General features: G+C 45.3%; 1 protein-coding gene across 1 annotated transcript; it reads left to right on the top strand.

Moving 5' to 3' along the window:
* Positions 1-29,716: 29,716 nt before the first annotated feature.
* LOC129385374 (uncharacterized) lies at positions 29,717-52,050 on the top strand. The gene is made up of 6 exons (XM_072289521.1): positions 29,717-29,815; positions 39,898-40,438; positions 42,348-42,719; positions 47,427-47,806; positions 50,165-50,491; positions 51,823-52,050. The coding sequence occupies exons 1-6, from the start codon at positions 29,717-29,719 to the stop codon at positions 52,048-52,050; spliced, it is 1,947 nt and encodes a 648-aa protein (XP_072145622.1).
* The last annotated feature ends 8,898 nt before the right edge of the window (positions 52,051-60,948 follow it).

The following is a 60,948-nucleotide window of genomic DNA, read 5'->3' on the forward strand; positions in this document are numbered from 1 at the left end:
AGGAGTTGCCACACAGATCATTGTGGCCGTTTTCTGTGCCGAGATCTAAGACTCGTTGTGATCGCGAGTGGCGCGCGTTGGTATTATCGCAATTTCAAGTGAATAACATAAATACAAGAGGCGGAAACCGCCTGGAAACTGCCTCCGGAAGGTCCACAAGGCCCGCCTGTTTCAAGCTGAAAGTGTATACTAGAGATGCTTGCAAAAAAAAAAAAAAAAAAACAAATTCTAGAGAATGCGAAGAGAAAAATAATAGAGAATGCTAAGGGCAAAGTTATAAGCGAATGCAAGACTAGCAAGTCCACAAGGGGCACCATGAAATCCAGAACTTGGCGAGCGCTCGACGTAAGCCTACAGCCGTCACACGACATGCTATTCGGCAAAAAGAGCAAAAAAAAGTTGCTGAAAAGAGAACAACAACAACAACAAGATTACGCTTAAGAATCGAGGAACAGGAGGAGGAAGTTGTCGGCTTCAAGCGGATCTAGCCTTGCTGAAATTGCCGCCACTTGCTCCATTCCAATACATACATAGTAGCGCAAAAGCACAGTGACGACGAAAGAAATAGACGGGACACAGCGCTGTTTGCCGTCTGTTTCTTTCGTCGTCCATGCGCATTTGCGCTACTGTGCAAATAATGCCATGCCAACCAGCACACAGTCTGTCTTTTTGTTCAATCCATTGCCGCGTTTCAGCTGAGTTTAGCAAGCGTAAAATCTATAGGTACAGGTGCGGACAAAAGTAATTGGAGCGTGGACGCTGTACCCTAACTTCATGCTAATCCGCTCTAACAGGGTCGAGGCTGCTAAGGGGCATTGTGATTGAACATCACTGACCTCCGGCCTGTGCGCATGCGTAATCCGATTTCTTGCTTGTTTTTGATGTTGCTAGAGGAAATTAGGATGCGCTTCGGCCACATCTCCCGTGATCAGATTACTTTTGTGTGCTCCTGTATGTCGTTCGTTGCGCCCCACTTTTAAGCGGATCGCAAGAAGGGCGATGAAAGTCATGCGTACAGCTGTGCGGAACAGAAAATAAGCAGTAGCTTGCGCGTCCTGCAGCAGACGACACCTTCTCTTTACGTTTCTTTACTAAACGGTCCACCTCGACTTATTGATGTCGATGTTGATGCTAGTGCGGCTTCACCCTTTTTAGCGGGCGATCGCAAGTTCTGCGTCTGAGCGGTGATAAAAGAAATTAAACCAATAAAATAAGAGTGTCATAAAAAAGAAAAAGAAAGAAGAAATTCACCGACGATTACGACACTCCCTAATGCGAAATTTGAGTTCAGCTCTTTACGTGTTTTCATTTCGCACGACAGTATTTGCTACTATGGTTATATAGGCACACAGGTTATATTAGAAAAGAATGCTGTGAGTTCCGTGGCTGGTGCGAGGGAATCTGTCTCGTGCGGCACACTGCAAACGGAGCCAAGTGTTCAGCTACTTCACCACATTGGATCTACTTAACACAGACGAGGGACTATAACGGCGCCCTCTGCAAAATTTGTAAGCAAAAAGGTACGCTAGACCACATAATATGGTAGTGTGCTGGCTCCCCAGGGGCCAAGGAAAACAATGACAGTAGAGAAGCCCGGGAGGCCTTGCTTTAGAGCGAGGCTGAAGACGACCAGCGTCGAGCAATCCGCCTGGCCGTTGAGACCGCGAAGACTCACTGTCCTCAACGCGCGGGGACTGCTTCGTCCTCCCCCCCCCCCCCCTACCTACGTGTAGATTAAGAGGCGGGCGCCCCAGCTCGGTGGAATAATAAAGTTTTCAATCAATCAATCAATCAGTGAATTCCTGGGTAATCGGGAGATCGCGAGAGGCAGCGCGTGGGTCTCGCGTGCGCGCGATTCACAGCGGCCGCCGCAGACAGACCTTCGCTCATGCTGCACTTTGTTTCTATATATGGTACCGGCGGGCGCGCTCGCCACATGCCTTCTCGATGGCGTAAGCGGTGACCAGATGACGGCGCGCTACTCTGATGCCATCTAGTAGCGGTCATCGCCGCAGAGCCCGTCTTGCGCGGCACTACACTAGCAGGTAGTAGCACCACGTCTCGACGTCGCTGTGCGTCATGATCATTCACGGCAACCGTTGAGAAGTGTAGCGTATTCATCATCGCTGCGGTCAGCTCGGTGTAGTTAGGGAGGAGCTTCGGGCCGAGCGCTTGAAAATACAAGGGTTGGTAAAGCGAAAACGTACTTGCTGGAGGAAAACAGACTTCCATTGAACTTAGATGCTGAGATGTAAGACACGTGATCTTCTGTAACCTATAAATGCTCAAGCGCTCATGGCATGCAATTGTAACATAAATTTTCTGGAAATCTTCTTGGAATATAAGATTGGGCGTTCTGTGCAAAGCTGTAGTCATTAAATTTTATGGAATAATGGAAGCCAGCAACAACAGTTAATGCGAAAGATTTTCAATTCAAATTCCCAACACCGGACTCTAGCCTTTGACAGTTACGGTGACGGTAAAAATAATAATCCATGATGGTAATCGATGAGGGTAAACCATAATGGTTAAACATCATGGTAGATTATGAAGGTAAATGACGGTTTTCTCAAAACTTCTGGTTTGCGCGAGCGGCTTTAACTCAAGTACTGTCCGTACACGTATCTACACCTTCTCTCTCTTCCACTTCTCCCATCCCTCAGCGCAGAGTAGCCAACCAGACTATTGACTGTTTAACATCCCTGCCTTCCTGTATTCCTCTTTCTCTATGATGGTTAAAACGAACTTATTTTTGAACTGTCTTGTTTTGAAACACAAATTAGATGCGGTGCATGAATAAGACAAAGCGAGAGGTAGAAATAAGACGTGAAAGACAGGAATATGAACCGGAACACTGAAATCTGGTTTGCTTCCGTACACCAGGAAAGCGGTGAGATAAGTAAACAGAGACCACAAGGAGAACATGAAAGGTTAGGTCTTTGCTTTTCCTGTTCCATCGTGTCTTTAAGTAACAACATTAGAAGCCCACGGACGACGGAGCTGCATAAACTTAAGAGAAAATTGACTGCGTCTCTTGAATGAAAATATGAAATAATAAGGAAAAGAAATTAAGTTTGAAGTAAGAACAACTTGCCGCCGCGTTGAACCGAACCCATTACTTCCGCGCGGCTCGCGCGAGGCTCCACTAAATGAGGTGCGGCGGCAGGGGCCCCAGTGCGCTTTCATAGGTATTTGCAGGTCAATTAGAGCAAGCAGGATGTTTTTGTTGATCCGTTCCGAAACGGCTAAAATTACATTTCTTTTTACCTTTCTTGGAACTCCATATGATGATCCCGCATTGAGTCGCGGACTGCTAAATATCTTTATTGTTGCGAACGCGTCGAGGGGCCAATTGAGCGACAAAGCCGGCGTTTTTCCTCTGGGCAAGTGAAAAACGGCACCTAGATTCCCATTGACTGCGTGGTTTCGCCCGCTCGACGCCACAACCGAGCACAGCGGGCGAAAGTGAATAGCTACTGCCTCGATAGCGCGCCAGGTGTAGCGTGAGGGGAGAGGGCTTCATCGAGACGCGACGTCACCCTCACTCTCGGAAGCCTGTGCTATCAGCGCGCTCGTTGTCCGCGCTAGATCTCGTCTGCGTCCTAAGTGCGCCTCGGCAAGTGCGAATGAAAACACTCCAAGCCAACGCGCTCGCTCCCCGCGAGGAGTTAACAACTCGAAGGGCCGCTCAGCAGCGTTCAATTGGACGTTAATGCCTTCGCATTCACAACTCATCAGAAATGCTTAGGTCTCCTCGGATTTTTTAAGTAGTCGTAGCTGATGCCATTGCAAATTGCAGACTCTCGAGTGCAAGTGTGGGTCTTTAGGCCTTAGCATCTAATTTTCGTACGCAGAAAAATATATAAAGGCGCATACAGTGATAGGAATGACGTGACCCATATACCCTCATTCATACAACGTTACCTTCATCAGAAGGTAGCGATACAGTACATTCGTTATCATAATCTCCAAACAAATGAATAAATAAACTTTCAGCAAAGTGCGTCAGCCAGCGCCACGCATAGCCGCAGGCGTAGAACAAGATCTCAAGAGCAGGCAACTGTCTTGAGATCTGTCGTATTCTGTCGGTATTCTGTGCTACCCAGCGTTGCATATTTTTGTACCTTTGCGGTGTCAGTAGGAAACGGCGTGGTGGCCATAAAGATCAAAACGAACCAACGAAAAAGAACTCTTGGGCGCCATTAGCCGTATCACGGGGACACGAAAAGCAGCGTTGGCTCCCAGACGTGATCGGAATGGCACCGAACGACACGAACATGTCGCAGGATACGTCAATACCAGAGCGGCCCACGAAGGGAGTATGAGGACGCTACAGGCTAGGGAGGCTTTTACCCGCACCCGCGTTTGCCTGCAGCTAATGCAGCATCGATCCGTCACGATCGTATTTCCGTGTGCCGTCTACGACCCAGATACATTTGCCGAGTAGCTTTCGACGGGCAAACAAACCGTGGGAAGAGAAACATGCGAGAAGGCTATGAGGAATGACGCTCTATGCAGGGGAATCTTCCCGCATAAATGAATGGCACACGGTCCAGGACTGTGTTGATTCGCTGCGCGAATGCAAGAGGCTGAAGGGCTCAAGCGAGAAAATAAGTATAATCTTTTCGTATTTTATTTGTTTGTTCATGAATGTCAGTACCCCATTCGGCTTCTTTGATGATTGAAGGGTGAAAGTCTTTCCGTGTAATCCTAGAGTCTTGAACTAATCTTTGCCTTCGTGGGAATCTAGCCTCAAGCAGCGGTTTCTTTTTTCCAAGCGTTGGTTACGCCACAACAGTATCACGTTCGTAGAGTTTTATTTGATACGCCCCACACGATAAAAATATCTAAGAAAGTGCAAGATCAAGGGTAGAATTAGCCACAACACATTTTGGAAAGTTATTCTCATGGCAACTTGGAGAAGGGAACAACGTCACGTGAGGCGTTATTCGTAGCAAGCAAGAGTCGACACGACTTACAAATTAGGCCTCGATCACCAGCCTAAACCCGCCTGCACCTTCAACGCACCATCACTACCACCTCCACCACCTACAACCTGACTATTTCACGAGTCCCTGGCGCATGTCTCAAGTTCGGCATCGAAGCAAGGGCAGTATGGAGCCCTATCCACGTAGCAGACAAATTGTGCTGCGCTCAAGTTCCGAGAGAAGTTCTAAACTTTTGTTCGGAATTCATTATTGTTCAAGTTAACAGTTATCAGCACTGCAAAGAAGGATCAATTGCACACAAATAATCACTGAAACATGAATGCACACCGCCATGGATTTCAGGTACGTATTTATCGAAAGAGCTGGTGGCCACATGATTTAAACTAAGTCGATATGACTTTCGAGGCTCGGCTTCAATCTGTAATTGAAGAATGTGCTCTAAAGTGAGAAGTCACGAATTATTAAGTGACAAATTCCCGACAGGATGGAAGCTTGAACTAATACACGCCGTTCTAGAACAAGGGACGTCGTTTGCTGTCCAGACAAAGACAGGTTCCCTCGTCGAAACGCTCGCTCTATCGATGTTTAATAAGTCACATTTACTTAAATAAAGCACCAGGGAGATTTGCCGTGCAAGTAATGTTCACCTCTTGAAGTTTTGTAGCTGAGTGGCAAGGTTGCTCCATTTACCATAAAATAGTTTAATAAAAGTCCACGTTTCCTTTACCGAAAAAATAATCTGAGGGAAAACGGACCCTCTGCTCCTGATAAGCAACGGCAGCTGTCATCACGATTGCTTGGTGGTTGCTGCAAAAAGCAAAGCTCTTTGTAAGGCTGCGTGTAAGGCTGTGCTTTTTGAGGGGCTTACAGGGTGGAAAGCATGAGCACGTGGCGTCTGGGAAAGGCGCTCTATTCTAGCTGGCCTTTTGTGCTAGAAACTGGGAAATACTCCAGTTTGGCCGAGAAGAGCTGAAAACCACCCGCGAGAGTGTCACCGCAAGATAAACGACTTTCACCGCTTGCGTACCGTGAGGTATTGAATCTTTACGCCTTTTTGCGATATTCCTTTTCTTTTGGAGCAGCGCCGGCACTTCGAAGTAGTGCTTCGGACAACGCCTGCACGTTCCGCTACGCTTGACATAAAGAAATTGCACCAACGACTAAAAAACAAGAGGGCCAGATGTCCACTCTCAAAGAAGTGCCGCTTACATGACTCCGCGCTCGCAGTACTTGGAATTCGCGCTTCAGAGCAATTTTTCTTAAGTTAGTTCCGCCTCGCTGAGTAGATGTGGCGCCAGGTTTTTTTTTTTTTTTTTTCCAACGACACTGCTTTTCGTTATTGAGGTGGAGCAACTCTGCATACTCTTTCTTTTTTGGTCCCCCTTTCACACGGGCTCTCTACGTTGGTGTAGACGAATGCTGGGAGAGTTTCTTGTCGTTGCGTCAAAGTGCACTCCGACTTCTTTTGTCTTGGCACGTTAAAGGTAAAGCTGCGAGAATGAGGAGTTCTGCTGCTGTATACTGTTTCGAGGCACCTCGCTTTTATGGACTACCTTAGCCTAAGCCTCTAAAATTTCTGTACACTTACGAAAGACCCTGGCATAAAATTTGCTGGTATAAACCCTGGTATAAAATTTGCTACGGGCTACTTTTTACGTTGTTGAGCAGAAGGCTGTTGTAATATGTCTCGCACGAGACCATTTACAGCGGCGACAGCAGCTTGCGTAACGTTCAGTTGCGAAATTCGCGACCTGAATTCAGGAATTAAAATGTTCGCGAATGAATGTAATGAAATTATCGACAGTTCAATTCTCCCGGCGCGGTCCACAACTGCTGACAGTTTACCATCGGTTGCATCCTCGAATATTCCATAGTTGATTTTTCAGAGCTTGGATAATGTAAGCTCGGACACCCTGTGTATTCTCTCACGCAATGGGCGACATAAATGCGCCGAATGGGGGCACGAGGGCTCGACGATGTAAAATGTAAATAAATAGAAACATTTGCACGGCAAGTTTTCACAGTTCCGGGAGTGTCCAGTTCCGCTACACACTGCATTGGCTTCAGCACAGTTTCCGGCCTGTGCTTACGGGGCGATCACATCAGTGGCTGCACCGATGGGAATTGATCTTCCCCTTTGAGAATTGGTTCTCCTCTATACAATTACAAGCAGGCGATGCTTGTGGTGAGACGTACGTTTGATGACGTCCTTGCGAATATAATTTTGTTCTCATCTCCACAGGTGTAAAATGCGCCTGTTGACGCATTGCGCCCGTGTTCAATGTAATGATGAAAAAAAGAAAGTTTTGTATTTTTTGTCTCGTAGATGACTGCAATGTCCGGCAAAAGCTGTGTGTGAGTCGCGTCACTGAAAGGAAACCGATAGACAGAAGAAGGCCAAATGGGTATGGTTTGTGGGTAAAAGTGTGGCATTTCCTGATCTCCTAGGACAATTTTCATTTCGGCGTAGCTAGTGCCCGACTTGAGTTCGCCGAACAGCGCGGAGGAGCTGGGGTGATACATGCAAGCGAAGTCCCCTTAAACGTCTTACGCCTCAACCACTGCGAAACTAAACGCACTCTGAGTACTTGAAGTTTTTTGAAAATCTTTTGAATTTCTCCCGTTGCCGTGTATTTGTCGCCTGAAGACCCTCCTCGAGACGATTATTCACATAGAAGTGTAATGTATGTCACATCCGAATGCATTAGAGCTTATGCAAATCCTGGGCGTATCAAGAACAGGCAAGCAGTGGAGCACTTCGCATATTTTTTCTTTGATCAAGAAATCTATCTTACCGGTGAACCATGAGCAACCGGCATCAGCCATTTGTGTGTCGGAATACAACTACATTTTGGGTGCTGTTTGGACATTTCGGTATGGAAGCGGACTTTCAAGATAAGGAATTGTACACTTCATCTGGCTCAAATATTTCAATCGTTCCTCGTAAATACTTTCCAATAGGCCTCATGCTTGCTGCCACCTTAAGGAGATCATTCAGTAAACTTGTGTTCTTAAGTATTGTGGCTTCGTCAATTAGTGCGTATAAATAGCAACGACTGTTACCTTCCACTGCAAAGGTTCCCGTTACTGTAGCGTTCGAAGGTGATTAAGTACTTATCTCAGTCAAAACTCCCCCTTTTTCTTCGCTAGCCACGCAAGCTATCTTTGAAGCCTTTCTCTCACTGAAGCCTTTAAGCCGATTACAGCTCCAAGAATCTTCGCATCGAATGAACCACGTTTCCGTTTCTAATATAATTTGTTTTACACTCGGTTGAACAGCCCATTCACAGCTAATCCTCTTTTTTGTGGAACAAAATCTTAGGGGTGGGACACCAGACGACAAAAAAAAATGCTGTGCTGGTCCAGGCATCACTTTTACGCGTCTCTAGCCGATTAACCTGGATGACCGCGCCAATGGCACATTGTAGCCCAAAGAAACTGCTATAAGAAAATGCAAGTATTTCCGCAGCGGCATAGTTGAGACTGAAAAAGTTTCTGTTGGCACTGCTGAAGGATCCTTATGCACTGCAATTTGCTGAATCTACGGACGGCAATTTTTCGTAATTGTGATATACTCGGTACGAAGAAAAAGAAACTATCGGATAAAGAGAAAGTTACGCACAGTGATACGAGAGCTCACATCAATGTGGCGTTGATGTTTCCAGCCTTGCTTTTTCTGATGTGTAGGATGGGAATTTCCATGAAAGCTTCAACGAATTTGGTGGATACTCAACATGACTTGGGGTGCAGTTGTTTCACAACATTGTTCTTCACGAAACATGCCGTCGTCATAATGATCATCATAATTCTCAATTACGTCATCAGAGTACTCAAGCTTATTTCGGAACGAACTGTCCCCTTCATATTCTCAGTTATACATGCACTGAAATAAATGAATCAGTCCTGCGCTTAGTATTTGCCAATCTCTTCCCTTCACCTTATCCGCAGCCATCCTCAAACTGTGTCTGTTCACTCCTGTAACCCATATCTTAGCTTTAAGAAGGTTGGAGGTAAAGAAACATAGAAAGGTAAATGCAATGCTAAGCTTTAAAGAGATCGCAGTGCGGACCAGGAAACGATTGCACAGGTGTAGTGCGTAGAACTATTAATCAGTGGTCTATTGAAGTTAGAGGATAGAGAAGGGGAGGACAACATTGGGTGGATGCACCAGATATTTATATGTGGTACCGAAAAATTGTATTGCATAACATAGAGTAAGCTGGAGAAGTGAAAGATTGAGAACACATCGCTAAGAGATGCATTTGTCCTGTAGTGAACCTTAATAGCCCGCTGTTGATAATGGTGATAGACCGAAGAAATACCCTTGGAATTTCGTTTCGTTGTTACCTTATTAGTGCATCTCAGCTTCTCTGTCTAAATTTGAGTCAAACGAGTAGGTAGTTACACGCAAGAAATGTGTGTTAAATTGAGCTCGTTTTAATACCTTTACAAAGTCTAATCACAACATGCGCAGTGCATGAACTACGGCGACGGGCGCTTCGTATAAGCCAATTACGCAATATATACCTAAGCTTTAGGTAAATCAATCAATACAATCAAACAAATAATCAGTCATTTTTCCCCATCGAGGAGAAGCAGCGGTCATCAGAAGAAAAAGCTCTATTGAGCTTAAGAAGGCTTCTAAACACGATATAGTTCAGCTGCGTGGTACAAGGAATACAACATTAAACGCACCTAATCTACAAAGCAGGGAAATATTCCAGCACATATACATGACCAGCAAGATAATTCTAGAGATGCCACACACAAATAAGCAGTACAATGAAGAGCACAAGGTTTTGACATCTAATAAAACACAGTAAAGTAATGGAACTATGCATTCAGAAAAAAAAATCGGCAGAGACACTTAAAGCTGCTAACGCGTTGGAATACGAAAGCATTATGCCGTTTGTAGACCTCAGAACGCCACGAACGAGTTCATGCTATACATTGATGACGTGGCGCCCCCTGTTCCCCATTGGCTGCGACGTCACAAGCCCAGTGACGCGCGCACTAGGCCACACGTTTAGTCAGCTAGATGGCTTCGACGTGATGTGTGCAATGACGCAGGCCATCTTTCGGTCACGCCGACGACGACGGATTTTTCTTTGACGGGGGATGTAGTGATTTCGCATTGAAAACTCGCTTTGTTCGTACTTACGGCATGACATAGTGCCAAGGTAGGTTTGTGCAACTCTATTCAAAACAGAAGCATTATTCTCAGAATTTGTGCACCGCTATTAGTAAGGGATGTTTTTACATTCAATGTCCTCATATATGCTGCGTACACTACAGAGCTGTGTACGATGCCATTTGTACACTGTCAGTAATATAGAAAAGACGTCATTATTTACTTCATACTTGTAGTGCAACGTCAATCGCATAAATGTTATATAAGAAAAAAAATCTTTGAAACATATAAACAGGCTCCTTGAATAATTTTCATCAAAAAATACCGATGTAACGTTAGAAACACCCTTGGGGTCGGATGGCCTTTGGGTAGGTCGCATATTAAGCTTGCAAACATTTTCGGGTGGTCACGATACCAGATGCGCGAATGCTTAGTCAATAACAGGTTACCTTGCTTACGCAGTTCCAATGCGGGGGAGGCCAGCGTGTTCGTGTCAGATAATGTGGCTATTAGTAACAGAGTATCTATGGCGTTCAGTAATGGGGAAAGTTGGGCTAGTTGGTGATTAATCATCATACCTTTCTGCTGAAGCAGCGCACTGACACGGTCACAGTGAAGACACACAAGCAGCGATTGTGGACTTTTCTTGTGTGTCTTCACTGTGTCCCTGTCAGAGCGCTGCTTCACCAGAAAGGTTTCTATGGCGTGTTTTCTTTTCTCATGTCAACTAACCGAATGTGAATTTTAAGAAAAAGGAAGCAAATAATGTCAATAGGACCGATTATCATTACCGGCGAGTCGTAAGCATCTCAAACTGCGCTAGGACAGTCCATTTATTTCTACATACAACTAACGAAAGTTCTGCAGCAATATCGAAAATTGATACAGAGCCACTAGGTCGTTGTGAGCAGTCCCTATGTCCTCATTGTTAGCATGAGTGCAAAAAGTGCAGTAAAAGCGACCAAGTCCTTGATACCGTCCAACAACGACTTAGTAAAATAGAAAAGGGTTGTGGTTTTTTTGCTGGTGTAAAAACTCAGATCAACAGCCTTGAGACACTTGCTCAGAGCCAAGCTAATCCAATCTCCGTTAACCTGCCGTGTAGACGAGGCGGAGGACAGAGCGCGCAGGCAAAATTTAATATTTTACGGCCTTGCCGATACAGTTGGAGAAAATTTGGCCCAGTGAGAAAAAAAAATGGTAGATTACTGCGCTTCTCATCTCCAGTTAACCATCGACACACGTGATAATGAACGCGCTCACCGTCTTGGCACTTTCCGCTCCCAAAGAAAACGTCCTGGGGCAGTCAAGTTTGCATATTTCAAAGAAAGAGAGCGTGTTCTAATGGCAGGATGTAGAATCAAAGTACCAACTATGACCATTATCAAATACTAATCGCCAAGCGCTCGCTGTGCTCCTAAGCACATAGTCGACTTAGCGAAAAGCCGAAATGTTTCATTCAAACTGCGATTTAACAAACTAATAATTGGGAACGATACATTCACATTCGAGCGTAGAAATTCAAAAAGTTGTTAAACACGGATCGTAGCAATTGCACTCTGCTTTCAAACATAACCAGCGAACTGGTCTGTCGTTTCTTTTTACTAACATCAGACGTGCTTTGCACAAAGGTGTCTAGGCAGTCTCATCGATTCGTCCTCATCCAACCTCGTAATACTTACTGAAACCTGGCTAAATACATCTATCGGTGACCAATAGCTTGATTCTATTTTCCCTGAGTTTGATTTATATCGACATGACGTTAACAAAAAACGAGTTGGCGGTGTACTCATAGGTGTTCACCACTCCCTGCAGGGTGCCCATATAACTGTTCCTTCCCCCTTAGAAATCGTTTTCGTCATCTGCAAGGCCGTGAGTCCACCCACAATAATCGGGGCTTGCTACCATCCGCCAGACAGTGAACGCCCATTTAGATCATTGTTTCATGATGCATTACACAAGGTATCTTCTATGTATCCCAAGACCCCTCTCACTATCTTTGGCTATCTTAGCTCTCTATAAATTACCTAGTCTGACCTAGCTTACACAATATCTAAACAAAATGAAGAAAGTGACTTCGTAAACACGTGCCTTACATTTGGCCTATCGCAACTAAACAGCTCGGCAACTAGGTGCACACTGCAGACTTCTAACATTCTTGACCTTGTGTTAACTTCACAACCTGGCAATTTCTCCCCGCTTAGTTACCTCTATAACATCAGCGACCGCGCAGTGATCCACGGCATGTACAAATGCAAATCGATCCACCATAACACCAGGACGAAAACAATAACACTGTCTGATAAAGGAAATTACGATGGTATGAACACCAAACGAGGCAACTTTTGTGGCTCATATTTCTCGGTTTCCCACGCACGCTCAGTATATTCGAATTGGTCCCTGTTTAAAAATGAAATGGAGCGGCTAATGGAAAAACATACTAGTAAAGAATATCCGGGAACAAACTATGTCGCCATAATTTAACCGAGATTAAAAATGAATGAAGCACAAAAAATCGCCAATTCAGATCGGTCAAGTTGGTGAATACTTCGTACGCGTGGGACAAATATCACTCTACGGCTAGGCTATTGGACCCTCTATTAGCACGCAGTAAGCACATCTTCGGTTTCATATTACCTTCCCTAATACGCAGCAGCCCACAGCGATTTCGGATGACCATCAATCCTCGTGATTCTTTGACATCTGTATTTCTACTTAAGGGAAAATGAGACATCTACCCAATTGTAGCGATTGCTACAAAGGAAATTCAGCGAAACAAAGGGAAACTCAATTCGTCCAGACCAGGACGAATTTTTCTTCGACTGCGATGCTTTTCTTTCGATAAACCCGTTTGGCTTTTGTTTGGAGGAATTACTAGGATTGGGTGGATGTCTCATTTTCCCTTAAATAATTACTTCTCTCGACCTTGCGGGTTCCCACAGAAATATTACATCAATAAGGTCAAGCCGGTATCGACATCCCAAAACATGAAGTCGCCGAGACTCTAAATACCACATTTCAATCTGTCTTCACGAATGAACTTTCCAATAATAGCCTTCCAGCCTACCCCTTCTTGATCATCCTTGCAAGCCCAGTATCAATTTTGAACCCCGTGGTATCTCTAAAATCATCGACGCAGCAAAACTACCCTCCAAAGCAGGAACTGGTGGTATTATTAGCAAAGTATTAAGACATAGCAAGCATATCATCAGCATCATTTTAACGCAAACCTTCCAACAGTCTCTCGAATCAGGCTATGTTCCTTTAGATTGGAAAATTGGCAAAGTACTACCTATTCGAAAAAGTGGCTCAACAAGCACTTATCGTCCCATTACCTTCACCAGTGCGTATTCAAAAATATTGGACAACGTTATTCACACCCTCGTTGTCCAATTTATAACTTCAGTCGATTTCTTTACTCCTAACCAACGCGGATTCCCGCAAGGCCTTCCTGGCGAAACTCAATTACCTGTTTTTATCAACGACATCAGTTCTAGTCTAGACAATAACATTCAAGTAGATGCCATATTTGTCGATTATGAAAAAAAAAAAGCCCTCGATAAGGTAGCTCATCGTCGACTCTTGCTAATATTATCGCATCTAAACTTACACCCCTTAGTGCTAAAGTTCCTAACCGATCACCAACAGTTCGTTTCCGCCAATGAAGTCAACTCGACTTTGCGTACTGTCGCCTCCGGTGTCCCACAGGGAACAGCACTCGGCCTGCCGCTTTTTGTAATTTACATCAATGATCTCCCGGCCAGCATTTCTTCAAACATTCGTCTATTTGCGGATGATTGTGCCATTTACCGTTCCATCACTAATCCCACTGATAAGCTAATGTATCAGCGCGACCTAATAAACGTTGAAATTTGGTGTCGCACACGGCTCATGGTCATTAATATTCAGAAAACTTCCGTAATTTCTGTTCATCGACGGTAAGAATATCAAACTAATACGTACATGATTAATGGTGAGCTCATTTCTTCGGTAGATTTCCTCAAATATTGAGGGCCTAACATCACCCGTGACCTCACGTGGTTATCGCACGTCACACACAACCCAAACAACGCTAACCGCACCCTTGGCTATTTACGACGTAATATCGCACTTCCCCGCCCTTCGTTAAGTTATTAGCCGGTCAGTCTCTTGTAACACCTGAGTCGGAATACGCGTGTGCGATCTAGGACTCGCATAAACACTACCTTAGCGAGACACTCGAGTCGGTACAAAATCGTGCAGCCAGACAATACTCATATCCTACAAGTGTATCTCAAATAAAATCAAAGACTAATCTTCCCAAACTAGACAGGTGCCGCAAAACATTCACACTTTGCCTTTATCATAAACTCTACCATACCCTCCCTCCATTATCAAACCAGCATACCGTCTTTCAAGCCGTATCAGCACCCATAAAGCAGTTTATCCGCCACATGCTTGGACAACTGCTCACCTTGATTCGTTCTTTTCTGAAACACACATCGATTGGAGTAATCTTCCAGTCAGCGTCATTATTTATGGTGATCCTGCACGTTTTAGGTCCGCCATTGAATCACTTGCCTGATTGCGTCCCCTGCTCGTATTTTCTGCAGTATTATTTTAAAAGCGTTTCTGTCGACGTTTTAACATGTTGATCGAGATATCGGCCTGTTCTTACTTGCCGTGTTCCATTACCTAGAAACCTGTTACTGTCACTTTTTGTATGCATTACGTTCAACACTTGTCGATTGTTATATCTGATAAGTTCTCGCGTTTTTCTTTTACGCTTTCCTATTTCTTAACCTGGGGATGTGCGAAATGTTTTAGTTGTCACGGTTTTCTTCGTAGCTGGTTCTTTTCCAGCTCATTTCAGTGCTTACTGCAGTAGTTTTGTGTTTCTGCTAATTTGTATGCTCGCCGACCCCTCATGTAAAACCCCTGCAGCAGGGGTATTTGAGGTATTGTAAATAAATAAATGAAATAAATAAATAAATTTTTCTTATGCTTCGTCACTTGCCACATGCACTTCGCGGCGCAGAATTCTAATAGCCAACTATAGTAGTCAGGCAAAGAGCAGTGCAGACGTTGAGAGCTGCAGGAATCGGTATAGAGCGATAAAACTAACAAATATGTAGGGATAGAACTGAGTCGGTTAACGCAAGTCAAGGAGTAGCAGTAGATTGGTTTCCACGCCTTGGACAGAAAACGTGCCTGTGTTACTACCCGTCGCGCTGATGCAAAAATTGTCCTGTTTTGTGTACTTCGATCTTGAGCTCGTGGTTCACACGTTTGCTATCTCACGTGAGGGATGAATTGCATACTTCTACATGCTTGTGCGCCTGTTTTGCCGCCGGCTAGTTACTCCTTCGTCGTCGTCGTCGTCGTCGTCGTCGTCTATTGCATGTTGCGGGAGCTCTTATTCTAGAATGAGCGCCGCTACTTAACAAGCAGAGCGCCTAACATTTTAAGCGTGGCCACGCGTTTCGTGAGCTCAGTGAGCCTAGCAGCTAAAGGTGTCGAGTGTAGCCAAGGTTTCGTCAGGCGGCTGGTACTGCACCCGTACAGAGCTCCAATCTTTCTTCAGAAAGTTGATGCGGACACTTAAGTAGATACAGGTTATGGGGTCGACAATACGGCACATGTTCCTCGAGACTGAGAGCCACAGCTTAAATTTACAGTCTGCAGTCCAACAATGCCTTCGCGCCGGCGAATTAGGAATCGCAGTATATTATTTAATGCTACATTCGTGGGTTTCAGGAAAACATTTTCTTAGGAAAGCTGTTTAATTCTGTTAGCGCCGATGCACTCAGGCCAAAGCAAAGTGGAGAGCCTCTTAATCATGAAGTCACTCAGTAAACAAGCTCTTTATGGGTCAAATATTATTGTTACTGGGGTTCTTGCAGCGTGGTTTACGACGAAAAACAAAGCTCCATGATAGATCCAATACCCGATGTTCTTCCTTGCATCACCCGAGTGACCTTGTGCAATTACATATTCGAATGGTAACTAAGTTCCAGTAGCAATAAAACGTGCTTTTATAGCGAAAACAGTATTTTACGCTAGATTACTCATGGCGAGCGTTTCACGTGTTCAAATCCTGTTGTTGGTGGGCTACAGGAAACTTCGATGAAAGCTCGAGGCAATAGCGTGAGGCGCACAAGCCGGAGGCGTTATGATCCCAGAAACACACGAATAGGGCAAAGTTCACCGATGCGGAGAAACGGCACAGCACAGCTTCCTTCCTTGAGCAATAAGACACATACCCATGAAACAGAGCCTAGCGTCACTTTCGCTCAGTGCAGTGGAACTAACTCGATATAAATTGCACTGAAACGCGAATTCCTTGAACTGAAACAAGGGAACATGGTGAGCTGCCTTCGAGGCAGGCGACACTAGGCCTTGTATAGCGTCCTGTGTTTCTTCGTTTGTTGGTTTTTTGAGCGGTCAAGTGTCACGCGCACTGGAAGCGCTGTCGTAAGTAGGACACTATAAAGCGCCTTGGTGCGCTGTCGGAAATACGTTTCCTGAGAAGTGGCGGCTTTTAATCCCAAGGCTCTTGCGCAGAGCGCTGGTCGTTTATCTCGCGGAGACACCGTGCTCTCGGACACGACATTTTCGACGTTGCCAGGCGAAGGGCATTGTTTGCCGCTGTCGTAGATTTTCTTTTTTCCGTTGGGCATGCCCTGAGGAGAGCGACGTGTTCGATGTTGGCGAGAAGTTGTCCTTTGATTAATCCACTCTATAGAGCATGAAAAAATGCAAAAACAAGCCGAATGGCGTCAGTGCAGATTACACCAGTTAGTTCCTTACGTAGGTGCCCAACTAACCCGGATAAAAGATGCGAAAAAAAAATTTATGACATTCAATATCGCTGCTTGTCTTTGCACTGCTCAGTGAAATGACATATTGAAGGGAGATTGGTAAACAATTGCTATTGACGTTATTTTAACGATATCAAGCAAAGCTACTATGAACTTCCTAAGCAAGTTGAAATGAGCAACTTATCATGGGGCCCCTTGATTTGTGCCCTACGTATCAGGCGATAATCTTGCTTGTACAACCTCGTCCGATATGAAAGGGAACATCAGATTTGTGTTCAAAGCCGGCAAGTGTTCTTCTGTGTGCTTGTTATGAGGAAAATATTAATGACCAGGCTTTTTCAACGGGATGACAACGTAAAACATAGCAGTGAGTGAGCTGCTCCTTTGCACGTGTGCAGCAACCATGTTTCGAGCACAGGTGAGGTGTTCCCTTTCATATTGGGCGAAGGCTTGTATCCTTACAATGGAAGAAGTTAAGCTTGCTAATGTAGAGCAGACGTTGTGTTCCCTGCGTCAACGGAGTACTGATCACGGGACTGAAGCAGATGGCTCACCTACTTTTCTCATCCTGACTGCGCAAGTGACTTGCATCCTTCACCTCGTAGAAAAAATAAATAAATGAAAAATTGAACAGCTCTATTTATTGGCCTGATATCGGTAAAAATCTTTTTTGTAGCTTAGCAAAGTGCTTGTACCAGTAGCATGATGAAATATTTTCCCGAAAGGGTGCGGGGGGAGCGAGATACGCTTCTGACCGTGGATGAAAAGGAGGAGAGAGCGCAAGGAGAAGGCCGGGTACAGCGCGTACTAAGACGAAAATTATAGAAGGGCTAATGAAACACAAGACACGAAATAAAACAATGTAAAAGCAATGATTAACTATCACGCATAGATGAAGTGAAGCGATTACTCGAGTAACGTGATTGCTTCCACGGAATAATGAAGGGGAGCAGAAATAGTAAACCAGGAAAGCGCAAAGTGTAACATCTGTCATCGCGTGTCGGCCAATGAGCGAGATTTTTTTTCGTCTTGTTATTCTGTTTTGCAGGCCATGTCTCCTGCGGCGCGCGGATGACATCGCCGTTCTAATCCGCGCGAAGGATTCTCCTTCCATTCAATGGACTTATATTTATCATTGAGCCGTAATGCGGCCTAGATGCTAAAATTACAGGGACATATTTTGCTTCGCTTGCGGTCTGAGGATGCCACGCATCAACTCCAACAAATCGAAAAATACATGAAAGTTTCAGTAATGCAACGTTCCATTCCTAGCTTTCATTATCCACGGCATCACATATCCCACTTCCGAATCAAAGACACCGCAGTCATCCACGTGGTGCCATTCGTTTACGCTAGAAGGCCGCCAGTTATATAGTATCGATTCCTCAGAGCCTGCACCTCTTAGCTGTCCGTCGCTCTTCTGTCTGTATACTAAGAGCCTGCCGTGATTTCGTATCTGAACCGCATACAGGACACAGAAATGCGATCGCGATGAATCGATTCTGCGTTAGGTGCAGACGCTCGGTTACTGTGCCTATGAAGGACTCGTCAATGGCGTTCCGATGATGCATTGCCGTCCTACATGTGCCTCTACACCACATATTCGAGGCTCCCAATTTGGCGCCTTTTCAATGGTGTCTGAGGGTCAGAATTACTGTTTGTCATGCCTTGAACTGGCGTCTGCCATCCCGGTTAATGAGCTTTATTTTGTCTTTAGTGCAGTGTACAATTCGCGTAAAAACTCTGCTTCGCCTTTTTAGGATTATCGATGGTAAACATGGCTGGTAATAAATTGACATGGACATAAAGTTAAGAGTCATAGCAACTATTCCGTTTCAGCAACGTTGAGCAGTACGCAATGTATAGGGCGTACGTAGCACTAGGGACCAGTTGATTCGAATTAAATTTTTCTTACATTTTTACCACTTCGTAAACCACGCTGATGGTAACCTGACGCCAGATGCATATCCGAAGAGGCCACGAAACTGTTGTCCGTTCATTATTGCAACTGAGAGCAGAGAGGTCACTATGGCTATGCACGCAAGAAAAGCTTGAATTTAATGTCGCTATCCACTAGCCTACGAGTAGACGGCGGCGGCCATTTTGGCATGAATTGTGTGACGTCATCAAATGTACAGCCACCTCTGCATTGTCTGCTCCAAAACAGCCTCAAACCACCATTGCAAACAAAGGCGTATCAATGGTGTTGCCACTGATTTGCACCCACCATTCTCTCACTTGCGCAATAAGAGCAGGACAAATCGAAGACAGCCTGCAAAGGCTATCTCGGGCCGACTACTCGCGACGCCTGGTGGCCATGGTGTGTTTCCAGTTTTTTCAGTCACTTCCGACCCCTGCAGTACACAAAAGGATGGTTTTGAGGTTGGTTTCCGTTACGTTGAAGGACCGCTTTTGGGAACGCGTTTGATTTAAGCACCAGTTAGTGTTACCAGAGAGTAACGTAGTATTTTCAACTGCCGTAAAATTTCTCACACGCACATTTCCTGCTGGACAAAATGTGCTAAAATTTTGCAAGCTTGCTGCAAAAAGCGTAGGTTTAATTGTAATGCTGAATTCAAGCGCGATAATAATATTGATGTCATGGTCCTCTTAAGGATAACCGCATAATGTGAGTAACATACCATTCGTGATCTGCAACGGTTTAATTCATGCGTATTACTAGCTTAAATTACAATGACGTTCCAGAAGATATTCTTAACTGTCACAGAGAAAGCCTAAGCATACTAGTTAGTTGCCAAGAACTCACAACGGTTATACTAAAGCAAAATGAAAAAGAAAATGAAGACAGCCAAGTTCTCTCTTTTTTTCTTATTGGTTACGAAATCCATCAAACTCATGTAAGTCAGCACCTGCTGGAAAAGCATGCACAATGGTCTTGCGTGGTGAAAATGGTGTCTTATGTAAATTTTCTTTCGAGCATTCGTATTTAGGCGAACCTGTATTACTTTATATTGACGGCTACACTCATCGACATAACATACGCAAGGTTCAAGGGGCAGCATCCGCTTTCTGCAGGCAGCTTTCCTTGTTCATTTCTCTTTGGGGTTGACAAGATGCAAATTTCTTGGAGCAATCAATACCGTTTATTGGAAAAAATGAAAACTCAAGGTGAAGTCCCGCGATGTCACAGAAAACGACCCCCCAGGGAGGTATCGTCTTTTATGTGCACAGCCGTTAGACGTGAAATGGGTCATAAATTACGAAGTGGAATGTGCTAAAAGCGCATAGAGCCAAGAAAAAGATAAGGGGGGGACGGAGACCACGCACATGTGTCACAGTGATAGGGACAAAGCGAGCTCATCAATATGCTTTAATAGGACGAGTCGCAATTTTGGCTCGTAGCCAGCCTATCCTTTAGTTGCAATATTATCAGACTGGATGCGGGGAACGGGGTTTTGAAAGACTGCCCTCATCACTTCATCGCCGAAAAACCAGTTTCAGATTTTTATAGGCGGGGATAAAAACTGGAAGATTTCTGTGGTGTATCATAAAATTATGCCACCATAATACATATAGAGAAGACTTACTGGTAAGAACACGGAAATACATATGACACTGTTAGGGCACATACTATTAACCCTTTAACTGGCAGCTCAACAATATTGTGGACCCCACAGAAATAACAACAAAAATTATACAAAAGCACATATTAGTCTGTGCCTATCAATTTACCTTAACATATGTACCTACTTAACAGTGGTAATTACAAAAATGTGGACGGTGAGCAGCAGCACATGTTTTCGCGACAAAACTCGAAGACCTCGTCGGTATTGTCTTAGCTGATGTGGTGGTCGTATTACCGCTAATGCGAAAATATTTTCCTTTGTTTCAGAAAGATGTTATTCATTTTTTTTCTTTGAGGTGAATCTCAAGAACACGCATTTACTTGTCAAAGCAAGTACCAAAGACAAGTTTTGGTCCATACATTGGTCTCTAATTAGCTGGTCAACAATATTTTCGACCCGCTGTATGTCACTTAGGTTGAAGAGAAATCCTTTCATGTTTTATTTTATATGTATTTGAACAAGATCAAAAAGAATTAAAGCAATGAAAATGTTCTAGGTCAGGTCTTTCTTGCCAATCAAAGGGTTAAACTAATAGGATAATTGATGCCAATAGTGTACCCGATAACCCATTGTTGTACACGTTAGTTCTCCACCATGACTCCTTAAATGTTTTGCTGTAATAATAGCCGTGATAGCTACGTGCCTCTGTGGCATTTATCTCTGAATCGTGTCTCAGTGTAGTTAATTTCGTAGCATTAGTATACTGCTTCTACGATGGTTACTGAACTAACCATTTCTCATGGTTTTCCTAATTACGAGTGTGGTTCGCGTCTAGCACCCTGAACGATTTCGAGGTCACCTCAAATAGAAAGGCGTACACACTGATAAACAGAGAATTAGCCTATTCCGATCGGTGTGAGCGGCGTACCGATTAAGTAGATTGCTGCATAAATTCAAGCAACTGTGGGATTATTGCGTAACCAGCATAATCAAATTCTGAAAGCGAGCCTAAGATGCAAATTAGTCGTTATAAAGCCATTCAGGAAACGGTGTAAAACGTTCGAGGCACGTGAGATTATGTGCTCATCGAAAGCACTAGCGATTCCTTAGAGCGAAGCTTTCCTAGTGAGCCTTACCAAATTTGCCATCTTAGGCTGATGCTTGGTCGGCTTCCCCGCCGACTAAATGCGGGCCGATCTTAGAGATAATGCAATAGAAGACGGTTCTAATGTTGAGACAGTTCCGTAGCAACGTATGTCGATCGCGGAGGCAATGTGACGCGCGGTTTCCTAGGTCGCTCGGTTGGTGTTTCAGCGCGTATTGCTGATCCGATGAGCACAAATATGATCGCTAGGCTTCAAAACACTATGCAGAAGGTGCAAGGTCGCATAGAATTTCTGTTAACGCTTTACTAAAGCTCCGGTTCACGTAAAGTCCACAATCTGGGTTTGAATCTGCGTGATTTTCTTCGTTTTAGACGCACGTTATAAATGAATGAAGGAGAAGCGGTGTATAGCATGTCTGCTAGATGCTTTAACGCAGTGCCGGTAGCACTTAGGCATCGCACTTGGGCCGCGATTCCGCGATCTCCGCGATTCCCCATGACCGCGCTGTTGCAACTATGAAGCCATGTTCACTATTATGAGCATTATACGTCAAGACACTATGACGAAAGCCGAAGTCTAGTACGTGCAGCCGCAGCTCCTCTAGTCAATCGCAGAAAAGCAAATATTTGCAATTCAAACCCGTTTGCATGGCCGGGGAATTCACTGCACGGCAATTTTTTCTAAGGCGCCGGTTCTGTTTTGCATGCAACACACTTGGTTCAGTTAAGACACCCACAAGTAACACCTGGAGTTCTCACCTTTTTGCATGACACAAGCAACTAGGAAAATTTCCTACAGAGAATTAATACAGCGACAACACCTGACAGCTTAAAACATGGCTTGCGGCATCCGTCATTTCCGTACATGTGTGTCGGTTTCTTTTCTTTTTTCCTTTCTAAAACAGTAAAGCGCAGTAAACAAAATGACGTCATTTCCAGTAAGCCATGGCATGTGTCATCGCGCCAACGTCGCCGGTGCCGTCAACGTGAAGCTGTTGTCATCGCTACCGTCCGGTCGGAGTCTTTGTAATCTTGTCACTGTCACACTCATCTTCGTTGCAGACGTTTGAGACATGTTTGTAAATATTTTCAGGAGTCTTTCACGAAGTCTGTGGCACTCAACGCAAGCCTGACGGGTAACTGCTTTCGCGGCCGTATAGTTCAGAGCAGAAAGAGTTACTGCTAATGTTTCAGTACTTGGGCAATTACTTTCTGTTCTTGCAGCTTTCGGTGCAGTCTCCGGCAAAACCACGGACAGTGCACACATTGAAGCACATCCTCTCGCACCACCGTAAATGACTTGTCGATGAGGCTTGCGCGCTTTTGCAGATGGGGTAGTTTCCAGAAGCGATTCTGCGGGCGGTAAATTACATGGCACAGCTTAGTGCTGCGAATGCCTATATAATTCAGGCGACAAGGAGCGAGTTGCTCATTTATTAAACTGCTTTAATTAGAGCGTAACCATCTGAACGTTTTGTAGCTGGCCCCAATTCTTTCACATTCATCAGCTCTTTTATGTCGCCACAGTACATGTTGTAATTTCAGCGGCCCTTGCTGTATCAAAGTACGCGAGAAGGGCCGTCTGGCGAATATTGCGACACAATGCGGGGTAAGGTCACTGCCCTAATTCGATAAAAGACCTCAAAAAATGGTGTCTGGCTCTAAACGCCTAAGTAAATCTCAGCCACCGTTGCATTCCATTAGTGCAGCAGCAGCCGCCGCCAATATGTTAAATGGGCTGAACAAGTACAGAAGAAATTTTTAAACCTAACTAGCTTAAAAACTTCAAAGCGATGTCGAAAATACTTGGCATGCTTTTTTTTATACTAGAGTTACTTTGATCTTGCCAATGTAGCAATTCAGTTCACATTTTTGGAAGTTTTTAGGGTGGAGCAAGATTCGGACCCTCGAGACTCTGTTGTGTGAGCCAGCAAGCAAAGGCGATCCTATGACGCCCTATATATTATATCCCTGAGGTTTTCTAAAGTAAATGTAATAAGCATTCCTTGAGCTGTATAGTCACGAGTGAACTGACACTGTATAATTTACCAAACATTCCAACCGACGTCGATGGCGAAGTGCTGAAAGTGTTGTGCTGGTTGACGTGGCCAGTTTTGAGCCTGTGGTAACTGTATAGTTGCTTAGCAGACATACACTAAGAGCGGCAGGAGAAACATGCAGTGAAATGGCGTTTTTCTTCTAAAGACATCTAGCGCTGACTTAGGTTGCCTAGGTTTTTTAAGCCATCGTAGGCTAGGTTACTTTTCACCAGACGCTCCTTAATATAGAAGACCTGTTTTGTTTATCCATGGAAGAGTGAACGCTGAATAACTTTATTGTTTTTGACCGAGCGCTTCTATGTCCCCAGACGGCACGAGGGTTTCAAAGAGGCTCAATGTGTGCTTTCAAAGAGGCTCAATGTGTACTCCCACCCACTTCAAGCTTGACTGTCTGCAACCAGAAGTCTTTCACAGTTTTAATTTCATAAAGTTCCACATGTTCCTATCAACGGCCATCAGCTCAATGTTGATTATTCAACTGTCAGTAGTGCTGGACATCACGTACACAAGTGAAATTCTTCGAGAACTTCCGCCCAAAAAGGCATCATCACGTAAATGATTGAGGAAGAATTGAGGATGGGAGTACGATTTCGATTGTGTAAATGACCGTAATTATCCAATTGGTGGACACAATAATCACGAAGGTTCAAGGCAATACTCGACAAATTTGATATCACTATCTTAGAACAGCTCTTGCAGAGCCGAATATTGACGGAGGCGTTACGGTAGGGGGCCTTCGTATGCGCTTAAGTGTGTTTCTGTACAAAGGCTCCCTGCGTTTCAGGGTTGTCCTGACGGCACTCTCCGGAATACATGCTCGTTGTATATGGCTGACTAGATGCTTCTGAGAGAAAATGAAGAATGACAAGAGGCGTGAAGTGTTCCACAGATTCCTTTTCCATTAAAAGCCTTGCTTTCAACGGCTGCAGTATTGCAGGATACAAAAACAACGACACCGTCAGTTTTATTTCCAGAATGGCAGGGCAACTTCAAAAACACAGCAGACAAACAGTCAGCTTATTGTGTGGAAGAAGAACGTGCTACATGTAGGTCACAAGAAAAGGCTCGCGAATTTTTATAAGAACTGTTGCGAAGATGGAGCACTTCGTTCCCTTAAAAGTGGTTTGCTCATGTACGGCGTAGCGACAAATCGATCCGCGTTGTGATGGTGGCACAGCTATGCGGCAATTTCGCCGAGATAAATCGATGTAATTGGGAAAAGAAACGCCGATATACTGGCGCAAAATTTTAAGAAGTAGCTAACTAGGCCCTGAACCACACTCAGATTACTCCCGAACTCTCACTGACAAAGTTGACCGTCTTTTATCTTCGTTGCCTACAGGATGCGGTGTTACGAACAGACTGAAGAATTTCAAGAAAGGATTCTCATTTCTCATAGGAGAGCTTCTCGTCTCTGTCACTGTTAAAGCTGCCGCGAATTTCGAGGAACCCAAATTGCAGCCAGTTACTTGAAACGTTCAGTTCACATTCTTTTTTGCTATTCAACGCTTTTACATGGGAATTGGACTCTGTGCATGTAGTAGCAAGATTGTGTACGACTTCTGGATCATTGGAAAGTTTCCGTTCTTCAATTAAATTAGGACCGAGTCTGACTACATTGAGACCCTTTGTTTGCCTGTAGATTAGCATGTACATCAGTGAAGGAGATGAAAGACAACCTTGATCATGAAAATTCCAAGTCGCGCATTGGTCGAGGCTACATGATGCACTTCAACTTGTCAAACAACTACACTGGCAGCGAACTGTGTGCCAAAACTTAAGCCGGCGCTCTCAATACGGCACGAGATAATGAAGCGAGCTGAGCGGCGCATATGGTCTGACACGAACAGAAGACGCAATTTGCATCGCGAATCCCTTCCTGCATTGCCACTTCGCACATGTTCATTTGATCGCGCTTGAGTTGAACTAATGAATGAAAACTATTATCTGCATAACGACCATCCACACAAACAAAACCATTGTTTTGACGCGCCCCGAACAATATTCAATGGTTCCCTGATGAGGCCTAACGGACACTGGTTATAGCGTGAGGAGCTGATGTTGGTCAGAAAAAAACCAATACGTGTTTGGGACTATTGACATCCCAGCTTATGAAAAAAAAAGGAGGCTTTGCCAGTGCAGGTTATATGATTGTGGTTTTACTTTGCGTGCACGTAGGTTTCGAGCACATGGCTTCATCACTGAGTGCGAGTGGCCCTGGTGTTAAGCCTATTTGTTGCGGTCTCGCGCACAGCATTTAGAAGTAGCTACATCTAAATCTACAATCTACAACCATTTATTGATAACGTTTATTAATTTTATTGTGTCGAGTTCTCTTCATTGTCCAGGTACTCTCGTATTATTATGCCACACGTCGGTAATGATTAGGTTGTGCACAAGTGTGGACGCAGCCTGTGCTACGGTCATGTATGTATGTTCTGGCATTAAAGAAATGCACCCATTTCACTTATAATTTCTGTGTCTGCTCTGTACGCTTTAACCGTGGACACATGCATGTATCTATGTAGAGTACATACATGTGTAGCAAGAAAGTGCTTAGACGCCGCTAAAATATTGTCCAATATTTTTTACCAGCACACAACAGCACGCATGATGTACCATTTAACAACTCCTGCCGTCTGTTTTACCGTTTCAGGTCAGACGTTCTAAATATATGATGACCTTATATTTCATTGACTTTATTCACAACCAATCCAAATTTTGCGTTGGTCTTCATCTACTCCACATTTTCTTTTTTTTTCTTACGTAAGCAGTCTTATAGAGCACTTGTATTGTATTTGATGACTTCGTTATTCTTGTTATTCGCCTTTCCATATCTAGTGCCCCGCAGTGCACATAGTGTATTTAAGCAATTAGAAGAAACTAGGCCTAAGCATAGCATCGCTAGCTTTGTACTTATGCAGTGGCATATTTAGAATGCCATGACAGCGACCTCTAGACCGCTGAACGCGCTTGCGTCACGACCGACCTTGCCCACACTCATTTACTTAAGTGACGTTTCTCTGCCTGATATTTAATACCAACTCGTGATCTCGTGCACGCTGTGGCACGCTCGCGTACGCTTAACACGCCTCGAGGTATCTGTAAGATATCGCCCAAGAATCGCTGCAGTCCGTTGATAAAGCTCTAAACAAATATGTAACCTGTCGTGGGACGGAACCTACGTTACCAAACAGACCAGACCAGCGCTGTAACCATTAGGTCGCGATTGCAGGCCTGCTTCTCTCATGACAATGTCATTCTTTGAAATGTCTATAGCACGGGCCAGTTTCTTGTATTCTCGTCTCAAAACGCAACGAACGTTTTCAGACGCTGTCTTAGACAGCACTGGCTACGGGATCGGCCAATACTTTTTTCTCAGGAGGTATAGTCGGTACCTACAACGTTAAGACAAGTCCACCTATAATGCTATCGCATTAAAAATTAATTACAGAAGTGCTGCTAAAATCGCATGTCTGAAGCGTCAATAGTAGGCACGTATTTTGAATTCTATGACTCGTCTTTTACCCGCGGGAGATGGCAGTATCGGTGTTTCCAGCAGAAATTCGAAGTTCGAGTTCAAGTACACTGTATGATGCTCACTGTTAAGGATGAATGGAGCAGCATATAGAATCCAAGGACGAATTTCATTGCCATCTCCTTTGAATGTAGATGTGGACGATGACAGCTAGTTTGTGGTCTGCACCTTGTACTGCTTGTAATATGCGTTCTTGAGATCCGTGACTTGTTTTATCAAATTGTTGGACCTAACAGAAACTTCCTTTAGTAACAATTCGCCTCTTTTTGTTGTGTCCCCGGCAGATACATTCACTTCTCTGTATCATATTTAAAGCCCATTGCTTTGGGTAGTATAACTGGATGGTTGCCTACGGATGTTGAAAAACATGCGGTAAGTATTTCTGTGCTCTTTCCACAAGATGCATCCCTGTAGTAGTCGTGGGCATATATTCTACAAAGAAACATGTGGCCATAGAGAGATAAAAGCAATGTGTTCTAAGATATCCTTGCTCGCTGGCTATTTATGCCGCGGCGCTTACTCACTAGTAGGCACTGGCAAAGAAGCCAACAATTGATCAGAGATAGAGAGCGATAATTCAAAAGAGAAATGAAAGCGGGTTAAAGTGCAAATTATGCAAATAAACAAGTAAAACAATCTTTAGGGAGATTTATTTCTTGGTTACTCTTTCAATTAAGACGGTTTTTCCAAAAGCGAACTATCTAGACTGCCGGGCGACATGTGTGGCAATTTGAAGAACTCTTTCAAAACCAAAGATATGAAGAAAAAAAGATACGAGAATAATAATAAAAAATTGTTTTCGGCGTTAGGCCTTAGCGTTGTACGCTTGTGACTAAACTTGCGTGAAATGCTATTGGACGAGGGTACTGTTCTGGATAATATCGAATTCGGCCATATTGTCGGATTATGTCATGGAGGCACTTTCAGGAGCCAATCCGAGTGAAGGTGATGGTGAAGTGGACAACGCAGAGGGATAGGCCAGTGGCCTGAATAGCATCCCGTGCTAGTTGGTGTTACGCAGTATTACAAATCTCTGCACGGAACCAAAGGAGGAGATGCTGGCGAAGATTGCTCGGCTTCGTCTCTGTTTCTCGTTACTGTTAGTCTGGGCAACATTTAAATCATCAGCTACAACATTACCGTGCTCGCCTGAAAGCTGGCAGCATGATAGCGACTGCATCTACTCCCTTTGAGGAGAAGGCTGGTCTAGGCATCCTCTGTCCTTTTCTTCGTTGACCCATTTCTTTGCACGTTCTAAATCATACGACTATTTTTGTATCAGAACTTTGGGCGATTGTTACATAGCGCTATGCAAACTTCCAACGAAGGAGTCGTTGCAGCAGGTATTGTTACGAACTCTATTCCTGTATGTTCATTGCTTTCTACGTTTCAATGAATTCAGATCTTTTGAGCGGCCTACAGTATTCATACCGTAATGATTTGCGACAAATAAATTTACCATCAATACCAATCCGCTTTAATAAACCATGGAATTTATTAGCACGACGGTATCTAAGTATTTATGGGATGAAGCCTACGGAGCTGCGGCGACATTTAAGAAATCTTGTTTACAAACTATATAAGCAAATTATTCCTGGTCACATTGTGAAATATGAACATATCCGTTTCGGCTAGAATATGCAATTGGAAGTTGCACATAATATGTAAGGCTCCCGCATCCCGGAAACAAATGTTTACCGATATGTAAGTGGTCCGATGATGGGCCCTTTACGTTATTCATGTGGTGAAATTGTACCAACAGACCACTTATTCTTATGCTACCCACGATATTCAGGCCAAAGAGAGAGATGACATGGAGCTTCACTTTGCCAGATTGCACTATGATTACAACTATTACGCCATCATTTGAGACCTCGATCCTGAGCTGTAGCCATAAAATGTTTGGGGGACCGTATGTGATGATTTCTAAGCGAGGCAATGCCATTACAGTGCAAATTTAAAAGTTTACCATTGCTTTCTTTCTTTTTCGCTGTTCACTACTAGTTTTCGCGAAATTAATTGATTTATTTGAGCAGTCTTCTGTCTCAGCTTCATTAATATAGCTTTCAATAGGTTGTTTCAGTTAGCTTACCTGCTCCCTCCAGTACTATTACTGTTTTCTGTTATTTCCTTTTGTATTTTTACGTTTTATCCGCTCAGAATAATTCGTTATCGTGCGCTACCTCTCGCCGCGTGGTTCTTTGTATATCCCCCTTAGTGGGTAAATGCCATGACTGAGGATCATCAATATAATTATTGAGGGCTGTGACTTGTAATACCACGCATGCGTGCCGGATAGTTACACCTTTTTAAATTGCCACATCAAAGCATTCGTCTCTGGGTCAGTGACACAGGTTGCCCTGCTCGAAAAACTTTATCATTTCCAATTATTTAGTAGGTGAATTTGAGATCTCTCATAGACTTGCGCGGCACGTGATCGCTTCGTGAGGCCGAAGAAGAAGTGACAGCATTCGCCCATGCAGACCAGTATTCTACAACTTTAAGGTGAAGGTCTATCTCGGCGTTACTTCCTGCAAAATCGTTGTGCCCCGTCGTCATAGGTTGTCAAGCCCGGGTTTTCCTACTCAGGACATCGAAGCGCCAAGATGTTGAGGGCTAATCAGCCTGCCGTCAGCTCTGATGGCCAGCAAGCGGTGACCAGTGGGGAACCTGGAACAAACCGCGATCTTCAGCAGGAAGTGAACGTGAGTCATTCTCATTAGTTCTTCCACTATGCGCAATAATTTGTCTCGAGATGTTTAAAAGAGCATTTCAGCGCAGGGTTTAGCTCACCCAAGGCTAGAAAAGAAAAAAAAAACAATTGCCAGTCACTTAAGTGTCCTTACGCGATTTGAATGCAAACGCATAATGACTTCTCTAATTATTCGGTTACATAGATGAAGCGTGACATCATACATTGTTGCATGTCCTTCACAACTCTACCTTAATACACGTTGCTCTAATTTGTACTAACCTTAACTCACTTTAATCCATCTTATTCCACTGTGATCAACCTTCATAAATTTTGTACCGACCATAATACACCTGTATCCACCCTAATTCAAATTGTTCTAATTTGTAAGAAAATTAATCCACCCTAATTCACTTTGCTCTAATTTGTACCAACCTTAATCCACTTGAATCCACCGTAATCCAATTTAATTCCTCTTAATTCTCTTTACTCCACCTGAGGTCGCCTTACTCTAACGTCAAACTTTAATTCTGCGTTGCTACTGACGTCATGCAAGACGCTGATGACGTAATTGATGATGGAACATTTTCATGGAACATCCCGTATAACGCTGTCGCATTTATTAGGTCGTTCGGAAGCGCGGGAATGTCACCAGCTGTGCCGTTCTCTATTCCCAATAGCACAGGCGCATTTAACGGTGGGTGATAGAAATTTATTGATTTATGATTAAATTATGGGGTTTTCGTGGCAAAACCACTTTCTGATTAGAGGCACGCCGTAGTGGAAGTCTCCGGAAGTCGAAATGCGGCCGCCGTGGCCGGGATTCGATCCCGCGGCCTCGTGTTCAGCAGCCCAACACCATAGCCACTGAGCAACCACGGCGGGTATTGATTTATGATTCTGTGCATAATAAAAGATAATAAAAGCGCTTACCTAATGGCACAGGCTCGGTGCTCCAAGTGGGCGTCAAACCGTTTCATTGAAGAGCGGCAAGTAACTGAGTCCCATATGCCCATTGCCGTTTGTCCGCCAGCTCATGTCGGCGTCAAATATCTTATTTGAAGATTGGCACTTAGATACACAGGGGCACATAGCCGGTGTCCTAAGCTGATCCGACTGTTGGTTTCCAACCTTGTTCTCTCAGCGCAGCTTCTCGATGCGTCGATCACTCGATCATGGCCTACCCGGGGACCCAGGTTGGCGGGAAAACAGTTGTGCAGATATAGATAGGCAGATACAGACAGTCTGCCCAAGGAAAGTGCGTTAAGTACCCTAAGAATGCCAATCGCAGTAAAACGTTTATTGAATTGTGTGCAATGCGTAGACATGGGATAGTTTGCCGCAACGCTAGCAAGACGACCAACTTGCCATTGCTAGCGTACTTGTAATATTAACCACTGATTGCAAACAGTTCAAGTTTACGGCGCATAATTCTTTCGATTTCGGCATTTCGCAAAATGAATTAGCGATGAGAAAAGTGCAAACTCAATATACTGTAGTAATGGGCGACTTTGATGCAAAAGAGGGGGGAAAGCAGGCTGGTGAACAAGCAATAGGCAACTACGGCGTCGATTCTAGAACACTAGAGGAGAGATGCTGGCACAATTCGCAGAAAGGAATAAGCTTCGAATAGTGGACTCCTTTTTCAGGAAGTGTAGCAACAGAAAGTGGACATGGAAAAGCCCTAATGGTGAAAGAAGAAATGAAATTGACTTCATACTTTCTGCTGACCTCAGCATAGTGCAGGATGTAGAATTGATAGGTAGGGTAAAATGCCGTGATCATAGGTTAGTGAGGGCTAGGATTCATCTCAATTTAAACAGAGAAAGAGCTAAATTGGTCAAGAAGAAACAGGTCAACCTAGAGGCAGTAAGGGTAAAAGCAGATAAATTCATGTTGGTACTTGCATACAAATATGCAGCCTTAGAACAGAGAGATGATGACATAGAGCTAATGAAACCGTAACTAGGTTGACTTCAGAGGCAGCAGTTGAAGTGGGAGGCAAGGCACCAAGGCAACCAGTAGGCAAGCTCTCCAAAGTAACAAAGGACCTAATAAAGAAACGACAAAAAATGAAAGTGTCCAACTCAAGAGATACGATAGAATTCGCGGAACTGTCAAAACTGATCAACAAGGCGAAAATAAGATATTTGAAGCTATAAAGTGAGAAAGACTGAAGAAGCCGTAAAAATGAACGCAGCGTGAAATCGGTGAGAAAGAAACTTGGCCTAGGAACAACGAAGATGTATGCACTGAAAGACAAGCAGGGTAATATCATCAGCAATCTCGAAGATATAGTAAAAGCAGCGGAATAATTCTATACTGACCTGTACAGTGCCCAGAGGAGTCAGAATATCTCAATTAGAAACAGTAATGAACAGGATCCAGGAACTCCTCCTATAACTAGCGATGAGGTCAGAAGGGCCTTGCAAGACATGAAACCAGGAAGAGCGGCAAGAGAAGATGGAATAACAGTCGATTTATTAAAAGATGGAGGAGACATATTGCTTGAAAAACTGGCGGCTCTTTACACGAAGTGTCTATCGACTGCAAGTGTCCCAGAAAACTGAAAAAAATGGAAACACTATACTAATCCACGAAAAGGGAGACGTTAAAATATTGAAAAATTACTGGCCCATTAGCTTACTCCGAGTATTATATAAAATACGAAAATAAACTCCGATAGAAAAAGGGCAACACTGTACTTTAATCAACCAAGGGAGCGGGCTGGCTTCAGGAAGGGATACTCGACAATAGATCACATCCACGTCATCAATCAGGTTATCGAAAAATCCGCATAGTTCAATAAGTCTCTCTATATGGCTTTCATAGATTGCGAAAAGGCATTTGATTCAGCAGAGATACCAGCCGTTCTAGAGGCATTACGTAATCAAGGAGTACAGAGCGCTTACGAGCGCTTTGAAGGAACTAGTGGATGCCGTTTAGAAAACCGCAATATCTGTTTCTAATGCAGAGCTAATAATTTGAAAACTTAGTGATTCTATGCTCTTTTTCAAACATTCAAATTTCTGAAATTTTGTTAAACAAAATTCAGGGCCTAAATCGAAATTCCGCTTCCAACAGTCTATAATTTAACTCTATGTCTCAAACGTAACAAATTTCATTCGTATCGGTCCAGGTGTCAGCACGGAAAAGTGTTTCTGCGTTTTACGTGTACTTGAATGGGCCGCGTCGGAGTTGGGCTCCGAGCTAAAGCCTCCTCTTAAGTGGACGAGTGGCGGCGCGTATAACTGCGGCCTTTGTATATTTGCGAGGAGCAGACACTCCCGTGATATAGTAGTCGCGGGGATGCCGAATGTAATGCGTCTTTTTTCTCTCTCTTGCTATCAAAGGCGGCCAGGAGTGACATGGCAGCTAATGCAGCCATCACAGTAGCAGTGGTGAGCACGCCTATATATATGCGCCGGCAGTTTGCCCACGCAGGCAATGCACACAGCAGCAGCGTTGACGCGAGATAAGTGCTTACTTAGCTGCTCCACGTGCTGCTTCCCCCCATATCTCCATGGGAGACATGCCAAAGCCAACCAGACACGTAGGACGTGCTTCCCCAAGAAAAGAAGAAAAAAAAAGAACTGCCGGATCCCTCTAAGTACCTGTAAAAGAAAAAGCTGAAGAGACATATCGGACCTACCTTTAGCCGCCAGCTAAAAACAGAGTAGACAATGATAAATTTGTATAGTAACTGAGGACATCTCTACGGGATCCACAGAGGGATAAGCGCAGCCGCTATTGAATTAGTGCATTAGTGGTTTACCCACGCTTTAGCATTAAAAGAAGCCCTGCAGCTCCTTGCGTGGGTGTGTTTGCAGGTGGCCTAAACTTCGCCATCGGGGCTTTTCGTGTCAATGAAATGGAGTGTGGTCAAGTGGATTTGGCGCAGGCACTGAACCACTGAACCGTGGTTCACGCCCACACAGAATATATATATACATATCTAAAGTGCTCAGATGCGCTAGCGCGCGCACGCATATACGAACGTTGGATTCGACCCTGAAGCGATGAACAGAGCGTTATATATATATATATATATATATATATATATATATATATATATATATATATATATATATATATATATATATATATATATATATATATATATATATATATATATATATAATTCAACGAGAAGTGCTGTAGGTCCGGTGCATAGGTAGTTTTAGAAACGAAGGTGCACACTTACGAAAATTGCATCTTTAATGTTTTTAACGTTTCGGCCGTGGCACTTCCTTCGTCAGAATAAAATTTTTTATTTGATGAAGTTTTTAATCTGACGAAGGCCGTGCCACGCCCGAAACGCTAAAAACATCAAACACGCAATTTTCGTAAGCGTGCACCTTCGTTTCTAAAGCTATATATATATATATATATATATATATATATATATATATATATATATATATATATATGTGTGTGTGTGTGTGTGTGTGTGTGTGTGTGTGTGTGTGTGTGTGTGTGTGCGTGCGTGCGTGCGTGTGCGTGTGCGTGTGCGTGTGCGTGTGCGTGTGTGTGTGTGTGTGTGTGTGCCTCCAACAAAATCTCCCTCCTATATTCTCCCTTGTGAGCTGGGAAGCGTCATTGACGGCAGCGAACATTCATACCGTATTTTTACACCTGTAGATTCACTTTTGCTAAGATCCATTCTGGAAACTACTACTCGACATAGGGCGTTGAAAGGTTTAGCCGTATTGAGTAGCATGCTGGGATTTATGAAACTGAAGCTGCGATTGTCTTTAAGTAGCTAGTGTGTTGACACTTTGCAGACGTGGATAAACTGCCGACATTGTTTAAATTTGGTTCAGTAGATATCTTGACCTTGAAAACTCCCATTTAGTCGCTTATTATTATAGGTCTTACAAACCGCCACCAAGCAGTGGCTGACCACAGAGTAAGCAATATAGTGACAATAAAATACAATGCAGTGACAATACAAAAATACTGAGTACTTAAGAAAAATGCAATGGTGCATCTAAATGAGAGCGATTTGAGCTGCCTTTGACTGCATGCCATCAAGCGCGGACGACAGTGCTTCTTCCCGCTATTCAGAAACCTGCCGTTAGTGGACAGAAAAAAAATGTTTTTATGCTCACCGCAGAAAATATTTTCCACAAATCCTACGTAAATGCCGCCATCGTGTGCCCCGAATTGTGGGAACTGGTGACAAGAACGAAACAACCGCCATAACATTCGACCTGTTCTTATTGCGTGGTTGCCGCCTGCGTTAGCTCGCCATGGCTTTCTTTCGGCAGATGCCTCTTCATCAAACACGCAGCACAGCACGGGCAGTGCCGCGTGGTCAACGGCAACAGCTGGCGACGAAGGTCGAGATTGAATGCGCTTGCTCTAAACGGGTTTGCGGTAGTAAGGAATTCTGGTCTATCAAAGGGAGAATCAGGCCCACGCTAGGTTAGCGATTAAGATTCTCCACGAGCTCGATGAGGGGGTGCCTTTTATACTAGGCACAGGGCGTGCATGTGCATATGTTTGCGCAAGTCGTCTCGCGCTGCTGTGTGTTAGCTAAACATCAACGTTAGAGATTGGCGAGACCCTGATGTGATCTACGTAAGACAGTGTCGAGCACAATAAAACATGCACTATACGGAAGCTATTCGCGTTTCTGTATACCTCTTTATGACATGATCTGAACCGAAAAACGGAAAGGCCCCTTTAAGTAGAGTAATAAATGATTTAACCCTGGGCCTTCTTAACACTATACCGCAAGCTACTTTTTGCTTTAGTGGCCTGGAAAGGAATTGAGAATGTTGCGAGGCTGTATGTTGTAGGCGCTGAGAACTTCACGTGTGGCAGTGAACAGAAAATTGCTCACTCCGCAATAGGAGTCGAGTTCTATCATAACAAGTAAGAAGCGACTTACCCAGTTGTTTGTGAGAATGTCGCGGAACTGCATTGATAAGTTGTGTTTGCGATTAATACGGAGGCGGTAACTTGGTTGACTGAAAGACGAGCTAGCATCGATGAACGATATAAATTAAATTAAATGCAATTCTGAATCTTCAGTTCTGAATCTTCTTGAACTGAATCTTCAGTTCAGAATTGCATTTAATTTAATTTATATCGTTCATCGATGCTAGCTCGTCTTTCAGTCAACCAAGTTACCGCCTCCGTATTACTCGCAAGCACAACTTATCAATGCAGTTCCGCGACATTCTCACAAACAACTGGGTAAGTCGCTTCTTACTTGTTTTGATAGAACTCGACTCCTATTGCGGAGCGAGCAATTTTCTGTTCACTGCCACACGTGAAGTTCTCAGCGTAGTGGCAGACAGAACGTCAATAATGGCGAAGGATTACCGACGCAGTGTGGTAGCCCGTATCACGGGAATTGATTTTTTTACGTCCCTCTCTATTGATAATTACAATTATAGAAACTGTCATAGAAATGATCTCAGAACAAATACATTCACCGGATCATCTGACGAGGGACGGCATACGGAATACTGGTAACATGTGAACGTTTCCTTCGACTAGCGTGTGCGATAACGATGTATCGCAGGATTTGGCGCCATGACGTACATGCAATTACAGATGTCATTTTCTCTGCAGGTACAGCGGACCAACAGGTCGCCAAGCCCAGAGGCCCCACCCGAACACTATGGGCTACGATGGTACTCTAGGAACAGAGGAAGCGCCACTAGCTGCGACAGTCATGTGAACCCGAAACGTTACGATGTCGAGCGGCCGGCCACACTCTGCAGTCCCCGAAGAACGCCTCAAACACACGAGGCATCTCGAACTGCAGCAGGCGCATCTGAAACCTACGTGGCGAACAAGAGCGGCGCTCTCCACATGGGACGCCTGCGAACTGTTAGCACTTTGATGACGGACAGACGTTTTCAAATGTCGGCAAGTGCTCCGACGAGTCCGCTAAGCGAAAGCTGCGGCGAACACAGCGATTTCGCTAAAACAGTGGTAACGCTGTCAGAAGACCTAAAGGCGAGCACACTAAGGCCACAGGTACAACAATGGCCAAGTGAATCAAGGAAACGGGAATCGCACTCGGGTGCTAAAGGTACCACGTATGTAGACGTGGTCACTGCCAATAGCCCAGATCGTAGGTCACTTTCTCAGGGCCTCGAAATTTCTACGCAAGTTCGCAAGAGTTTTTCTGCGGTGAGCCACGGAAGACCGGTATCCCGGAAAGCGCGAATTTTAGTCAAAGACCACTCAAAGTCATCGTGGACAACGCGCACAGCGGTGCCAAAGAAAAGGCACGAAGAGCCACGGCTTTCAAGCTCAGGTCCCGTCCAGTTACCATCGACGACTAAGGGCGCAGGTTTGGCAAAAGCATACGCAACGCCTGATATGGAGGTCCCTGCTGCAGAGGTGAGGTGGTCCGATACATTTGTAACAACACCAAATTACGTTACTGTGCCGCAGAGCAGTGGAATATGACTACTAAGCTATGTACGGTAACAGTAATTTTTGGATTGGAAGGCGTCATCCGGGGAACAACTTGTCTCAGGAAAATGAGAATTCGTTTTGATTGAATTGGTTTGAAGACTAATATTTATTTTCTTACAATTGTTTGCGTCATGCAGATGTGTGGGATAAGAAGTGAAATAGGTGCCCATAAAATTCAGGAATCCCCCCCTTTCAAGGTCACATATTAGAATGGCTTAGCAAAAAACGACTCGATAAGTAGGGTATTAGAGACCAACATGGTGCTCGGCAGTAGCCATGTATCCCCTGAAACTTGCTTTCATGACACATGGGCCCTATATACCATAAAACTATTCCAATATGTTTTTATTCCGAACTCCTGACGTCAAAATTTACGTAACCACCGATGCAAGCACCGGGTGGTGAATAGCATCGTTGATTGAACAGGCAAAGCAAACGATCTCTTCCTTTGTAAGAGGTCACGTTTGTGTGATTTCAAAGAAAACTTCTTTGTCTTACTTGACAGGCTTTTCTCATCTAATATAATAGGCGAGGAGCACGCAGAACTCGAGAGGGCTTCGCTTGGGCCAGGCTAGCGCAGTGAAAGTAGAATAACGTAATGAGGAGGGTGGTGCCAACGCTAGCGATTGGACCGCTTCTTCTTGCTTAGACGCGGGTGTCTGGTAGAAACTCGCGGCAGCGCTCAAGAAAAAGGTAAAAATTCAGCTGAAACGTATCCTCAGCGAACCAAATTTGATTAAGCGATGTGGTGTACCTGCTGAAAGGTCTGGAAAACGCTATAATGCCACCCAATAATGTTTAGCATACGCAAATAAATCCATTCTCCGCGGCAGCTTCCAGTATTCAGTGCCAGAGCAGTCGGCGAGCTGTCATCTTCTGTTAATTTCGGAACGGGGCAGCCTGCGGCTGGTCAGAAATAGAACAGCCGTATTGCTCGGAACAACAACAACAACAACAACAATAATAACAATAATACTAATAATGATAATAATATTAACAATAATAATAATAATAATAATAATAATAATTTATTTCGCCTGAAGATGTACAGATCATTCTGGCGCGTGTATGCATCTGTAATGCGTACACGTCACTTCGATGTGTTGAGTTTTTGCGGTTTTTTGACGTCGCACGACAGAAAGGCAAAGCGGGCGCAGCCCTAAAATTTTTGACCAATTGCGGAGGGCTGATGGTGAAAAAGGCGTCGAATCAGACATGTTTAACTTTCTTTTGCTCGATCACACCATGCATTGACAATTTGTACACGTTATCTCATACGTGGAGATTTCGTGGTTTTCCTGACGTCGCATGACAGCCAAGCGAAGTGGGGGTGTGGCCCCAACAAATTTTGACCAATCGGGAAGGGCTGGCTGTAGAAATGGAATAGAAAAGTCTGGAATAGCTTTACGCTATAGCGCCCTAATTCACACACCACGAGTGTGCATGCTGTGACGTGGAGGCAGGCACAGAACAGCAAGATATCTATCGTATTTACTCGCGTCTGGTCTACACCATTTGGTCTTGCACAAGGCAGGCCTCTCGCTACTCAATGAAGCCTTGAATGGCGCTGAGAGTGCGATGCCCAATAACGCAGGCGTTGGTGACTGTGAACACATTTGCTGCCTCCGCCCAATATTTAGCATCTGAGCGTTCCCACAAAAATGTCCGAATAATGAGGCCGTCCTCAAAAACGGACGACAATAATCAAATCGGTTCTGTTTCTATAGCGCAAGTGCAGCGGAACATTCTAGTACATTTCTCTGGAAACTCGAAATTCTTGAAATATTCTGGTGGCCAATACCTCGGATGTCCTTCGCATTAATTCATCGAGATGTGCGTTGCGGTTCGTCATGAAGTGAAATATAAGGCGGATGCGTTAGCTCTCGCGGTGCTGCGCAAAACCACTTGTGATTTTATAGAGGCTGTATGTCCACCGTCAGCTTACGCCATTCTGTACAATAAGCGCGCACGCTACCTTGGGATGCACTCGCGGTAGTTTCCGGCTGGTCGCCCAACTCCACCTCACGTGCGTGGCCATCACTCACTACGTGCCCGTGCACGAATGCCGAGGGGGTCCACTGGTACAAACACTTGTAAGGGCAAAATTGCAGCAGTGGTTAGGCCTAAGCAGCATCGCTTCGTCGGAGTCGGGGTCCGAAGTTGCGGTTCCTTGGTGTGGAGCGCGGCAAAGGGTGATAATTACATCAGCAGCAGCACAGCTATAGTGCCATCTAGTAGCTCCTTGCTGAAAGTGACAATCACGCTGATGTACGCGTAACGCTTAGTGAAAAGTTTTTTACGCCATATTTTCACAGTCCAAAGTTCGGATGCGCGCCTTGTACGAGTAATTATGGTATGAATTTTCAGGCCTTCTATTCTGTTGCTCTATTAACAGATGATCTAAGGTGGTAAGCTGATCTATGAAGATTACATTTTTATTCGCGTAAGAATAACAGTAAGATTTCTTCCTAAACTGAAGTAAGTGTGTGGTTCTTGCCAGATGGTTTGTGTTCAGAGCAAGCTACAGCTAGTAATATATGTAAAAAGCACCTTCTTGCTGCTCGTTATGAGGCAGCAAATCTAAGTGTGAGCTGGAAGCAAATATGGATGGGATCTTTCCAAAAACCTACGATTATTTGGGCATTCTTGCAGGGTCCACGGAAGGTTTGCGAGCAGCGACTACAGCAGCTAGTCGCTGCACGTCATAACATGAACCCATTCACGCCCTCAGCAGATAGGTGCGAAACTCAGGTGATGACAGTGCTCGTCTCGAGACTCGGCAACAGGAGCACGTCGTCAGCGGCAGCACCGGGCACGGAAGCTGCGCGTCTTTTCGCAAAGCCGAGTTTTGCCTTTTTGCCGATTGGGGCGGCAGCTCGGACTACTGCCGCGGGCAGGCCAACTGGAGACTTCGCCAACGCCAATATGGGTGCCGCTGGTGGTTCTACCCCGGCGGGACTGGCGTCACAGGGTCCAGCTGTGATGCCACAGGCAGCTGTCGCCAGGCCATCTGCAGACCAAGCCAAGGCCAACGTGGTCGCAGCTACTCGTGCTGCCTCGTTGGGCGCGTCGTCCGTGACTCCAGTTGTGACAGTTAAACGACCTTCCGTGCTGCCTCCACCAGCGCCAGCTCCGCAGCCGGGGACATCGCCGAAGATACAGCCACCAACTGGTCCACTGCCACAATCGCAAGGTAAGTTTCCTCCAAATTGCGTGGATGTCAAAATCGCTTCAGGCATGGTGGTACTACATCGCACAGGGGAGTACATTTGTTAACACAGCGCTTGCGTGTAAGCTCCGTAAGTGCATTGAATGATTTAAAGGCAAACAGCGGCACAGAGAATGGAGTTTGTGTATCCGAGTCCAAAAGCAATGTGTGGGAAAGAGTACAACCAACTCTAACCGGTAAAGAGTGGCGTTCATGACATTGCATTGTTGGTAACACAGCAGTGTTGGTAACATCATCGCTTGGAACGCTTTTCGCTAGGTGGTGCCCCCCGGACCCACAGGACGTTTCGCCAAAACAATGAGCTCGTATAGTAGACATGTTTGGGGCTATTGATCTAAATGCCGTCATATCTTACATACGGCTGTACATGCTTTAGGTCGCTTCTGGCTCTCCCTGGATCACGTGATATTTTCTGTACCTCACAACGCCGCTTTGGAACACAGATATATTAGGCTTTCGTCTTAATATGTGTGAACACAATGCTTGTGCCAGTAGCGGGGGCCTCAACGCTGCCCTGGTTTCGGCAGCGTCGATTCTGTGGAGAGATAGGGTGCGTCCACTTAGCTTCGTTGTATTGGCAGCCAACCGTACTGCGCTTCTTTGGAGGCCTTCCACGGGTTAGCAGCATGAACATAGTACCATCAGTACCAAATGCTTAGCGCCTATGTTAGTGCACGCGAAGCGCCAGTTATGCGTTCTCTGCCGACGCCCGAATTGTGGAGCAGTGGTGGTCACTTGGGGACGTAAATGTGATGCCGGAAGCGCGGCGGAAGTGTCTCTTTGATTGCTATCGTAAAAAAAAAATTGTTCGGTATTGTTTAAAAACGAACGGCTTTGCCTCTATCGCCCATTTTCGTGGTTGGTGGTCGGTGTTCGGAGGTTGATGGTTGGTGGGTGGACACAAAGGCGATGCAAGGACACCGCGTCGCGAATCAACAGAGTTGTGGGGCGGCTTCGTCGTGGAACGCCGACTAGCTTTTTGAGACGAAAGTGCTGTTGCGGGTGAGCTTTGTGGCGTGTGAAGCAGCGCTTGGGATGTAATTCTCTCCTCTTCTTACACCAACCTCTCTCTTTCTCTCTATGTGTGTGTGTCGCGACTGCAGCAGAAGGCTGCGGTGGCGGTAGAGGCCGTTGCCCTCCCCTCCGGCACTCAGATCGCTGGAGACAACACATACATGACGATTTGGCTTATAAGTTAAGCCACTTAAGCTACAGCTACAGAAGTACTCGTTAACGAATCTGGGCGTATAATTACAAAAGTCTACAATGTTCGAATTGTTCGTGAGAGCAAATTGGAGCCAAACCTCGTGCTAGACAAACTGTTAGCGAATGCTTCCGCTCAAAGGAAAACCGCACTTGCAAATGAGGAGTTTTGCGAATTCGGCCCCCTGTTTTCTACGGAACTACACAATGAAAGAAAGAAAAGCGCCACGTAAATATCCCCACTCTAATAAATATACGCTGTAAAGCGCATCATTACTTTAATACAGGCAACGTAACGACAGAACGACAGAAAGCTGAGCTAGTTGGTAAGGATTCATTAGGCAAAGGAAGGAAGAGATTAAGTGCCTTAACAGTTATCTCTCACGTAGACCGGCACGTGTACCCGACTGACGCGTGGTGATACCATTCCTGAGCTTGCGCAGATGAGTTTTATGTCTTCTTTCTTTTTTCGCCTCCGTGCTCCCTTCAATTGATAGTCGGCGTTCGTGTTGTCAACTTCTCTACTCTTGTGTCCTGTCTGCACGCCTCACGTCTTTTTTGCATAAATCAGGTAATTCTTTCGTGAAGCGTGTCGCAATTCGCTTAAATTCACAAGCATGGTCGATAGTTTCTGCAGAATTGATTTTTTTGAGTGTGTCTTCTTTGCCAGCGCCAGCTACTCCAGGCGCTGCTGCCCGAGGCTTTGGCGCTACCACGGCCGCAGGTCAAGCTGCTTCTGCTGCTGGTCCCGTTGGCAGTGGTCCTCCCGCCTCCGGCGCAGTTGCAATCGCGTCCCCGGCCAGCCCTGCTCCCGTGACCATAGGCTCGGCCTCCATGCCCGCTGCAACCTCTGCGAGTGGTGCTGCTTCTATGGTAGGCTTCAGCGCCGGGTCCCCTTTCTCCCCCATCCTGGAGTCAGAGCTGTTCGCTGACTCGGAGTCTGGGGAGGAGCCGGAGTACGAGCTCTCGGATACCACCATCCTGGATGTCAATCCGTGCCTGCTCCTGCCTTTATCGGGATGCAACTTCCTTCTGATAGTCGGTGGGCAATCTTTTTTTTTTCTTGTCTCTGCCTGGTGCGCGTCAATACAGAGGTATAGCTCACTCTCTCCTTTTCTCACGATTTGGTGTCCCCGTTGCCAAAGATGGTCGCCCTAAATGAATTGACGATTAGCCTTCACTGCACTCGGAAAACATGAAAATGATGATGATGGGAACACTGTCTTTGAAACGTAGTGATGAACGTGCCAGCAGGGTAGTTCCTTTTGCCTTTACACGTGTTTCCGCAATCGGCCTTTTCAATGTCACTGACGTTCCGGTACGCTTCTACGTTTGTACTACCATGCCACTGATGTGCCCGTACTTTTCTCAGCTCTCGACAGCAGGATATGCGCTGCAAGACGAAGCTGGGGAGCTCCAATGGAGTTGCGCCATCTGTTCCATGCTTCTAGAAGCATACTTTCTCATCTTTTGGGTTTCCTCGGTCTGGGTTCTTGTTGCCCGCTGACGAACGCGGCCCTTCGTGGGCGTTGTCGCGTCACGCAGAGAAGGCATGTTCAGATGGGAGAGCTGGCTTCCCCGACTTCGTGCACCGCTACCACGGCCATTCTCCGTTCAAATATTCGCTGGCTAGTGCAAGGCCCGTACTCTTGGGTGTTCCTGCCAGCGGTCGTACCTTTAGAGACAGCTTTTTCTTTTACCATGACGCGGCGGTGCTATCGCGGTAGCGTGAGAATTAGGACCCTACTAAGAGTTATTGTGACATTATCCGTGTTATTCCTTTCCCTTTAGTATAACCAAGAATAAACTGTAGTGTTAATTTTACAATACTACAGAAAAAGAAGAACACACTAGGGGTGCGTCACTTCAAAAAAAGAAAAAAACCGAAATTAGAGGGATTAAATGGACTTATCTACTATGCTAAATTGTTCTAGGTATACGGTTCCTTTCGGTGCATGTTTTCTCTTCCCTAGCTATGGATGGCTGGCTTGGCTTGGCTTCACTTAGCCGGACTGGGCTCTGCTCACCAGCTAATAATGTTCGACCCGTCGATAGATGGATCAACGCATTGGTTGGTTCATTGAGTGGAAGAGTATAACAGAGCTCTAGATTCTCTGCAAACTTCCTACCTTCTGCACATTACAGGGTAGACGCAAATGCAAACAGTACTTGGCGACTTAAGCCTGTGTCACATGCAAGCGAGAATGCTCGCGATTCCTGCCGCCGCGCCGCAGAAACCTGTTTCGAGCGGTGGCATTAGCGGCGGGAGCGGCGAGATTCGGGCAAGTTGGAATTTCATCGCGGCGGCAGCGCGGCAGTACCGCTTCCGAACCAATGACGGGTGCCTCGCCACGTGACCAGTGGAGGACTGGTGCGGGAAAGCCTGCGCATAGGAAGATGTTTATTTACTTGCTACACGTGGTACGGGCAGCATGCCAAGATAGCTTTTCGACGAATTGCTAATCAGCGAGGTTTAGAAACGCCCACGGCTGCGGAATGTGAAAGACAACTTTGGCAATAGGGGAGACCTTTTGGGAAAAAGTCAGGGACGCCTTGCTAAAACACTATGACACCGGTAAGTAAAAACGCCACTTGTGTTGAACTGCGAGATTGTTAGTGTAAATTTTTTTTAACGCTGCAGACTCTTGAACGGTATGACGATGCTTGTGTTAAAAGTAATTTTTCCCGCCTCTCTAGCAAAACGCTGAAGCTTGTCGCAAACTCGATCTTTGTTGTCGCGCAGGCTTCGTGCGCTTGCCGTGATTCATACAGAAGAGCTCTTCGTGGCGTTCCTGCGAGAGCGCGTTCGTACGTATTTACTGTCCCGGTTTCCGCACACATCACACGCTACTTGGATTTATTCTTTATTGCGTGCGGTTGTTCTGCGCAATCGAGTTGTACAAGTATTGTTCTAATTATGCAGCCGTGAGAAAAGGAAAGCTGGGATTCCTTTAGTTAATTGAGCGGAAGCTTTAGATTGGGTGCTCTTACCTAAATACATGTAAAAGATACCTGTAAGCATCATCATGAGGCGCACATCAATCCATCTCCGTCGACACGCTAGCGGCCATTACGGCACAGTGCCGAGTCGCTCGCGAGTTTTTGCGCCGCGTATGCGTATTGCGCATATGCGTATATATTTACAAAAAAACAAGAGAAAAGATAACAAGTAAGCATGATTTAAATGCTTAAACGCAGAATATGTGTCTTTAAAATAAAAAGTTCAACATCAGGGACAAAACAATGCTTGTGTTGGTAGTCGCAAACTACCAAAACTGGCTGAAAGTCCCGTCTTTTTTTGCGAAGAAAATTGATATTCGCAGCGGCGGAAAACTCGCGGCGGCAATGCATGTGAAACGAAACCTCGCGAAAAGCTTCGCAACGCCGTACCGCTGTTTGCTCCATTCGCTCAATCGCTTGCATGTGAAACGGGCTTTAACTGATAGGCCAGGTCGGTGGTGCAACGAGGGGGCGCAGAGCTCAATCAGGCAAACACATAGCTGTTATTGTAGTAACGAAGTGTGTTCTTCTTGACTCCTGATGTAAATTTTTCACAATGACGTAACCCTGTACACGTTTCCTTTATTAACATTCATTTTGACAGGAACACGTATGTGACACTAAAGCGTGTCTAAGGCACTATGGTTAGACAAAGCGTCACAAGATATCGTTTCCAGCGTTGTTGCCGCCATACACCTCTCCGGTTACCCAGGAAACCACAAACGGTAAAGAATTTGCGGATTACTTACTACTTTTTATTGTCCCAAAGAAACTCCTTAATTCTTGAAACATGGAAGCAATATAAATAGATTTTGAATTGCCTTGTCTTTCTAAAACTGTACATGAGCGTTTAATGTACACAGAGGTGTTTAGTATACTGTAGATGTCGAAATGAAGCCACAACAGCCGCAAATGCTCCGAAATTATTCGGTGCTACGAATTAGCGCCATGAATATTGAGAGGCAGCTAGTTTTCGTGATGTAGCAAAGTGGCTTGGTTTGGAGTACATTTCTCCTGCCATATGATTATAGTTTCAACATGGTTTACACAGCAATAATACAGCTGGCAACGTCTGGTGACGCTGCGTTGAATACATTTGGGCAAATGCGTTGCAGCGTCCAGAACAGTTTTTTTTTCTTCCGGACATGTAATGTTTATAAAGAAATGGAATAACATATGTCATGCTTTACTAATTCCATTCTGCCGCAATACTAATGTACGGCGCTTCCGTTTCCTTGAGAATTTGGGTGAACACGCATTCGACAAACTATCCACATTGCACTTGAAGTGGTAGAATTCCACTCCATAACGATTCATAAACGGCAGCACCAAGGAGACCCTGCAAACTTGAATACTGAAAAGTTGCTGACCGCCAGCAGTTTACATTCAAACGCGCATTATACCTAATTTGTACAAAAGCGTAGTCATAATTATATGATGCCTGTACAGGAAATAATTCCCGGTGCATATGCAGTCAGTTTAAGATATCAAAAGCAGACGAGCATTGAACGAAAACATTGAACAAAACCAATCAAAATGGTTTTATTGGCTCTTTCAATACGTATTTGCATCCGCCAAAAACGCGGCACATGAAACATTGTAGATGAACGTGCCACTAAAGACAGCTCTTAAGAAACGTGTCCTCAGGAACCCAGGAGCCGTATTCTGACCGGTTCGCTTTGGAACCGATTCACATTCACGAACACCATTGGCCGGCGATTGACTTGTCATTCTTGGTGGGTGTGACCAAAAATTTTGTTGTCGTCACACGTGTTGTCAATCATATGCAAAGCGAGTGCGTCGTTTGCAATGAACGGAACCGCGCCGAAGCGGTTCGCTCGAGGGTCGGATGAGCTCGCGAGCGTGGTGGCGCAAGGTTGCTAAGGCAACGGTGGTCACCAGCTATAGTCTTGCGCTGGCCGACGACACGGCGAGAAGAGAGAGAGCGGGAAAAAGGCGAATGCCTTGGTTGCGTTGCTGGCAAGCGCCAGCGAAAGACAACGACACGACACATTCGACATAGGAGAGAAAGAGTTTTGCAGGCACTTTAGGTTCTCCGAAGAAGAACCTAAAGACGAGGAGCTAGAAGAATCTCTTGGACCACAAACATTTAGGGGCCTTCACACTGTGACGAAAGTGATGTACGCGCTGCGTTTTTTCTTTCTTTTTGCAATTGGGAGTTTTCAGCAGTGCGTCGGGAATGAAGGTGAAAGTGGGGTGTCACAAATGTCAGTCATTCGCATCATTACAGCCGTTGCCAAGGTCATTGCTGCTGTAGGTAATGAAAAACGATGGGTCAGATTCCTCTCCACAGCAATAGAGAAAGCGGCAGTCAGGGAAGGCGTTCTTGACCGCGGCATAGATTCCAGGATTTGTGGGATGTGTGTACGGAACTCTTATAGCGACCGTCCGCCCTAAGAAGTTCAGCAGCGGTGAAAGAGAATCCTATTGGAACCGCAAAGAGTATTACGCCTGTCCGACAGAACGCCGCTCGTTGATTGGTCTCCCTCACGCAGCCACGTTGCACTTGTTCTCCGAGTGACGTAACAGCCAAACCGAACCGATGCTTAAGCGAACGGCTACCGAATGCGGCCCCTAAAGTGTTACTTCATGAGTAATGCGGAATATTTCTGGGGAATAAATATTGTGTAGAAATCACCATTCATCCTACGGCGCTCTCGTGATCTGGCCTCTGATACATTCTCGATATGTATTGCAACCTTAGCTTTTCTTTTTCTTTTCTTTCTAGCGTCGGTGATTTTCTTCCTCGGCGCCCTGTACGCGTACTTCGACCAGGAGTCAACACCTGCTTCGAGTTCAACCAACACGTGGCTCGTTTATCTGTTCCTACACCTGGAGACAGTGTTCATGGTGGTCTCGCTCATTGTCTTCCTCGTCGCCTCCGTCGGCTTCCTGGGAGCGCTGCGCGAAAACGTCGTGCTGCTTGACATGTACACCACGTTGCACGGCTCGTTCATCACCGCGGAACTTGTCTTCACTTTCATAGTCTTCTTCCTGCCGGTCATCGGTCGCGAATTTGTGCTCTCCCACATCACGACAGAGCTGATTGTCCACTACCGAGACAACCCGGATTATCAAAGCGTACGGTCCTCCGCCTCGTCCCCTAACAAATAACAAAGAAAAAGATTTTTTAAAATGTGGTATTGAAACTTGCGCGATTGGAGTTGGTGAGAAAACGCAGACGAGATGAACGAAAGGAGGGTGCATGGTGTAAGTGCGACCTAGCAGCTGTTGTGTTGCAAATGTGTTCCCCAAAGCAACGCTGTGAACAGGCAATATACCGAATGAAGCATATTAAGATAAAGTGGTCTAGCGAAAGCTGAAAGCGCCCATGTCATGCGCCTGGCAGTCTAACTGACCACTGCACAAAATATATCGCAAGCCAAAACTAAAAACAAGTATACACGAGTTTTGTCGTCAGCGTCTTGTAGCCGCCGCGAGTGTCGTGAGTGCCTACAAATAACACTTTAAAGGGTGGCTTCGCACAAACACGAAATAAATTACTGCTACCGATCCGCCAATCAAACATCAAGGTGCATCTGTGTCAGGATTATGATGGCATGGGAAATGAAATATATGGACTACAACACTCCATTTTCCTGACTGTACGTTCCCAACCATAGTTTAACACCTAGCCCTGTAATTAATAGCTCCCTGTAGGCAAGTTTTCTGTGAAAAGCAGCGAGACTTGAACAAAAACGGATAAAAAAAACATTGAAAGAGCGCTGATTCCCAGCGGTCGCTTTATTGAAAACGCGTGAAGTTATATAGATACGAGATAAAATCCACACAAAAAATGGCAAAAAAAAAGAAAAATCATCTCTCGGGTGAGTCCCGTTGCCCTGCCGCACTTTTTTGTGAATCACTATGACCGGCTTACGAGCGAACGAATCCATTAAAAGGCAATGTTTAAGAGCCGAAGTGAAATTCCCAGCAGAATTTCTGATTTTACTCCGTTGTCCATTCTTCGGCGAATGTTAGCTTTCTGTTAACTTAAGCCAGCATGTCCAGTGACAACGCTGCCAAGCTCCTATTAAGCATTGTACAGTATTGTACAGTAAGTATTGTACAGTAAGTATTGTACAGTGCTTGATACTGTTTTCGTTTGGCAATTCAAGCTTTGACCTGCAAGAGCTCTTCCCTTCAAGTTCATTGCTATATTTTAGTGATATCAAAGGTGCGTACTGACGATACACGACTTGCATACAGAAGGAAAGCGTTGCAAATTCAGATCGTCGAGTTCCTGGTCCAGTGTAGATATATTTAACGAGAACAATACTGGTCAGCGTAAAATTTATTTAAAATGAACTAGTGAACACTAGCGCTTTCTAGGATTTCTAGCGTTTACTTTGCAGAATTTTATATGTGCTACCGAATAGGCATGTATAACTGATTGCCACCTTTCTTTAACACCGGAGGCCGCGTTTTCAAAAGAGGCCGACGTTTCAGAATACCTTGCAGTGTGAGAAAAATTCAGCAGCCACAACTCCAGTTGAGCGCTGCAGAATTCGAAGCATTGTTGTTTGGTTAACAGAAGAGCATTGGGAAGGGCCATGACAATTCTATGAAACGAAAGGTGCCCCGCAGTAGCCAAGATGAAATGTTTCTATGACATTGCACTGTTAAAGATGCTGATTATGTGCAATTTTACAATTTTGCATCGTCAGAGTATGTGCAATTATAAATACGTAGATCTCTTGGCATAGGTACTGTATATACCGCTTCACAGACTGTGGATTCGATCGCGTGTTGAGCGACGATCTCACTTGTTGTTTGACGGCTGGAGGCGCGGCTTAGTGCAGAGCAAGTCCAATGTGTCTCACTGCTGACGCCAATGGACACTCGTGGAAGCACCCAGGGGCGCTATGGCGAGGAACAGAGAGCGAATGTACCAAGCGACAATTGAGTGCGATGGGGGCGACATGCCAAAACGGCCATATGCCATGCATTGGGAGCATATTATAGATCTCCTGGGGGTCAAAATTAATCAGGAGTCCCTCACTACAGCGTGCTTCATAATGAAATCGTAATTTTGGCATGTAATGCCCCAGAATTCAATTAAATTTATTAATTTATTTGCATAATGTTTCGTCGACAATCTACCGGGTCTGAAGGTCACATTATTCGTATACTGTGGGCGTTGAATAACAGCTTTGTGCTTCAAGTCAATTCTTCGAATAACAGCTGTACGCTCCAAATGAATTCCTTCGTCAATGCTTGATTCAGTTTGTTCGCCTTCGAACGTTCGGGATGGGCCCACGTAAATGGCCAGATGCCGCGAGGAAAACAATATGCAGTTTCAAGTCACACGTTAGAATCTATGCGAAGGTTTATCGCTCCGCGCCGCTCTTTAGAGTTCCGAATGCGCAAAAAGCGCGTTTATCCTTAACCTGAATAACTAGAGCCGATCTTACAGAAACCTCATTTAAAGCCCTCTCCGCTAAGGTAAATTATGAACCATCGCAGGAGATTGACTACGTCCAGTCATCTCTGCACTGTTGCGGTATGACAGAAAACGCGTACCGTGACTGGAACGCCAACGAGTACTTCAACTGCAGCCCGACCAACCCCAGCGCCGAGCGTTGCTCGGTGCCGCCCTCGTGCTGCCGACAAATCGAGCCGCCAGGCGGCGTAGTCGTCGTCGACGACAGCGACCCAATAACCCCACTGATTGCTTCAGGAGCAGCCGCAGAAGAAGAGCACGAGAATGAGGAGAACGTCGAGGGAGACGTCTACGTGCCCACCCTGTGCGGTCGAGGTGTCATGAGCCTTAAGGAGAAGGACGCCTGGAAGGTACGCGCTGGTCACCGCGTCCACATCGTCGATCGAGCCTCTGCGACACTTCCTGCGTGTAGAAAAGCGCGGTGGCTTAGCAGCTATGGCGGCGCGCTACTGAGATCGAGGTGCGGGTTCGATTCCCGACCACAGCAGCGGCATTTCGATGGGGGCAACGTGAGAAAAGCGCCCCTGCATACGGTGCATGTTGAAGTACCCCCCCCTCTTACGAGGTGCCTCATAAACATATTAGTGTTCTGTCACGTGAAACTCGTAAATTCCAGTGCCTTCTTTTTTTAACCATCTTTCGTGTTTATTAGCTAATGCGTATAGGTGACGAACTGGCGTTTGAATCAGGGCATTTATCAGCCTACAGAGTAGCCTTCATCACCAAATTACCCTGTGGGTGGTTCCGGTTCTGACTGCCTCGTCGTCTACCCTTTTCTTTCCCCCACGTTGACGACCTTATTAGAGTTATTTAGCCTGCAGCGAAACCTAATGCAAAGGGGAATAAAATCGAAGGACTGCGCAGTGAGTGACGGAATGGAAAATCGAAAGGTGTAAAGTCGGAAACATTAAAACGCGATATGAGCTATACGGAGAAAAATGGTGTAGCTCATGTCCTATATTTCCATCTGACAGCAATATTTGTAGTTGGACACATTACCGAATTCACCGAGTGGAGGACAGACCATCCATCATAATTAACATAGTGGATGTCTAAGTAAGGGAAACGCAATCGAGAGAGGCAGACGAATATGTGTTGTGATGAAATGAGGTACCCTGGTAATCTCCTTGCGGCATAGGTTGGAGTCAGCTTATGGGTGACGTGGTTCGTGTTGCTGGCGAAGGCCTTCTTCTCGTTGAGGACAGACCTAGCTGACGACCACGATGCGAATGATCATGAAAAAGTGACGCACACGTGTGGTTTTCACATTCTACCCCGCATAGTACACTGTGTGCCATGTCTCCTCGTAGAGTGATGCTGAAGGATACCTGCCGAGTGCACTGCAACATGTCCAGAGTTGCACACCACCCGCATGCCTCGTAGCATTTAACCAGTACAGCTGGCCAATACGTTTGATAACAGTAAACTAGTGGGGTAGTTGCTGCGACAGGTTAAAAAGAGAGATGCGCTGAAGCAGTACAAAAAGACAGCGGAGAACATGTAGAGGAAAGAAGTTCAAGGTCTGGGGCTGTCTCCGTAATACTTCGGGGCTCCAATATACCGAAAACTAATGAGAGAACGCAGCAGCACCTATCACAAAACGTACAGTGAAGCTTTTGCTTGAGTTTGACAGCTGTTCGGCAATTTTTCAAGGAACATATTTTTTTCCCCTGTGGCACAGCGCATATACACGCGAGGTTGCGGAGCGGCCATGTTTCACTACGTGGAGTCCCGGATCGTGGAGATCATCTTGTACACGGTGCTGGTCATCATTGTCCACCTCATCCTCATCTCACTCGCGGTCACCGTGCGCAAGGAGATTACCGCACTCGGGAAGGTGTACGACAAGTACTACAAGGTGCCCAACAGCTACTGCAATAGAGTATTCAGCGTGACCGATGTGGCGTGAACACCAACTTAGTAGGCTCGATAGCTAAACTCAACCAGCCGGAAGTATCACGGCTCTGATCCCCCTCCCCCCCCCCCCCCCCCCCCCCCATCTTGGGATCTATGCATACAATCTACTTGGTCGATGTTCCGTCAACACGCCGAATGATTTTCTTTTCACCCAAGGAGTCAAATTTCCAGTGTCTTACCAACAAGAATAATTTTACTCGAATATTTGCTTTGAAATCTATTCACACGTACGGAGCCGCACATCACAGTCAGCAATGAACAACGCGGTACTGCGGAATTTCGGTGTAGGCCAACAGTCCACGGAAATGATAGTGGTGAGGAAAGACCTAAAATCACATCAGTCATGCCAGCTTGCCTTTTGCAAGCAGGCTTCCTGGTCCTTTTGAGTGGCCGCTGCCAATACACCAACTGTGGTCCTCCGAAAGATTTATACGTGCCTCCGTAACGCACCAGGCTCCCGTGTCGCGACCAAGAAGAAACATTTGTTTCCAGGCCTAAAGCAATGGTACCAGCGTCTACTTTAGTAGCAGAACAGAAATTTTGACGAGCAGGTGCAAAATAATTTCTTTGCAGAATTCAGCGCGTACAATAATGGAGAGCACAGACGCAAGAAACACACCCGCCGTAGTTGCTTAGTAGCTATTGCGCTGGGCCGCTCAGCACGAGGCCGTGTGATGGAATCCCGTAGACGGCGGCCGCATTTGGATGGGGGTGAACTGCGAAAACAGCCTTGATTGTCCTCATATTTAGAACCCCAGGTGGCCCAGATTTCTCCTGAGCATGCCACTATACGGCACGCCTCAGAATGACATCATGGTTCTGGCTCGTAAAACCATCACTATTTAATTTAACTCAAACGCAAGAAACATGCAGCCTGAAGCCCTGACTTGGTAAATGCTTCAATTTGAAAGTAGGGAAAATTGCAACAAAATAGAAAGGCATAACCTGCCTCGCTCTGCTCGGCGAATAAAGCACGATAACCGTCCGGCATGGCCACCGGTGATATTTTTTTTGTGCCAGCGGTGAGTGCTGGGAACATAAAGCTGACGCACTGTGGACAGGATGAAATTTAGGGGAGGCCATTTGTAATGTGTTGTGACTGCATTTGCCATCCCCTCCCGTCCCCCGACTTCGCCCCGCCCCCTGCGAAGAGCGAGCACTCACCGGTAGTGGTGCGAAAACCGCCGGCTACAGTGCAGGCCTATAATTGCGTTTCAATCGCGGCAGCACTGTATACAAAACCAAAAAAATGCATTTCAGCATGCGGTGAACTGAGGTTATAAACATAAGTCAGTAAAACGAAGTCAGGTATTCACCAATTCGAATTCCGTGTCGAAGTCTGCAAGGCATAAGTGGCCAACGCAGCTCTAGGAACGTTGTGTAAAGCCAAACTCTTCTGTTGCTTGAAGTGCAAGGTCATTTTTGTGAATGAGAAGAAAAGACAATGTGGCATGACCCTGTACCTTGAAAATCGCAATCATTAGAATACTTTGCCATGCAGGAGCAATTCCATCTCTGCAGTAAATACATGCATTTCATAAGACATGGCCTATCTCTTTGATGATCGCACAAATTAATGCACAAAATATCATTATTTTCAATCTAAATGTGCAAAAAATATCGAGAATGAGCATAATCAACCCAGAGAAAAAAATATTTCGCCGACATGTTTTCGGCAATAGGAGGGGGGGGGAGGGGGGGAGAGGCAAACACCAAGCAGAAATCAAACTGGGCCTCACCTCAAGCCACATATCGCTTCGTATACCATATTTACAGATACGTCTTGTCATATGTTAACAATAGGTGTACATCGTATCTACTCGAATGTAATGCGGCCACGACTGTAGCGCGATGGCCAACTTTTCAGAGCACGCAGTAAAAAAAAAAGAAAACAAAAAACAAATACGCGAATGTAACTGGAGCTCAACGGAAAGAGCAAGGGTACTTTTATTCGAGGAATCAATTCACAAATGGGTTTTCTTCACTTATCCTCGTCGTCTGAGAGGGATATGGAGCTTTCCTTGGGAGGTATTATCGGAGGATCATTTTCGGGCATTGCTTCACTTTCGCGAAATTTCTATTGACTCAAAACCGAAAGCGTCCCTAACAAGGGTTTCTGGAGCTGTGCCAAGCGCGTTATCAGTGCCAAGAGTGTTGTTGGCCGTGTAATTCAAGGGGTTCGGTGTCGAAAAGGGCCAAATGTCGCGAAAGCGAAATTATATTTCTGAAAGTGATCATCCGAGAATCATGTCATTTGTGCTGTCGAGCTCGTTTGAGATGAAGGGCTCTTTACAAGTCCGCACAGACATTCATTCGGGGACAGCACCTGGCCACTACGAGGCCGTACGAACCGGCCCCGCATTAACAAAGCGCCTCCCTTTGGTGATGAGTGACAGAACCGCATATAGTCCCCTGGTTTTTGACATCATGTATCTGCTTGCTGAGGCGTCTCATTCCGGACATACCATCGTGCTGCAGTGGATTCCTGGCCATTGTGGAATAGCTGGAAACGAACAGGCTGACGCAGAAGCAAAACAGGCGCACACTGACGGAACTATTATAAAAATTCATTTTTCCCGGTATGACATTAACGCCTTGCTCCATACCTCTCTTAAAACTTCTACGGCGCAACATTGGGACAAACCCGAACATCGACAAGAGCGCCTCCATAGACTTGACGCTGGATTACAATTCCGGCATCCACTTCGGTTGCGGAGAAGCCGGGAAACGCTCATTCATCGATTACGGCTGGGTGTGGCATGCACCAATCGATACCTTCACAAGATTGGACAAACACGGGACCCTGAATGTAGCGTCTGTCACACTCTCGAGACAATAGCTCACGTACTTTGCGTGTGCCCTCAATATGCGGCCGAACGAAGAAAACTCAAATCTACAGTTGACAGCTTGGACTCCCGCCCCTTTTCAGAAGAAAAGCTTTTGGGCGCGTGGAGGAGTGTTGACTGTGCCCAACGTGCCATAAAAGCACTTTTGAACTTTTTAAGTGAGACTGGTTTAGACGATCGCCTCTAGAAGCTGTGAGACGTGTAGTCAGTGCGAAATGTGTTTGCGCAAAAACTTTTTGTGGCAAGATTACTTTTTGTATGGACAAGATTGCTCTTAGTGTATTGCGTCTCCAGTGCGCATCCGCATATTGGACAACGTGCATATAGTATCTCATTGTACCATATCATAATCATCCGCCACCTACCTTTCCCTGTATTTCCCACTTCCCCATTCCCCAGTGAGGAGTAGCAGGCTAGAGACACGCTCTCCAGGCCGACCTCTCCTCCTTTCTCTCCATTAAAATCTACTCCTCCTCCCTCCCTTTGGTGCAATCATCCAAGAATCACCGACTCATTGATGTCGATAGGCAGGCCATCAAAATTACTCGTCCCTCGAAGCGGCGGTGATACCGAACGCTCTGCGTCGCCATAACTTCCCGAATGAGCGTACTAGAAGCGAGAAAGGCCGCAGGGTAATGCTTTACCGTAAGCTTACCGCTAGTCTCAAGAACAAAGAAATTGAAGCCAATTGCAACAAAGAAGTTTTGACTTCGGTCGACTTGTCTATGGATTGAATCGAGACGTAAAGGTACAGGTTCCTAACGTATCGGATAAAAACCGCAGAATTTCGAATATTTGTCTTCAAATAGTAAATTCTGCCTTATTCAAATGTAACGAGGGTCGTGTTCAAGCAACGAAAATGATCAAAAAAATTTTGCCTTACAATCGAGTAAATACGGTATTTCGATCACATTACATGTGCGCGACACCACTGCAGCCGGAGATCTTGCCGGAGATCTTGCCCTGTTTTCCCGGTCTACTAGACCAACAAATGATTATGGAGGGCATTCAGTATTGGCCGAAGACATTTAGCCAGAAACTTTGCAGACAGTATCAAACATTTGCAAGAATTTTTTTTTAATGTTGTCCTTAGACAACACTCCTGAAGCTATATGTTCACCCCATGAAAACACGGCGATAACGTACAACGTCATGTGCATTTCGCCGGCTCAGTTTACATTTATGCAGCGATGCCACGATGACTAGTCGGGCACGTTTATCGCAGGTTGTCTACCGGGGTCAGAAAAACATGAAGCAGATGAACATGCTAGAGGAGGAAGCCGCACTTGTGCGCACATCCCCTCAGGGTCCCCCTCTGGTGGCCTCGGAAGAAGCCCGTCGGCAGAGGCATCGCAGACGCTATCTGGACGTCCAGCCGGCGTGGAAGACGCTTCTAAAGCAGGCTGCCCCTGCCGGTGCGACATACTTTGATGGCATAATTTACCCACATTTCCCGAGCATTCAGCGCGTGCTTTCTGTCGTACCTCTTTCTCAACTCGGATTAGGCAGGCAGACACATATATAGGTAAATAGACAGTGAGGTAGATAAATAGATAGGTTGATTGATATATTTATTAATTAATTAATTTATTTATTTATTTATTTATTTATGCTTCCTCCTTTGTATAGGAGAAGTAGCATGTACCACTTTTCCATGCAGAAAAACGGGACGCTTAGGGCCACAAACATGCGTGAAGCACGAAGGGATCCGCACAATGGCTTGGCGCTGCTTTTCAATCACGAATCGCTACCAACCCACACAAATGACTATTCTGAATAAAACCATGCGTATCAGATAGTTTACCCACTAAAGCTCAGCCCCATCCCTTTTACCTACGTCTTTTGGAGCTTGCATTGCTTTTTTTTTTACGCAAGTTAACAGCAATGGACTGCCTCTCCTCTGAAAATGTCGCTAGTTTAACCTTGCACTACTTTGACCTTGCGCAGAACCTCTATGATAGATTAGCAAAAGTATCTTAATGGGGCACACTAAACGTGCAATCCAAAAGTTCTCGACTCGAAACGTCTTACTCAAAGAGCTATACAACGCACTTATTGCCAGTGAGCTGTATGGAAGCACAGTGTCTTCGTTCAGTGAACGGCGCTATCGTATGCTTTCAGTGCAGATACAAGCAGTTCGTTGTTTTCTGAGACCTCTTCACTGTTGAAAGCTGCTTTAGTGGGCTTCTGTGCGAGGCCCGACGTCACCTTAACCTTGTATAGCTCCAACACCGCGGACACTTCACTCTTCTCATTACTTTCATTTTGCGTGACAGTGATTGCGCGTAACTCAAATCCAGACACCCACTTTTTTCAAACTCCACCCTTGACGTCCACGCTGGGCTCCGGCTGGCTGTGATACTATAGGCAAAAATCCTGCATGCCAGGTATTGAGGTGATGCCTAACGAAAAAGATATACTGTAGAAGCTATAAAAGTAAAAGGATACACAGATATCAGAAGAGGCGCGCCCCCGTTGCTAGGTAACACCTTGCTAGACGAAACATACGCAAAAAACTGTAAAGAATGTTTCCCAATTAAGCGTGTACTGTATCAGAGTTACGTATTCGACAAAATTTCGGCTAATAGTGACTTGGCCAGTACGGGGGTTGAGATCGTATTGTGAGTAGCAAAGGCTGGTTCCAGAAGTACAGTTTTCGCAGCTGATATTTTTTTGCATAAAGTCTGCGTCAAACGATAACGAGCCGCGGAATGCGAAAAAAGATTTGCACTTTCGCCGTAAGGGCGAATCAGGCACAGCAAAACAAGGGTTTTAGCGTTGCGCCAGAACACATTGGACGGCGTTCTACCTATACTTGGGTGCGGGAAACCTTGGCGTGGCGCAGCACGCAAGACAAATCCTGCCATCTAGAAGAAACAGTTCCCCGGCACCTACCGGGCGTCTCACAACGGTGGTGCGAGAAGCGTCAGCAGTGGGATTACAGGCGTCACACTTCGACTGAGCACGACATGAGACCGAAGGGAAACCGTCGGCATTGTTCAGCGACCAGTGCAATGCGAACTGGTCACTGATGAGCTTGATGTTTGCCGCTGAGACCGGAGCATGCGCACAGTGCCTCAGCAGGACCGCTAGTGGGTTCATACTGCGCATGCGCGCAACGCTCACATCATTGCCAGAAGGCAAAACTCTGTCCCTGCTCCGTCCCCGAGGCGACTTGGTGTAGCCCTTTACCATGCGCCACATCGATTCATTGTTTTTAGAGCCGATTGCACTACGCAGCCGTGGAGATAACGCAAATCCCTGATGGCCAGACGCGTACCCACCGTCAAGGGGACAGCGCGACAACGGCGACGCAGAAAGCAAGAATGCACCTCGAGCGTCCGTATAATTTTTTATCGCAATAAATCCCCTATATTTAGGTTGCCTGGAGAAGCAGCCAGGTACTGGGATTTCCACCCTATGCTGGTGCATACGGACGAATGCGAACAGCGTGGTGCTGTGCGGTTTTGTTAGCTATACGGTCACAAGCTCTTCTAAAATTCAACATTTTTTCCTTTGATCCCGCGCTGGAAACATCTTTGACGCCAACTGTTCGTGAGCGGATGTGTTAGTCGAGCTGTATATTTTAAAGCGCAGCTTCTGATGTGAAACGTGTGAGCCTTGTAGTAATTTCTTGTGGCATAACTTTGCGATGAACGCACGAATCTAGTGCGAAAAATAGAATTTCAGGGCTTCTATACGTAAGAATGTTTTTACGGAAGAGAGGCGCTTGGAATCCTACCGATTGATATCGCGATCGGTGTTACAACGGGAACTGTTGCCTTGGCCATTGACGTTTATGAACGGCATTTCGTAGGAGAAAGAGAATATGATATACGAACAAGGGTAGTCAAGCAGTACACAACCGAGTTGCCTAATTTGCACCGTGAGAAGAAAGAAGAAGAAAAGGTTAAGAGAAGGAGAGAAAGTGAAGTGTACATTTGGTCTAGAGTTGCTGATGTCCTGCAGTTCCGAGCTTTATGTCACAGACGCTCGTTCGGTCCTATGCACTTCAGAAATTTCAGCAGCCTTCTTGTGGCCTTCTATGCAAGACCATGCTACGGCATTTAGTCATAAATATTGTGCGAGTTGGAAAATGCCTTCTCAGTAAACGCGTTCTGAAATCAGAGCTGGTAATTTTTGATTTAGTCGAAAATGACCAATCCACGATCATCCTTCTGTGTAGCCTGCCGCATATTCTATAATAAACTAACCTCTTGACAACCAATAAATTACGCTATATTTCGTAGATGTAACGGCCTTATGACAATTAATTTTATTCCTAAATAGAAAATTTTATTGGCGCTTCATCATCATGAACGTCTGATTGTTTCATCTTCCTCATACTATAAAGAAAGAACGTAGCAAGTTGCCATTTAGTGGAAACATTCAAAGCTAATAGATCTGCTCTTTGCTTGAAATCAATGATATTGGGCTCGACGCATAAAGTGTTAGCACTCACAAATATGTTGCCATTTAGAGAACGTGATAAAAGGGAACCCTGATGAAAGATTTATCACTTTCTCTTCTTTTCTTTCAGTGGCAAAAAACAACGTTTGAGGAACCCGCACACGCCTCACGTGCTAAATGTGGCTCTTGGCATCTGCATATTCGCAGGCCTGTTCAAGTCGCACGTAACACATCGTGCGTTAGAGCACGACATTGCCTTGAGCCTCGCACAACACTCGCGCATATCGTCCGCCGTAATTACCTTCCATTAAAATAAACTCTCGATATTATTTCACATGGAAAAAGGCATATTTTGCTGTTTACACAATAAGAGATGGTAATTTGCGGCTCCTGTAAATATTGTAATAAACAGTGCATTAGACTACAGTTCATGTTTTGTGATAGTTCTTGTCACTTGTTCTGAATAACCTGCCGTGTGCATCAGAAACGCGTGTCTACTGCTAAAGAGACGAAACACATAAATGAGCAAAACCACGACACGGCAATCATATCCTGTGTTTCGTCTCCTAAGGGGTAAACGTATTGTTTAAAGCACAAAGTAAGCGTATAACAAGTTTTCTTGCAGCCGTCAGTGCTGTACTACACCGCGTTCGAGATCAGCAGAGAGGTACGTCTGCTTAAGCTTTTGTAACGCGGCTAATATGTTTATACCACATATGTTACAGTAGTCAAGGCTGGTGGTCGTAAACAAAAACAATTCAAAGATTTACAACAGTGATTCCTGTTTGCGTGGTAGTGAATTGTGGCCATATAGGCTGTGTGTGCACACTTCTACGCGTTGTGTGAAAAAACGTAACCATTTATTATCCTGGTGGCATAGTGATGATGATGATGATAAAAAATGAGGTTAAGCTTAATTATTCTTGTGGGCTTTGAAATAATTTTTTGCAACACTAGCAGCATCTCGCAGTCTGCAAGAGTTGATAAATACAGGCAAAGTGCGTCGAGCGGCGAGTCGCGCGGCAATTTCCCGCTCGAACTTCATTAAATAAGACTAATTATCCAATCGCGCGGAATGAGAAAAAGATAATTTCAGTATCTCCGAGAGACGGCAAACATTATCGTTGTTCTGTCCAACAACGTGGCATTTGCATATTGTTAAAGTTTGGCTAAAATTGCGTGGGACACCCTGTGTACTGTATATTGTAACCAAGAGTGGCGCCAGTCCGAAGAAGACGATTTGACGTGTAGAGGTGGGATTGGTCACGGCAGCTATCTTGTTTATGCATTGTCTCCTTTGCAAATATTGTAAGTGCTTCTTTATATGCAACTTGTACGAAGTAACCATATGGTAAAAAAATAAAAGCGCTTATTTTCTTCAGCGCACTTCCACTGACCCGGCCAAGCTAATGACATACAGGTTCACAGTATTCCAGAGGGGGAACCAGTGAGCGCTGCAAGGCACAGCTATAGACCGTTGGAATTTTAAAGAGAGAAAAGTTTCTTGCTCATCTTCAGGCTCTTTACCAGTGCCGTCTTCGTCGACTTCCACATCTTTCCCGTCCTTGTTGGGCTCGATGATGTCGTCGGTTCCATGCAACTCACATTGTCTTCAACCTCGACGTATTCGTCAG

The sequence above is a fragment of the Dermacentor andersoni genome, chromosome 7 (genome assembly GCF_023375885.2).
Source record: "Dermacentor andersoni chromosome 7, qqDerAnde1_hic_scaffold, whole genome shotgun sequence".
NCBI lineage: Eukaryota > Metazoa > Arthropoda > Arachnida > Ixodida > Ixodidae > Dermacentor > Dermacentor andersoni.

Bases quoted from the DNA above. Each gene is read 5' to 3' on its own strand.
- LOC129385374 (XM_072289521.1), top strand. From the start codon at position 29,717: ATGTTGAGGGCTAATCAGCCTGCCGTCAGCTCTGATGGCCAGCAAGCG. The intron at 40,439-42,347 runs GTAAGTTTCCTC...CTTCTTTGCCAG, and splicing joins TCCACTGCCACAATCGCAAG to CGCCAGCTACTCCAGGCGCT. The intron at 50,492-51,822 runs GTACGCGCTGGT...CCTGTGGCACAG, and splicing joins AGGAGAAGGACGCCTGGAAG to CGCATATACACGCGAGGTTG.